General features: G+C 34.1%; 4 protein-coding genes and 1 long non-coding RNA gene across 10 annotated transcripts; 1 reads left to right on the forward strand and 4 right to left on the reverse strand.

The window, feature by feature from the left end:
- The first annotated feature begins 18330 nt into the window (after positions 1 to 18330).
- LOC120075787 (ADP,ATP carrier protein 1, mitochondrial-like) lies at positions 18331 to 21287 on the forward strand. 3 transcript variants are annotated; one of them, XM_039029460.1, is made up of 4 exons: positions 18331 to 18486; positions 19543 to 20059; positions 20146 to 20517; positions 20632 to 21287. In XM_039029460.1, exons 2-4 carry the CDS (start codon positions 19556 to 19558, stop codon positions 20926 to 20928), a joined length of 1173 nt encoding a protein of 390 aa, XP_038885388.1. In that variant the 5' UTR covers positions 18331 to 18486; positions 19543 to 19555; the 3' UTR covers positions 20929 to 21287. The 3 variants fall into 3 exon arrangements, with proteins under 3 accessions (XP_038885388.1, XP_038885389.1, XP_038885387.1); XM_039029461.1 differs by having other exon boundaries at positions 18368 to 18486; positions 19523 to 20059; XM_039029459.1 differs by lacking the exon at positions 18331 to 18486 and adding an exon at positions 19230 to 19252.
- A 1815-nt stretch (positions 21288 to 23102) lies between these two features.
- Positions 23103 to 26316, reverse strand: LOC120075543 (probable serine/threonine-protein kinase At1g01540). Its single transcript, XM_039029029.1, has 7 exons — positions 25191 to 26316; positions 24920 to 25024; positions 24668 to 24790; positions 24403 to 24573; positions 24169 to 24298; positions 23850 to 24059; positions 23103 to 23616 (listed from the first exon to the last, which is right to left on the reverse strand). The coding sequence occupies exons 1-7, from the start codon at positions 25832 to 25834 to the stop codon at positions 23434 to 23436; spliced, it is 1566 nt and encodes a 521-aa protein (XP_038884957.1). The 5' UTR covers positions 25835 to 26316; the 3' UTR covers positions 23103 to 23433.
- Positions 26317 to 30399: 4083 nt separating this feature from the next.
- On the reverse strand, positions 30400 to 33847 carry LOC120075544 (transcription factor SPATULA-like). Its single transcript, XM_039029030.1, has 6 exons — positions 32973 to 33847; positions 32770 to 32865; positions 32596 to 32661; positions 32452 to 32517; positions 30974 to 31297; positions 30400 to 30892 (listed from the first exon to the last, which is right to left on the reverse strand). The coding sequence occupies exons 1-6, from the start codon at positions 33492 to 33494 to the stop codon at positions 30827 to 30829; spliced, it is 1140 nt and encodes a 379-aa protein (XP_038884958.1). The 5' UTR covers positions 33495 to 33847; the 3' UTR covers positions 30400 to 30826.
- A 12069-nt stretch (positions 33848 to 45916) lies between these two features.
- Positions 45917 to 48390, reverse strand: LOC120076689. The gene is made up of 3 exons (XR_005481605.1): positions 48093 to 48390; positions 46204 to 47243; positions 45917 to 46115 (listed from the first exon to the last, which is right to left on the reverse strand). It is a non-coding gene; the product is annotated as an uncharacterized LOC120076689 (long non-coding RNA).
- Positions 48391 to 50704: 2314 nt separating this feature from the next.
- On the reverse strand, positions 50705 to 56926 carry LOC120075839 (probable E3 ubiquitin-protein ligase RHG1A). 4 transcript variants are annotated; one of them, XM_039029537.1, is made up of 7 exons: positions 56555 to 56926; positions 56137 to 56302; positions 53126 to 54924; positions 52206 to 52259; positions 51558 to 51656; positions 51333 to 51473; positions 51057 to 51194 (listed from the first exon to the last, which is right to left on the reverse strand). In XM_039029537.1, exons 3-7 carry the CDS (start codon positions 54833 to 54835, stop codon positions 51057 to 51059), a joined length of 2142 nt encoding a protein of 713 aa, XP_038885465.1. In that variant the 5' UTR covers positions 54836 to 54924; positions 56137 to 56302; positions 56555 to 56926. The 4 variants fall into 4 exon arrangements, with proteins under 4 accessions (XP_038885467.1, XP_038885465.1, XP_038885464.1 ...); XM_039029536.1 differs by lacking the exon at positions 56137 to 56302; XM_039029538.1 differs by lacking the exon at positions 56137 to 56302 and having other exon boundaries at positions 56469 to 56926.
- Positions 56927 to 72089: the final 15163 nt, after the last annotated feature.

Below are 72089 nucleotides of genomic sequence, written 5' to 3' on the forward strand. Positions count from 1 at the left end.
TAAATCATTACACATGAGATGTTGTGCTCACATAATTAACTTGATTGTGAATGATGGTTTGAAAGAAATGTATGATTCCATCACTAGTGTTCGTAATGCTAAAAGGTATATTAGATTCTCTCCTAAGAGATTGACAAAGTTTAAAGCTTGTGTGGAGCAAGAGAAAATAGAATGCAATGCTCTTGTTTGTTTGGACGTGGCAACAAGATGGAACTCTACTTATCTTATGCTTGAGCATGCACTCAAATTTGATAAAGCTTTTCAAATAATTTCTATTAGAACCTTTGAACTTAGGTCTATCTCAATCCAATTTTAAAACACTTTTAAAAAATGAGTTCACCCTAAGTCCGCATGTAACTCTTTCTTATCGATTTTAGTTTTAATTTCTATTATAACGCTTATAACAGAAACAACCAAAACCAACCACAATGCTAAGCTAACACATACAAGGCATTCATAATGCTTATAAACAGCCTAAGTGTCATGCTTCATGCATTGTTCATTCATTGCTACCTTTTTATATAACACTTATACAAACAGGCAACAAATCAAACACAGCATGCTTCCATTCACCCTTATACTATAACGCTTATAGTAAAAGGATGATGCATGAATATGCTCACTACATGCATAAATATAATTCTTATATTTACATGATACATGCGCATGCTTTCAGGTAATTTCTTCATGAAATATTATAACACTTATAATACATGATGCATGAATAATTGCACAACCTAAGGTGGGTTTCAAATTTATATGTCAAACACTTTGTCATATAAACCACTTACATCACATGTATAATAAACAAATGTTGATGAACCGGGAAATTGCCTCAAACTCCTCTAAAACAAACAAACTAACCATTACAAAACAAGGAGTCTCCGGTTCAAACAAGCGAACCAAGTCTTGAACCATCTGGGCAAAGCAATACGTCTCCACCGATCGTGCACCAAACACCCCGCAATCGTCTACACAAAAAATTGCCTCAATCGTTTACCAACGCTCCTAGAGTTAAACGATCATGTACCTTTTACTATGCGATGAATCACGAGGTACGCGATCGTGCAGCGCGCTCTGCAACGTAAGCCTTATACGATCGTCTAAACGACAACGATGCGATAAAGCACTATCGCCTAAACGATTGCTGAGTGAGCGCCTTCGTATCGTATATCGCGTGATCATGTAGTCAGTGACTATGTGATGAGGCATGCTAACTACACGATCGTTTAGCGTGCGCCTTTTTCTAAACGATAAGCATTATATGCTCCCACTATGATTGTCTACCGCCAGCATCTACGCGATTGGGAAACCAACGCTACGCAATAGAGTAAACGATCGTTTAGTAAATACTACACGATCATTGGAAAAATCTACACGATCGTTTAGTTAAATCCCAATGATCGATTACCTGAGGTTACACGACACAACCAACTCTTGGTCTTCTTTTTTGCTGAGAACTGCATCTCCATGCTTCAAAACTTCATCATGAATAACTCGACTAACTCAAACACTTTGAAATATAGACTCGATTGCATGTTAACTATGCCCAAAAACACAGGGACTCTTACAAATTAACATTTTGTAATTTAAAGAAAGCTTTAAACAGAAGCAATTAAACCTGTAAACATTCATCAACGCCATTCACAAACGCATTTAACAATTAAACACAATGCAGAAAACCCACCACGACTATAAAAGAAGTTCAAAACAGAAGTGAAATTTGGAATATCAGAACAGCCTGGCTCTGATACCAATTGAAGGAAATCGAATATGAGGATTTCCATGAGCAGTGGAATGATCATTCCAAATTTTAGTCGTATCTGACCAACAATAATTACAGTCACAAACGAAAACATACGGTCATGCACAAAATGAAATTACAGCATGCTTTATTAAACGATCAAAGGAAGAATTCGCATACCTTTGAAGACTCATCTTCAACGCCCTTGATCACGAATGCTCGAATAGACTCCAAGACTACAACTCAAGAATGCTCGTCCACCATGACCGCAACACAGCATGATCAACAAAGAACTCAAACACCACGATCTCCAAGATCACAAACACCCCAAACTCCACGAACAGCCTCCACAGAACCTCGATTGTGTCAAGTTGAGTATAACACCACCACAATGGCTACCTTGGTATTCTTGGTGTGAGAATCCAGAAGTGTGGGCTATGTGTGGACTTAGTTAGAGGATGAGACCGGAGGAGAACAATCGTGTAAACGATTGAGCAAGTGGGAGATGTCAAGGTCTATCGTATAGACGATGCCCAATCGTTAACAAAAGTGATCATTTAGCAAAAGCGTGCATCGTTTAGCTCATCGGTCAGCTAAATGTCTATTGTATAGAAACACTCCACGATCGTCTAGTCTCTCCAAGCTGTCGTTTAGTAATTCATATTTACTTGACAACCTTTCCGTGAGTAATTTTTCGAGAATGGAAATCTCATAAAAACAACTTCTAAAATTAGGAAATTTTTTTTCCTTTTATCTCACATTTACCATGAAACCACCAATAACCTCTCACTTAATTGGTTATTAGAGAAAAAGATATAATTATCCAATAATTAATATTAGTATAAATACATATGATAACCAACTTACCATAATATATTTATAACCTATAGTTTTAATATTTCATCTCATGAAACATATAAACCATATGGACTTGTAGTTCGAAGCTCCAACAGTACGTGAGTAACTGACTAAACTTTTTAGTCACGAGCTCCACCATCTGTTAACTGTCAGACACTTCACTAAAGACCGACAGTTGAACTCTCCTTACTACAGATATATTATTTGTCCATCTTAACCAATCAACAATGTGATAATCCTTCACAGATCGCTCATAAGTACAGTTAGGCCAATAACCTTTATTCCCCTATAGTCACATCTAACTCCTTAAGTACCATTGATCCCTCTAATGAACATAAGTCATACTCCTACTATGACTAAGTCCTCTCTTCCAAAGAGAAGCTATGGCCACTATGTTCAAGACCCAGAATAAGCCCTTAAGGGAGCAATCTATCTATTTACCCCTACTTCGGGGAAGAAGTGAATTCCATCTTATGTAACTGAGTTCCCAGCTCCCAAATCAGATAAGTCCCTAAAAAGATAGGCATATTGAGTCGGCAATCTGGCCGCTTTCACCCATACTAATCAAAGAACTGCCCTCAAAGGCAAGAGTTCCCAAAACACTCAGGATTGAGGTCATGTCACCGATGGTCGTTTAGGTGAGATGTAAGTCTTCAGTATCAACGGTGTTATATACAGAGACTAGTCATCTCATTGTCCGGTCTTATACAAACTTTTTTTATAGGACACCTCCGCTCGCAGGTCTCCACATGAATGGTCAGGATCTACCATCTACAGTAGTTCACAACACTTGCAAACCTCTACAAAGCGGGTCATATCCGTAGTGTCACCAAGATCAGGAATCCCTCCTTAATCCTTATACTACAATGTGTACAATTACAAACAACGAGAGTCCGAGAGAATTGGAACACCAATCCCAATAATAGATAGCTTTTATTTTTCGATTTTTTAGGCTAATTATCCCTGTCCATCATTTTTTTAATGAATGTACATTTGATGTATGTTTCATTATATGCCATAAAGTATGTCATACAATTTTAAAACCCATCATAGGTTATGCATTTTTTCATGCATCATCTTTGTATTATAAGTGTTATAATATAGTAGTTTGCATGATTAAATTACTTAGCATGCTCATGCATCATATAATATAAGAGTTATAATATATACATATGTTTAAGCATATACATGCATCATCTTTATATTATAAGTATTATAATATAAGGGTGTATGAGAGTATGTATGCTTAGTTCATTACTGTGAATATAAGAGTTATATATAGTAATGATTGAGCATTGCATGAAGCATGACACTTAGGTTAAATTATAAAAGTTATAAATACCTAGTCTAGCTTTGCAATGTGGTTGTTTTTTAGTTGTTTCATTTTTTATAAGTGTTATAATTAATGAAATTAGAACTAAAATCAATAAGAAAGACATGCATGCATACTTAGGCTTTAATAATTTTTTAAAAGAGTTTTAAAATTTGATTGAGATAAACCTAAGATCACAGTTCTAATGAGATTAGATACCTAAGTTTAATCTTTTAATTCGGTTTAATAGGATTAAATTGACTAATAAAAGATTAAATATATACCAAATCTATCTATAAGGGACCTTTTGTCTAAGGTGGGATCTAGCTAGGTTGGGGTATTTAAGCTGACAAAAACAGAATACCCCTACCTGGGAACCTACCTGGAAAGGTGAATTAGATAGATTTATTGGATGCATGCACATTTGATGAAAATCAGTTAAAGAGTTTAATGAGACTTGAATTAAACTTATTTAATTATCAAAAGCAAGTGTTGTTTTTTAGCAAATTAAATACCCACTTAGTTAAAATCAGTAGCCGAATTTACTAAGTTAATGAATCCCTAGGTAGAACATTTAGTGGGAGATACTTGAGGTATATGATACTTCACATAAACCTACACATTTCTCCCTAAAAGTTCATATCGTGAGATCTATCATCAGCCCCGAGGCACCTTGGGAGTGTTCCCCCTGAAGGATGGAATCTAGGTAGGTCAATACCAATGTGAATGGAGAGAATGTACATAGTAAATGGGAGCGGGACATGTGACAACATATCCCACGGTCTCTCTCATTAGGTTGGATAACATTTTCGTGCATTGCCTCGAGGTGCCTTGGGAGTGTCTCGCTAAAGGATGGTTGTATTTGCATAACTATTTATCTGATCTCCAGAAATGGATAGGGTTGTTTTAGTCTCTTGTCCTAATCTACTTTTTCCCTATGGTGGGTGCATTAGAGTGAGGCTCTAGGGCCTAAAATAAGGGATTACACTTACATGCAATTGTTAAGGTTGTTAACAAATTCTGGACCGAACAATGGTGACTGTTAGAGTCAGTTACAAGGAGTTGTTTCTGTCTAATGGTTGAGAATGTCTCATCCCAGTGAAGGGACACTAGATCTCCCCATCGGTGACTTTTGTCCTGCCTCACTAGGGCATCATTACAAAATAGATATCACTTAGGATACAATAGAACTATTTTTCTAAAACTTAAATTGGTGTTAAAAGTGGTAATGCAAGTAGACTCATTAAGTATGTTCTTGTTTTCAGCAACTTTTAAATGACAACCGCTACTTTAGTTTTATTAGTCGCTGACAAACTGATTGGTGAAAATTATGCTAGTTGGAAGAAAACGATAAACACGATACTAATCATCGATGACCTCAGGTTCGTGCTTATGGAGGAGTGTCATCCTAATCCACCTTAAAACGTCGCTCGAAATGTTCGAGAGGCATACGATAAATGGACACGGGCGAACGAGAAGGCCTGAACGTAATCTTGACCAGCCTTAACAAAGTTTTGGCTAAGAAGCATGATCCCATGGTCACTACACATGAGATCATGGAGTCCCTAAGGGGAATGTTCGGACAACCGTCCACGCAACTCAGGCATGACGCTCTTAAGTTCATCTCTAACTCCAAAATGAAGGAGGGTACATCTATTCGTGAACATGTTCTGAACATGATGTTCCACTTTAACGTGATAGAGATAGACAGGTCTCGCATCGATGAGGCCAGCCAGATTAGCATAATTCTGGAAACGTTACCAGAAAGCTTCCTACCTTTTGTTAGTAATGTTGTTCTGAACAGGGTTGACTACACCCTTACAACTCTCCTCTATGAGTTACAGACATTTCAATCCTTGCTGAAAAGCAAGGAGAAGAAAGTTGGTGAGGCAAATGTTGCTTCATCATTTAAGAAGGTCCACCGAGGTTCGACCTCTGGAATTAAGTATGTGCCTTCTTCTTTCGGCACCAACAAGTGGAAGAAGGAAAAGGGTAGTAAGGAGAACGGAAAAGTGCCTGCTAACCCAAAACTTGTCGCTCCACGGGGTAGGCGACCAGGACCGGTTGATAAGGGAAATGAAAGAGTTAAACAACATGCAGTGGAAGTATCAAAGATCCATAAGCATTCTAATTCACTAATTTTGGCAAAAACTAAAGCATGCTCTTCTTAAAAAGTGGGTTTTTAGAACATACCTTTGATGAACTCTCCAAGAAAACGTTTGTTCAGCTACTGTCTTCATTTGATATCAACGTGAACCACCTCAAAGCCTTCCCTACTATGATCTTGGAGATTTAGGCAAAGTTGTGGGACTCAAATACAGTTTGAAGATGTGAAGAAACAAGAAAAGCTCACAAAAATTAATTTAAATTACCCTAAAACTGAAGAAGACAGTTTCTTCTTCAGACAATTTACTCTCAAAATTCTATATTCCTCTTCTCCAACAATTCCATTCTTCTTTATATATATTTGATGAACATGCAAAGAGATGGAGTGCATGGCTTGCAGCTCATGCTTGGAGAATCAAAATAGAGAATATAATGGCTTTTGTGTGAGCATAAAGATGATGGTAATGGAGAAAACTCATTTTCCATTTTGTGCAACCATACAAAACATTTTTCCATTTTTCTTTTTAAAACATAAAATATTTTTAAACCATTTTAATTTTAAAAAATTATTTTCTTAAATTAATTTCATAAATTAATTCTTTAAAAAAATAATTAATTTAATATCAAATATTAAATTAATTTTGCACAATAATCATCTTTATATATTTAAATCATATTTAAATATTTATTTTATTGTTCCATTTATTTTTAACGTTTCAAATTAATTTCTCAAGCTACCCTAAAGCTTATCCATTTACTAGCTAGTAGGGGGACTTCGCGGACCTACAGTTTATGGGCTTCAACGATTCGAGATTAATCGGCTAAACTCATTAGTCCGATCTAACCCCCATTCGTAACTAATGGGACACTCCACTATAGCCCATAGTTGAACTCCCCTCACTATAGATATATTATGTCCACTTAATATCCATAATTAATAATTCAATCATTCACAGGTTGTTCGTAATCAAAACTAGGTCAAAAATACCGTTTTATCCCTGTGACTACATCTTGTTCCTTAAGTTCCTACTAATCTTCTAATGAACAATTCTGATTCATAATCTCTATGAATCAAATCCTTTCTCTATCATGAGAAGACGGGGCCCCAATTGTTCAAGACCTGAAGTCAGTACTTAAGAAAACAACCTATCTACTAACCCTAAATAGGGTAAGAGTGAATTCCATCTTGCAAGACTATGTCCCCACTTATTCATCTAGTCTTATCCCCAAAATGGTAAGCTTATTCAGCAGTGTTGTTGGACTACTTTCACCGTTTACAGATCAAAGGATAATCCCAAACAGACAGGAGTTCATAGCTAGCTCAGGATTAAGATCGAGTTAACCTAGGTTATATAATAAATGAAATAGTCAGTTTTAATAGTAAATGGTCGTTATAAAGAAAAGTGACTAGTTTCAACATGAACGATTTGTGGATCACATCGTTTGTAGCACCTTACAACTTCTTGTAACAACTACAGAGTGGGTCGCATCCAATAGTGTTACCAGGATGAAATACCCAATTTCATCCATATACTCATTGGACCATTTAGGCTATATACTGTCAACTTGATCCTATTTATGTCACTACATAAAGTTACAACATTCAGACTATAGCCAAGGATGCGTTTATTAGATTTTCATAATAAGATGCAAAATCAACAAATCATTGTTATTGATAAAATAGAATGTTTAACATGAACTGCGAGTTCTAGGACATTCCCAACAGGAAAGTGTTTCCATTACAACCAGAACGGGCACTGGAAGCGGAATTGCCTACGATATCTAAACGAAAAGAAGAATGCCAAACAAGGTAAATGCAATTGACTAGTTTTGGAGACTTGTTTAGTGGAGAATAATGATTCTAACTGGATTATAGACTCTGTGGCCACTAACCATGTTTGTTCTTTATTTTAGGGGATTAGGTCCTGGCAGCTGCTTGAGGCTGGTGAGATGACAATACGAGTTGGCACTGAGCACGTCGTCTCAGCTGTGGCAATGGGAGACCTCTAGTTGAATTTACAGAATAGGTCATTTTGAATGATGTATATGTAGTTGCCGATTTAAAGAGGAACTTGATTTCTGTAAAGTCGTTGCTTGAATGTAAATACACCCTGAACTTTTCGGTTAATAAAGTGTTTATTCTAAAATATGGTGTTGAAATATGTTCAGCTAAACTGGAAAATAATTTGTATGTGCTAAGGCTGTTAGCAACAAATTCCCTCTATAACATAAAGATGTTTAAAACTTCCGTAACTCAAAACAAACGACTTAAAGTTTCTCCAAAAGAAAATGCCCAACTATGACACCTACGTTTTGGGCACATTAATCTCAATAGGATTGAGAGGTTGGTGAAGAATGGACTTCTAAGCGAGTTAGAAGAAAATATTTTATCTATGTGCAAGTCATGCCTTGAAGGCAAAATGACTAAAATACCTTTTACTGGAAAAGGTTATAGAGACAAAGAGCCCCTAGAGTTAGTGCATTCAGACCTTTTGCGGTCCAATGAATGTGCGAGCCAAGGGAGGCTACGAGTATTTCATCACTTTTACTGATAATTATTCGAAATATGGCTATGTTTATTAATGCAACATAAGTCAGGATCCTTTGAAAATTTCAAAGAGTTCAAGGCTGAAGTTGAAAACGCATTAAGTAAAAATATTAAAACACTTCGATTTGATTGAGGTGGAGAGTTTTTGGATTCTGAGTTCTAAAACTATATGATAGAACATGGAATTGTTTTCTAACTCTCAGCACCTGGTACACCTCAGTAGAATGGTGTATCAGAGAGGAGAAACAAAACCCTGTTAGACATGGTTCGGTCAAAGATGAGTTACGCTTCCTTACCGAACTTGTTTTGGGGTTTTACAGTGGAGACTGTAGCATACATCCTGAACTGTGTTCCCTCCAAAAGTGTTGCCAGAACACTTTTGGAGTTGTGGAACGGGCGTACAGCTAGTTTACGTCACTTCCATATATGGGGTTACCCAGCACATGTGCTTAAGGCTCCTAAGAAATTGGAACCACATTCAAGGTTGTGCCTATTTGTAGGCTACCCCAAATGGACACGAGAAGGTTACTTTTATGATCCTAAGGAAAACAAGGTGTTTTTGTCGACAAACACTACTTTCCTTGAGGAGAATCATATAAGGGAGCACAATCCTAGAAGTAAAATCGTGTCGAGTGAACTTTCCAAAGAAACTATTGAAAGTTTAACAAGAGTTGTTGAAAAACCTGCTACATCAACAAGAGTTGTTGATTGGAGTTTATCTAGTAGGTTAAATCCACCTCAAGAGTTAAGGGAACCTCGACGTAGTGTGAGGGTTGCGAACCCACCTATTCGTTATATGGGTTTAACTAAAATCCTAGCTATGGTAGTTGATGGCGAGGTTGAGGATCTGTTGTCTTACAAAAAAGGCAATGGAGGATGTTGACAGAGATAAATGGATCAAAGCCATGGATATCGAGATGAAGTCTATGTACTTCAACTCAGTTTAGGATCTTGTAGATCAACCTGATGGGGTTAAACCTATAGGTTACAAATGGATCTACAAGAGAAAACGGGATGCTAATGGGAAGATGCAAACCTTCAAGGCTAGACTAGTGACAAAGGGTTATCCCCAAGTAGAGGGAGTTGACTATGAGGAGACTTTCTCGCCTGCTGCTATGCTTAAGTCTATCCGCATCCTCCTATATATTACCTCATATTATGACTATGAGATATGGCAAGTGGATGTCAAGACTGCTTTTCTGAATGGAAATCTTGAGGAGGCCATTTATATGGTACAACCCGAGGGATTCATAGCCTAAGGTCAAGAGCAAAAGGTTTTGCAAGTTGAATCGGTCCATTTATGGACTGAAATAGGCATCTCGATCTTGGAACATAAGGTTTGATACTGTGATCAAACCTTATGGTTTTGACCAAAACGTTGATAAGTCTTGTGTCTACAAAAAAATCATCAACAGTGCAGTAGTTTTCTTAGTGTTGTATGTAGACGATATCCTACTCATTGGTAATGATGTAGGCTTACTGACTTCAGTTAAGAACTGGCTAGCGACCCAATTTCAAATGAAATATTTGGAAGAGGCTCAGTTTATTCTTAGCATTCAAATCTTTTGGGATCGAAAGAACAGGGTACTAGCACTGTCTCAGGTATCGTACATTGATAAGATGTTGTTCAAGTACTCGATGCAGAACTCCGAAGGGAGCCTTTTGCCTTTCGCCACGGAATTACATTGTCTAAGGAAAAGTGTCCTAAGACACCTCAAGAGGTTGAGGAAATAAGATGGGTCCCTTATACATCTGTCGTGGGCAGTTTGATGTACGCGATGTTATGTACTAGACCTGACATATATTATGCAATGGGGATAGTCAGTAGATATCAGTCGAATCTAGGACAGGGTCACTAGACAATTGTCACAAACATTCTCAAGTATCTTCGGAGAATGAGGGACTACATGCTTGTGTATCGTTCTAAGGGTTTGATCTTTACAGGATACACGGACTCGGATTTTAAGACTGATAAAGATTCTTGGAAATCCACTTCAGGATCAGTATTCACTCTTAACAGAGGGGCTGTAGTATGGCGAATCACCAAGCAGAGGTGCATCACTGACTCCACCATAGAAGCCGAGTATGTAATGGCTTATGAAGCTGATAAAGAGGGCGTTTGGCTCAGGAAGTTCCTGACTAATCTGGAAGTTGTTCCAAATATGTCTAGGCCCATCACCTTTTATTGTGATAATAGTGGTGCTGTGGCGAATCTCTATGATCCTCAGTGTCATAAGCGCAGCAAGCATATTGAGCGAAAATACCATCTCATCCAAGAGATTGTGCATCGAGAGGATGTGATTGTCACGAAGATCACTTCGGAGAATAATGTTGCTAATCCGTTTACGAAGGCTCTCATGGCTATAGTGTTTCAGGGTCACCTACAGAGTATGGGTCTATAGGACCGACCGTGACTGAACTAGGGCAAGTGGAAGATGTTGTACTGGACCTTTGTGCCCTAATTTATTGTTTTGTGTACTTGTAATGAGATTATCTTGTACACTCCACTAGCTTTAAGACAAGTGGGAGATTGTTGGGATTAATGCCCTAAATCTCGAAGGGTCCTGTAGTTTGTAAACATCTGTATGAACAAACAGTTTTGTGATATATAATATGAGATATTTTATTCACTTCAGTCTATGAAATATGAGATATTTTAGTTGCATTAATCACAAACCAATAAACTAAGATTTCTGGTTATCATTGTAACTTAAGCATATATGTGGAGACATACAAGTGGATCGTGCTTTAAGTGATAATCTAAATGGTCTGTAGTATATGGATAAAAGAGGGAAACCTTATCCTGTGACACTACGAGTATGGCCCGCTTTGTAGGTATTATAAATGTTGTAAAATGCTACAAATGGTATGATCTTGATCATTCGTGTATTAGACATGTGAGTGGGGATGCTCTATACAAAGGAGTTTGTATAAGACCGAACAACGAAATGTTTAGTCTCGTTTTATAACGTCGTTCATGACAAAGACTTTCTTTTCACTAGGATGGCCATAGGTAACATGACCTTAATCCTGAGTGAGTTGTGAACTCCTGCCTATGAAGATAGTCCTTTGATTTGCATGGGTGAGAGTGGCCAGATCACTGACTCAAACCTACCACTTTAGGGATTCGTCTGATTGAAGAGCTAGGAACTCAGTTATACAAGACGGAATTCACTCCTTCCCCAAAGTAGGGGTAAGTAGATAAATTGCTCCCTTAAGGGCTGATTCTGAGGCTTGAACAATGTGGCACCACACCTTCTCTTGGCCCGAGAAGGGTTTAGTCATAGTGGGACTATGATGTATTGTTCATTAAAGGAATCATTGGTATTTAAGGAGTTAAATGTAACTATAGGGGCAAAACGGTAAATTGGCCCAACTGTACTTACGAGCGATTTGTGAAGGGTCGTCGTACTATTGATTGGTTATATCTGATGGACACAAAAATATATATGTAGTGCGAAGAGTGCAATTGTCGATCTTAAGTGGAGTGTCTGGCAGTTAACGGATGGTGGATATCATGATTAAAGAGTTTAGTCAGTTATTCACGTACTGTTGAAGCTTCAAGCTATAGGTCCATAAAGTCCTCTTGGTAGCTCAATGGATTCATGTTGAGAATTAATTTTAAGTTAGTTTGAAATGTTCAAATTAACAAGAGAGAATTTGATTATATGTGATATAATTAAATTAGTTCAATTATATATGATATAATTGATTTGATGTATTTGATACATTGTATGATTTGAGGAATTAATATAAATATGATTTATATTAAATGCCATAAAGGAGAAAAAGAACTAGGGTTTATATGTTGCATATGATGTGATATTAAAACTATAGGTTACAAAAATAATATGATAAATTAGTTATTATATTTATTTATAATAAATTAATTATGAGATAATTGATTTTCGTCTTTCTCCAAATAACCACCTTAGTGGAAGGTTTTAATCAGTTTATGGCAACTGTTGGATAAAAGATGAAAATTGTTTTCATTTTGTATTCAACGCGCAAAGAGATCAAGTTATCAGATAACTTGTTGAGAGAGTAAACGATCGATCGAATTTTTCCATACGATAGTTACTCATTACTAAACGATCGAGTACTCAAGTCTATAGATAGGCTTAATCATTCTTCCACCTACTCGATCGTCTAGTTCCTCCATCCCTCTACCCAAATCCATACAGAGCCCATACCTCCTGGATTTTCACACCGATAATACCAAGGTAGCCAAGTGGTGGTGTCAAGTTTCGTTCGAGGGTCGAGAATCAAGTTTTACTCTATTGTGATCAAGGATTTGCCAGTTTGTGATGTTTGCTGAGTTTGCTCGTTGCATTCGTGCTGACCAACGCGTTCGAGTTTGATCGAGGAAAGACTAGAAGAAAGGATTCTTCAAAGGTATGTTTTACTCGATCCTTTGTTTTTAACTTTGAAACATGTTGCAATTTTATCCTTGATGCATAACTGGTTTGTTTGATTGTAAATGTGTATATTCATTCACAATGGAGTTTGGAATGATTTTCTTCCGCTCACTGGTTCTCTAGATTTAAAGCACATTGAGTGTTGTTTGTTGGAATGGGGGGTTGATAAAGTCATTTCCACAACTGTTGATAATACAAGTTCAAACGATGGGGTTATTTCGTATGTTAAGAAAAGACTTAGAAGTTGGAAAACCCTAGTCTTGGAAGGTGAATCGTTACACATGAGATGTTTTGCTCATATAATTAACTTGATTGTGAATGATGTTTTGAAAGAAATGTATGATTCCATCACTAGTGTTCGTAATGCTATAAGGTATGAGATTCTCTCCTAAGAGATTGACAAAGTGTAAAGCTTGTGTGGAGCAAGAGAAAATAGAATGCAAAGCTCTTGTTTGTTGGGACATGGCAACAAGATGGAACTCTACTTATCTTATGCTTGAGCATGCACTCAAATTTGATAAAGCTTTTCAAATATTAAAGGAAGAGGAGTTGGATTATCAGGACTATTTTGCTAAAAATGATCATGGAAAGATGAGGGTAGGGCCACTAAGTAATTCTAATTGGAAAAATATTGAAGTGTTTGTCATGTTTTTTAAGGTATTTTACGATGTCACTACAAAGATAAGTGGTTCTTTATAAGTAATTGCAAATTCTTACTTTCATGAGATGTGGGGTATTAATGAGCTTTTAATTCGTCAGAGCAAAGAACATAACTTTATTTTGCGTACTATGACTGTAAATATGAAGGTAAAATATGACAAATATTTGGGGTTCATTTGACAAAATTAATAAGTTTGTATTTCTAATTGTGGTGCTTGATCCACATTATAAATTGGATTATGTATGCTTTTGCTTTGAAAGTATTTATGATGACGCTATGGCTAAAGCTCTTGCTAATGGGATTGAAGCTTATTTGATATGTTTGTATAATTTTTACAAATCACAAGTTGATGGCTTTGATGATGATTTGAGTGTCCAAAGTTGTGTTTATGAATAAGTTGAATTAAGTGATAGTTCAAGACTATTGAGTTTGGGAATTATTGTTGAGACTGACCCGAGTGGTTTTATATTATCACGATACAAGAGAATACAAGAAGAAAAACATGCTTTAGAATTGAGGAATAATGTGGATCGATAATGGTCTAACTCTTGTGAAGAGCTAAGTGATCATTTTGATGTTCTAGATTGGTGAAAACTAAATGGCCATAAATACCGAGTTTTATCAAAAATTGCTCAAGATGTTTTTGTCGTTCTAGTATCTACTATGGCTTCTGAATCAACATTTAGTACAGGAGAGAGGATTCTTGATTCTTTAGAAGTTCATTATCACCTAAAACAGTGGAAGCTTTGATTTGTACACAAAATTGGATCCGTGGCAAAACATCCTTTTTATATCTTCCTCCACAGCTTGAAGAAATTGAGATTTGTGAAAAATTTGAGAGTGGTAAGTGGTGCCTCCAACCTAATTTTTATTCATTTGTTGCAATTTACTATGCATTTTTATATGGCATTATATACCTTTATATTGTTTTTCTAGATAATGTCCAGCCCTCCATCACAATACAAAAATGAAACTCCATGGGTTGACCATTTTCATGGTAAGTTGAATACTTATATGACATATCTTTTTTTTTATTGAATGTTAGGGATGCAATAAATTGTGGATTTAGAAGTTTGGTTCATAGTTTAGTCGTTGGTTGTCGTTATGTAATTCTATAGGATTAAGAACTTATGTGGTTATGTATTGTATTCTATTAATGTTGTACTTTATGTTTGTGGCTAACTAGTAACTATGGATTCATTGATATGTGATTTCATAGATATTGATATATTGTACTTAATTTACGGATATGTTTGTGACTATGGATTATGGATATGTCAATTACTATTTAAAGACTATTTTACGTTTATATTTATCTTGGATCAATGTTTTTATAATGATTGGGTTGTTATAAGGTTTCTTAATCTATCAAAAATAGGGAGAAAAAAGAAACACAACCCGACAAACCAACTCAAACTCAACTCGAATTTTAAGGGTTGGGTTGGGTTAGGTTGGGTACCCTATTTGGGTTATTCGGGTAGCCAATCCCACTAACCAGAATTTTTGGGTTGGTCCAGAAAATACCCCCAACCCAACCCATGTACACCCCTAGTTGAAATTGTTCCTTGGAGGGGTCGGTTGAAATTGTTCCTGAGTGATCAAAGTTCGTAGTTTTTGTGTGTTTTGGAGTGTTGGGTTGAAATTATTCCTCAATTATCCAAGTTTGTTATTGTTTTGTTAAGTTTTTTTTGTAATTGTTATGTATATGAAGTTTGTTTTTTTTTTTTTTTTTTTTTTGGTAATTGTTAGTTTTTGTGTGACTTGAAAGTTGTGTTTGAGATTAGTTTTCAATGTTGGGTTGAGATTTCTTAGGTTTAATCTTAATAATAATGTGGTCTAATATCTCAAGTTTAATTATATTGGAGGTAAATTTGATGCTTTTTGGAGGTGCCTTTTAAAGCCACACACACTTCTCTCTCTCTTTTATGTAACAAAGAATATTTATCAACGACTTCATTTGATTTGAACGTATGAAAACGATTTGTTTAATTGTTATTGATTTGGTTCTAAGTTTTAGGTACAAAAATCAAAATAAAAAATAATTACAAGTAATGGAAGTATTTTAAAAAAAAAGTGTATCGAACTTTCGACGGGTCAGCCATCTTCGAGAGTAAGTTTAGTAGAATGAGGAGTTCATACATACTCTCGATGTCGTCAAAACACTGTTGAGAGATAGTACAATGCCTAGCGTGGTGTTGACATCGACGGGCGTGAGTATCTCTTGATGGTGTATATATGGCATCAGGAGTACGTATGAACAACCGACGACATAGCTTTCTGCATCAGGAGATTATCTCCCAATAGGTATTTTTCGACTAATCTCTTAACACCCTTAAGTGCGTCGGGAGATGAGTTCCCAACATGTTGCCTTTCTTGACGAATTTAGGCGTCAGATACTTATTTCTTATAGTGTAATAAGCATTGTGTTATTTTTGTAGGAGGAAAATAAATCCTTTTGAATCACACAATTATGCTTGCAAAATCAGTAATCATCAAAATTTATGTTCCAAGTGTTCCAAATATTTTTAAAAAGACGTGAAATTCATTTTACATTGTCGTGAATAAACCTAAAATAAGATATATATAGTTTTAGCCATTAATTATTTTATTATTTTTAATTCATAGGTTAGATATTTATTATTTAAACTTAAGAAAATCTATATTCATCTGTTATTAAAAATTCATCAACAGAAGTGATGTTGTAAATATTTTTAGTCACGTGCACTCACATATATTTTATAGCTAGTCCTAGTAATAGTCGGAAAAAAAATCTCATTAAGTTATTTATGAAAATATTGGAGGTAAAAAAAGGGCTAGTTGCATAAATAGAATTTAAGCCCAAAATAATAGAATATGTAGTACAAGGATAAAATAATTGCATATATAGATCAAAAAATGATAAAAGACTAAAAAACCTATGCCTAGCCATCATTTTTTTTCGCTTCTTCCCATTTTTCTCAAATTAAAAACTATCACTGATAGCAGCTATCGGTGATGACCACTGATAGGTTCTATCAGCTGCTATCGTTGATAGCTTCTATCAATTGCTATCGATGATAGTTGCTATTAGCGATAGCTTTCAATTTTAGAAAAATTAATACAATCTTGAAATATTAACTTTTAATTTACTATCAATTATTATTAGCTATCATTGATTCACTTTCATCAATTGGGATCAACGTTGAAATATTACTATTAAGACTATCAGTGGCTATCAATGATAGATTTATAAATAGTGATCAACTTTGAAAAAAGACCAATAACTTTGATTACCATAGTAGTTATCACTAATAATCTTTTATCATGGCTATCACTGATAGTAGCTATCAGTCATTATCACTAATAGACTTTCATCAATTAGAATCAACCTTGAAATATTAATACTTAAGGCTATTAATGATAGATTTCTATAACTGGTTATCACCTTTGAAAGAAACTCGATATATGGATATCACTTAAGTTTTATCACCGATATTACTAACATCACTCATATTGTGGTTATCAGTGATAGCTTCTTTCACTGACAACATCACTAATAAGATACTATAAGATACTATCAACGATCTCACTGATATCATGCTATCAGTGATAGTTCTATCACTGATAACGTGCTATCAATGGTAGCTTCTATCATCGATAAAGTGTTATCGGATAACTTCTATCATCGATAACATGTTATTAGTATTAGCTCCTATCATTGGTAACATGCTATTAGTAGTAGCTTCTATCAATCATAACCACTAAACACCTTTTTGCCCCTTTCTTGTTCTTCCCAAACATTTATAAGTCTCTTTTCTTTTGGATGATAGTTTCTATCACTGATAAATATTCTATTAGTGATAATTTCAAGGCATTCTACTTACATTTTAGTTTGAGATTCAACTTTATTAATTAAATTCACTAAGTTGGCTATCAATGATAAATTTCTACAAGTGGCTATTAACTACGAAAATATAATCAAAGATTAAGCTATCAATGATAGAAAATATTAGTGGCTATCACTGATAGACTTTCATTTGTTATTTATATTTATTATTTGTTATAATAATCAAACTTAATGATTGGCTTGTTGGTGTTAAGTCACTTATGAATTGAATACTTTCAAGTTATGCGTATGGAACTCGGACTCATAACTCTTGTGAAAAAAAGGGAAGAAGAAAAAATTCAAATAAAGGAAATAAAAATTTTTTAAAAAAAAAGAGAAAGAGAAGAAGCAAAAACGGAAGAAAAAGAAAGAAAATTAAATAGAAAAAAGGAAGCAAAAACTGGAAAAATGAAAGAAAAACTAAAAAAGAAAAAGAAAGAGAAAGACAAGAAGCAAAAAATGGGAGAAAAACAAGAAAATAAAATAATAAAAAAAGAGAAGAAGCAAAAATCGAAGAAATGGAAGAAAATAAAAAAAAAATTTATAAAAAAAGTAAGAGCTGAAGAAAGAAAAATAAAATAAAAAGACTAAAAAAAGTTGTACAACAAAATAAGACAAATGAAGGCGAAATTAGAAATTAAAAAAAAAAAAATCAAAGATTGACTAGTCAATTCATCTATATTTGTAAATATTTTAAAAATATAATATATTTTTAAATTTTTTCTCTTATTCTCCTCTACGTTACGAATATCCAAAAAAAACATTTATGTAATGTAGAAAAGTCGTATGGGTAAGGCTTCGATAGGTAGAGGCCCAACCTGGCCCATTATCGGCCCATTTTAAACCCTTTAATTCGACCCTATGTTGCAGCGCCAAACCCTCTCTCCGCCTGAATTTTCGCATTCTTCCCACGCGACATTGTAGCCGCGGCAGACTCCTCCCAAATTCTCTCGCGGCCATCAGTTTCTCACAAGGTATACTCCTCTTTCTCTCTTTTAGATCCCATCATTTCTCTCTCGATCACTCTCAGTTTCATCCGCAGATCCGCTAGTTCTTCATACGTTCACTTTCTTATCGGTTCGTCTTTGGTAAAACCGATCCTTATTCGTCTCTCTTCCCAACTTTGGGATCTGATCCGTCGCTGTTTGATAAATCCCGATTTCATGTGCTTCAGTTAGTCCGATTCGTCTGTTGGTCTTCTCATATTCATTTCTAGATCGGGATCTGTAGGCTGATTTTTTTTTTTTTTTTCTTTTTGGTTGTTATACTCTCCTTCCTAATTATACCCCATATGGTTGATTACTATTCACTTTTACTATTGCTGAATTTCTGCTGTTGAAGTTTGTGAACGGTATCTCTGATGATGTGAATTTTCTGTTATCGTCTGTTAGTCTTCTCATATTCATTTCCAGATCAAGACTATAGTTTGTTAACGAAATCTGTTTTCATGAGTTGTATTTTTCTAAGCCTTTCATATTGTCATGATATTATTGACTATGGCCTCTTATGGGTGAGTAGGTCTCGTGTGGTAGCAAGTGATTGCCCCCGTTGTTTTACTCTAGATCAGCGAATTTTAGTCATCATTCTATTCTGTGTTCTTAGGGATGCTCCGTTGTTTATATGCTTTGAGCCAGATCTTAATGGTGTGCTTGTGTACGTTTTTTTGTTATCTTATTGATTATGTTTTGTTATGACGATTTGATATTTTATATATAACACAGTCGAGGAGCGGATGCCTTGGTAATGATCTCTCAAACTCGTCTGGTGTTGCTATTTATCAATCCTTGGCGTTTGTCATTACAGCTCTGTTTTCAATGAAGATTTAGATAGTCCACGTTTTGTCATATTTAAAGATGCTTAAATTTTTAACTTTGTTCCTCGATTCTGTATAAATCTCATTTTTCTTTTTTAGCCGTCGCCCGACTAAAACTATGGTCTTGGCCCATCACTGTAGTGTCTCTGTGGGAGCCCTTGTTTTAAATTTGAAATTAGAGTTTCTCATCTGATCAGGACATCGGGAATTATTGCAGGGAAGAAGTAGCCATGGCTGATCAGGTTCAACATCCCACCATCTATCAAAAGGTTGCTGGTCAGCTCTCCCTTCAGTCGAGGGTTGCTTCGGGTTTCCGTTCTTGTGACGATGGCTTTAGGAACCCTGCACTTTATCAGAGGCGTGCATCAATTAGCAATTATACAAATGCCGCTTTCCAATATCCTGCTGTGCAATCCTGTGTTGCTACAACTGATCTTTCTAGGGTTGCCTCAACTGCCTCCCCCATTTTTGTTGCTGCCCCTGTGGAGAAAGGACACTTTTTGGTTGACTTTCTTATGGGTGGTGTCTCTGCTGCTGTGTCCAAGACAGCCGCTGCTCCAATTGAGCGTGTCAAACTCTTAATTCAAAATCAAGATGAGATGATTAAATCTGGACGTTTGGCTGAGCCATACAAGGGTATTGGTGATTGTTTTAAGCGCACAATCCAAGATGAGGGTTTCGGTTCCTTGTGGAGAGGAAACACTGCCAATGTCATCCGTTATTTCCCCACTCAAGTGAGTAATTTTCTTCCCTTGTTTAATTTTATCTCCTTTTCTCAACTGTTTTGAGCTAATTGTTTTGTGGTTGTTACTTGCTCCAGGCATTGAACTTTGCTTTCAAGGATTACTTCAAGAGAGTTTTCAACTTCAAGAAAGACAGGGATGGTTACTGGAAATGGTTTGCTGGCAATCTGGCATCCGGTGGTGCAGCTGGTGCTTCATCCCTTCTTTTTGTTTACTCTCTTGACTATGCTCGTACCCGATTGGCAAACGATGCCAAAGCTGCCAAGAAAGGTGGAGAAAGGCAATTCAATGGACTGGTTGATGTCTACAGGAAGACATTGCAGTCTGATGGTATTGCTGGTCTTTACCGTGGATTTAACATCTCTTGTGTCGGCATCATCGTGTACCGTGGCTTATACTTTGGAATGTATGATTCTCTGAAGCCCGTTTTGTTGACCGGGAAGATGCAGGTCAGTTTGCTGGTGGTTTCAGTAGTTTTCTGCTGGTAATTGGGTTCACCAATATATAACCAATGTTTGAATTGCTATGTTCTTATTAATTTTACTGTTTTTGTCACTCTGCAGGATAGCTTCTTTGCTAGCTTTGCCCTAGGTTGGCTCATCACCAATGGTGCCGGTCTTGCATCCTACCCAATTGACACAGTTCGTAGAAGAATGATGATGACGTCTGGTGAAGCAGTGAAGTACAAGAGCTCATTGGATGCCTTCTCTCAGATATTGAAGAACGAAGGTGCCAAGTCTCTCTTCAAGGGTGCTGGTGCTAACATTCTCCGTGCCGTTGCTGGTGCTGGTGTGCTTGCCGGTTATGATAAGTTGCAGGTGATCGTCTTCGGGAAGAAATACGGATCTGGTGGCGCTTAAGCTGGGTTAACCTCAAAGGTTTTCTTCATTTTTCAGATGTTGATGAAAATGTCTCCAGAGTTTTGGACTTTGTTCCGGCGATTTTTGTTTCCTTCAATAATTTAGTTTTGAAGGGAGTAATTCCCAAACTTTAATATCATTTAAAAGGGCTATAATTTAGTTTTGGACTGAGATGCAGAATTTTTAGACGTTTCACATTGGGGTCACCCTTTAGAATCTCAAAATAATTTCTCAGATAATTTGGTTCAAATTATATTCTGTTTATTTAAGCAACTGTAACATTCAATTACTTACAATTGAGGATGTTCTTCTGGGCTTGTACTGGTCTGAATGTTTTGTGATCTAAATTGTTCTAGAAACCAATCTTGATCTGATCTCTATCTTAATGATGTTTTTTTTTGTTCTAAGAATCTATATTCAATAAAGTTTTCTCGTTAAGAGTCCATATGTAGATCGAGAACTAGCATTTTCAAGCAACAATCGTTAGCATTCCGATGCACAAATGATTGATTTACTCATTCAAACTACTGTGGGTACTATTTTTTATTGCTGGTTATTTTGTAGCTGTAGTCCACCACCTTCAGTAAATAGAGTATCATTTCTGAATTGATCAAATGACTTATTTTTTAAATTAAATAGTTGTTAATAATACATTTTAAGCACTCTTATACGACGAAAAAAATATATGAACCTAGTCACATGATCATGTATGTTAATAAATATATGAATTCAATATCAAATGTTTGAATCTACTTGAAAACATCAAGCTCAACTAGAATAATTACTATCTCTAAATATAATTAGGAAAGCAAATCCAGTTTCACAACTAAATTTGACAAGTTGAATCTATCCAAATTTTGCTACTTCACCCACCATTAAAACTTTAAAATTATGTATAGAAACTCCAATAATTCACCATTTTAATACAAGTTCTGCACGAAATTAATTTCTATAATGACCAAAATAGACCATCTAAACTCTACAAACGACTACAACATTTTTTTTTTCCAACAATAAAAAAGAAGCTCAAATATAGATGCAAACTCTACAGACGACTACAACATTCAAGCTCTCTCGTTTCTCACACAACGGGACACCCTTGTTGAATGCTCGTGCCCACACACCTCCCAACAAACTAAAATATAGATGCAAACTTTCCAATGGCCAATTTAAATGTTGTCCAAAATCTAAATGGCCTAATAATGCATATTTGAATTATCTACCTAACAGACCCAAGATTGCATGAATCTTTTTTTCGAGAAATAATTTGAAAACAAAAGTCTAAATTATGAGATTACTGATATGTTTATGAGTTCATTTCAAAATCACTTTCAAAAAAGTTCTGGATATAACAAAAAGTGAGTTATCTGCTTAACTCATGACAATTCTCTAGTCAAACCAAAAACACTTGAAAGAAAAAATGTCAGATCAAAGGTGCATTTGTGAGTGCTTCTACCGAGTGTTTTACTATCACAATTATAGAGGAAAGTGCATTTATAACAAAATTTTCATCTTTTCCATGCTTAAATGTCTAAAATCCAATTAAGGGTTCTTAAAAAAAACAAAGAACAATCATTGTGTAAATTTGCCTTACTAGCATTTACTCTCAACACGTGCAAAATTCATAAGAGCAAAGGAAAATGAAGATTCAAGATAGCAAAGTGCCTATATACACACACACACACATACATATGAGGGGGGGGGACTAAAACAGTGACCCGTAACTCAGGCTTTTTAGGAACTAGAAAACAGAAATGCCAAAAAGTAAGAAGCAAAAAAGAAATCTTATAACTTTATACAAGTAACAGTACCAGAAGAACTTAAAAGAGGGTGGTCCAAGATTCTAAATACAAACACACAACAGTCCTTTCCTGTAAACCAAAAAAATAAAGGTCCTACTACACAAAACCAAGTCCCCACCTCAACAGTAATGCTCGTGAAAGTGTAGGACCCCAATTAATTCTAAACACACCCACCAAACTTCAGTAGGACCCTAATTGATTCTAATCACACCCACCGTACTTCAAGGTAAAACGTACTCATCTCGACTCTTTACCATCCTTAATTTAGGGCATTTCAGTAAATCCACCTTATAGGGTTTAAGATTTAACACGACCTTACTTGAACAGGATTTGTTCTATAGGTTGTACAACTGTGTCCTTGAATGCTAAGGATTTAAGATTTAACCAAAAACTTGTCAACTATGCTTCCAAATGTTATAGTTACAGTTACAGGTACCTAATTTTGGTGAAGACCATTAAAATGAAACCCAAAACTGAGAGAGATTAATACAAAACATTATACAGATTGTTTGATACAGTGCAACAATAGGGAGAGACTGCAGAGGAAGGAATTTTTAGGAATTCTTTCCAGCAATTTGAGGAACGAAATGCTGGGGATCCTTACATTATAGATTGTGACCTGATTGATCATATTGTGAGTTGGGTATACCAGTTCATGCAGAAGCCTCCCTGTCATTCATGATATGAAAGAAAGGGGGCAACATCACCTTAAAGTGTGAGGTTCGCGAGGCTGTTGTTCTTCAAGTTCTTGCTTTCTCCATAGATGTCGGCTTGCTTGGGTCGCTCCACTTTCATATCCACTGCTCTCTCCAGATTCACTCACAAGCCTTTCCATGAGCTTTTCCTTCAGTAGTGATCGTCCTGGTTCCCGTCCCACTCTACGATCCTAAAACATTGAGGAGAGACAATGTTGGATCATAAGATGTGGAAAGAAGAAACACCAGGGACAGAATTTAAAGCAAATGAACGACAATCTTCTAGGTTAAACAACTCATTCAATGATTCTTTTTTAAATACTTTTTAAATAAAGACTAAAAGAAGCAAACAATTTTATGGAACGAAGATAGTATTCCACAGATCAAAGTTGGTTGAAGTATAGTAGAAATGTAATTAACTCACATCTCGGAAAGGAAACTCGTCAGCTTCAAGCATATGAATTACGTGCCCCATTTTAGGCCTTTTCTGAACATTAGGATCCACACAGCGTAAGGCTACTAAAAGAGCACGCTTAAGTGCCCTTGTTGAAGGCTTCTCAGGCAACTTAGGATCCAGAACCCCCTCTGCATTTCGATTACTAACCATTGTTTTAAGCCATTCAACTAGGTTGACCTGAAAGTTAGATCCACCGATTGACCATGAAAAGTTAAGGGTGAAAATAGGAGCCTGTATAGGGCCCTAGTAATGCAATAACAAATAGTCTGGATGAGTGAAAACAAACCTCTCCTGAAGGGCGGCTATAATCTACTGGATTTCTCCCTGAAATTATCTCCATAATGAGGATACCAAAACTATATACATCACTTTTTTCATTTAACATGCCAGTACTTGCATATTCTGGAGCTACATATCTACAACACAACCCCAGATGGCAACACATAAGTTCACTCCGTCAGGATCGTGGATTCAAAATTAAAAATCAAGTGACACATTTCACACTAGAACTTAAACTAACCCGAAAGTTCCCATCACACGAGTTGTCACATAACTCCTCTCTGAGCCTAGAAGCTTTGCCAGGCCGAAGTCAGAGACCTTTGGATTCCACTGCTTGTCAAGCAAAATGTTACTTGACTTGATATCACGGTGAACAACCTTAGGCTCAAGCCCCTCGTGGAGGTATGTTAACCTGTGATTTCATGAAGTCATAACCATGGGAAAACCTGCAGAACATAACTTATCTACAACCAAAATAGGGAAAGCAAACACAATGTAAAGCATACCCTTTCGCTGTTCCAACAATTATATTCATTCGAATGTCCCATGTGAGAGGGCTACATGGTCCAACTTCTCCATGAAGCCACTGTTCCAAGTTTCCGTTATCAATGTACTCGTAGACAAGTATCCTACAACAAGACAAGCAGAATGCACACATGTTCTCAAATCCTCTAGAGAGTGTTTTACATATGGAAAAATTCCTCATTTATGCAATTTCTTAGCTTCTACAGGATTAATTTGGAGGAAAATCAGAATACCTGTGAGCTCCTTCAGCACAATAGCCGAGCAAACGCACCAGATTCTTGTGGCGCACACGTCCAATTGCTTCCACTTCAACCTTAAACTCCTTCTCAGCCTGTCCTCTGATGACAAGAAATAGTGCATAAAATTTCTTCCAATGCAACAACATAATGTATCAAATTCAGTAGTGGATCCTTGTAAAATAAGATCAGTGCTCGTATTATAATGACATAACTACGAGAAATCATAAGGATCCGTATGAAAAAGAAACAAAATGAGAAGAAAAACCTGTTGTTGAGCAAATTTTTTATAGCAACCACAGTGTTGTCCTCAAGAACACCACGGTACACGATACCATATCCACCCTCACCAATTACATTTTCATCCGCAAAACTATTAGTAGAATACTCAAGCTCTCTGAGAGTGTACCAATGTCCCCAACCCAAATGCGAAACCTCCGGCACAGCCATTGATGCCTGATCACCAGACCGAGCCTCTCCGCTACCATGGGACGAACCGCCACCTCTCTCCGGGTACGAAATCCGGTGGTCCTTACCAATTTCAATGTGAATTCTATGGCGACCACTAGGTGGGCTTCCTTCTTCCGTCTGAAGCAGCGTCGCTAAAGGCTCTGCCTCCGGCAAAGGCTCGGGGTTAGAAGCTAATTGAACTTTAGGGTCAGAATGAGTTGGGTTCCGAGAATGGTCGATTCGTATTTCCTGGATTTCTTTAGACACATTTGGGATAATGGGGTTCTGCGAGGGTTTAGATTTATTAGAACTGTTACGCCTGGAAGTGAACCAAAGCGAGATGAGGAACAGAACGATAACAATGGCGGCACCAACGCAAATACCCAGAACAACCCACAAGCGCAAACCGAAAATGGAGGTCCGCTTCGAGAGCTGGTCATTCAAGAAGGCATAATTAGACATTTTTCCCCTTCCCTTTTCTTCCTTTCTCCACCTTCTCCACCCTTGTTCTACAAACCCCTCAAGACTGTTTTTCTCGCGGAGACAGCCACAGAAGGAGGAGGACAATCACTCAATCAGTTGAGTGGCAAAAGCAAGGATACAATAAATCGAAAAAATGAAGACAAGAAACTAAACTGCACATTCCACTCATTCATTCAGTGGGGTTCACAGCGAGAGAGAAAAGAGAGAGAGAGAGAGAGAGAGCTGGCATGATGGGACTTCAAACTTCAACAATGGAGAAGAAGAAGAACCAACAAACCCTATAAAAGCCAATCCATTTTTTGACCCCTCTTCCCCGCTGTGGCTTAGCTGAAATTCCACGGTAAGTTACAAATCATTTCTGAATTTGAGGTGGGCTTCCATTTTTTTTTTTTCATTTTCGTTTCAGATTCTTTCTCTTCCATTATTTTATACGCTGTTTTTTCAGTAAGTAAACTGCTTGAATTGTGTTTGTTTGATCATTAGCCTTATAAAATATGCAAATGAATTGATGAACTAACCCATTTGTTCAGAAACACATAGTAGTGACAAACACCTTTTGTAGTATCTGATTCGTATTGCTACAATACAATAATGATAGTGTAATTGGTAAAGTTTTTAATTCAAAGTAATTTGTTGGTATATATAAAGATAGTGATCACGGACTTCGTATTAAAAGAACAGAAAAGGAGAAATTCAAAAAAAATATGTAGTGTTTAATTAATTTTAGCATAGATCAAGACTACTTAATTACTTACAAAGTACCATTGTAATTTTGTTTTATTTTTTTCTTAGGTGTTGAATAAACATTGAAAATTAAGTCATTAGATACTACTTTCACCTCCAAATTTCTTCCTTTATTATCTTGGTTTAAACAATCAAGTCAAATTTTGAAAACTAAAAAAATAGTTTTCAAAAAGTTATTTTTATTTTTAGAATTTGATTAAGAATTCAATCAAAGATGCAAATCATTCTAACAATTGTGAGTGATATAGGTTTAATTTAAAAAAATTAAAACAAAAAATCAAATAATTATAAAACGAGGTCGAAGTTATTCTATTTTTTTATTTTAATTTTGGTAAATAAGTTTAGCTTCTCCTCCTTTCTTTTTACGGAAAATATGAATTTAATATGCAATTCTAAAACCATTGTGTATCATATTTTTACTAATATAGCATTAGTTTGACTTTTCTCATGCTAAATGTAATTTGTAATTTATTTTGTTTTTACCTTAAGTTTGGTTTTTATTATTATTTTTATTTAACATCGACCTATATTTGAAAATACTATATGACGCTGTTTATTTATATGCCTCTTTTCATTTGGCTTTTTAGAAATATTCTAAAATTCTGGGTGTAGACTTTAGGGAACTTTGGTAATACTTCTATTGGTTTTTACGCGTTCAATTTTTTAAATTATTAATAAATTGTCTTTTATGCTTTTGTGATCATAAAAGTAAGTCAAATATTAAAAAATAATAATAATAAAGATAAATATTACTCAAATAATAATAAAAAAGATAAACAAAATTTTGGAATTTTACGGGTTTTTTCCCTTTTCTTTTAACTCAACCAAATGAAAGTTAGGTATTTAAACTTCTGACATATTGGTCCCTTGGCATTAAAAAAAATTTCCCACTTATTTTTTAGTAAAATAGGGAATTATCATCTAGGTTTTGCTTCTTTTTTTTCCCAAGAAATAGTAGACATTATTTTATTTCTCAAACAAAAACCGATTAAGAAATGAAAAAGTTGGGGGAATCATCTAGGTGTCCCTACCACTTTCCTTATTCCTAATTATTAAAAAAATACATTTTTTTCAAAAGATTTTTTTTTTTTCTTTTTAGATCATTGTATTCTATACATATATAATTTTTTTAAACCAATTGAATATCTTAACTTCAAAATTATAACACGAACATTATGTCAATTTAATTATACTCGTTTTAACATACATACTTAAAATATTATATTTAAAGATGACTTTTTCATTTAAAGTAAAGAATTTAAATTTTGTTGGCATGCGATGGTATCATTCATAAATTAAAGTGGCCTTGTTAAAAAAAAAAAAAAGTCATAACAAGTTCATTGGTGATTTTTTTTAAAAAAAATGTAAGCTTATATTAATAAAAGAACAACTTTCTAAACCCAAAATTAGTAATTATTTGACTCATAGATAAATATACGAGCTTTATAGCTGTTGTGATTGCTTTTTCTTTAGACTTGTTGTTTCTTTATATGATATGATAGATAGAAAATATATCCACACAAATAATTTTGAGTTTTGTACGAAAATATTCAAACATTTTATGATTGTAGAAAAATAAAGTCATTTCTATAAGAAAGTTCTGTATTACAATTCGACGTGAAAAATAAAAATTTATCTTTATTTTATAACATATTACTAGAAAATTAGACGTGAAATTCTCAAATAGAGAAAATGTATCAGTTGATTAATCATTTTGGACTCATTTGATAATGTTCATGTTTCTTGTTTTTCATTTTTTAAAAAATAAATTTGTTTGATAACCATTTTTGTTTCTTGTAACTATAATTTGAAAAACGTTTTTAAAAATAGAGCCAACATTAAGAAACTAAAAAGTAGGTTCTCTTATTTCTATTGTTATATATATTTAACTGTCCAAACATTTGAACCATCTCACATTTTTTTTCCAATAGGTACAAGGTGCCTAGACAATCATTCTTTTTACTCCTCTAGTCTTGAGTTTGAATCCCACCTAATGCAATTTTTGTTTGCCCTTTTGTTCTTTTATATTCTTTTGTTTTTATTTATTTTATTTCTTAACTTTTTTTTTTTTAATTCTTTGTTTTTATATTGTATTGTTTTGTTGTTATTTATCATATCTTAGTTTAATTTTTCTTTATATTTTTTTAGTATTTAGATTTATATATTATTTTAATTTTCAATATGTAATTTTTTTTAATTTTTAAATTTTAAATTTTGTAGAATAGTATAATTGAGATAGATGTAAGTTGAAATCATTTAAGACAATCGCTCGAGTGAGAGTTTGACATTGTCGATCAAATTTGTACAACATTTGAAGGATAGATACAAGTTATTTTCATATTTAGTTGTGCGTTGAAACGTATTTCAATTAGATTATATAATTTTTTTTATAATTTCTTTTTGATATTGAATGTATGACATATCTTTTTTATATACATATTATATTACTGAAAAAAAAAAAAAAAGAAGAAGAGAAAACAAGAAACGAAAAATAAACAAATAACTTGAGTGAAAAATAATATTGCAAATTAAACTTTAGCAATATATAAATGATAAAAATATTTGTATTATAGTTATTCATCTTACTTCAGGACTTATGGGTATTTGATAATGTAAATGTTTTATAATTATTTTTAAATATTTTTCAAGCATGTTTTATATATTTATTTTACATAAGTAAATTATATTTAAATTATAAAATAAGAGAAAAGGTAAAGTAAAAAAAATATAAGAAACGAGAAACAAGAAATAAGAAATTGTTATCAAATAAATATATATTTTTTATTCTTGATTTATGTTTATGTTTCTTTTTTTTAAGAAACAAGAAACAGTTGTCAAACATATTTTTATTTCTAGTTCTAAAAAAAAAACAAAAAACGAAAACTTTATCAAACAGTCTATTAATTATCAACAAGTATCACCCCAAAAAATCATTAAAAAATTGTCAAATGACAGCTTATCCCTTAAACCTACACCATTTTTTGTCTAACAGATCCTAAGCTTTTCATTTATATTTAATAAAACCTTAAACTTATAAAAATGTGTAACTAGTCCTCAAACAATATAAATTTATGAGTAAGACCCTAATATTTTAAATTCTAATTCACAAAAATTGAAAGTTTAAAACCCTATGCGACATGTTATAAAAACTTATTGTACTTAAAATTAAGAATTTACAGACCTATACGATAGTCAAGGGTTAAGTTCAATACAAATTTTGTTCTTCAACTTATAAAAAATAAAAAGAAATTAGTCCTGTTGATTAAAGAAAAGAACTCACTCTACCTATCTGCCTGCCTGCTTAGTGCTTTAATCAATAATAATGAAAATAATAATGGGTAGCTCAGTAGTTAAGTAATAACTAATAATAAAGAGTGTCAGTCAATGAAACATAATTAATTACCTCTCCCGATAAAATAGAGTTTGACTACTGTAGAGGCTGCAGACCCTCCTTTTTCTAAGGGCACCCCCAACCTTTTCTTTTCCCTTTTTCCAGAAGGCCACCAAAATTCATCTTTAATCATTCATATGTATTTGCCCTTTACTCTTTACCCTTTACCTTTTACCTTTTACCCTTTCTTATATATCGTATAAGAATTCACATCAACTTGGCCCAATTTGTCCCTATTTTGGGTCAGTCTCACTAAGGGAAGAATCTGGTCCTCGAGGGTGTTTTTATATAAATGATGGAATTCAAAAGAACAAAGTTACCAAACAGCATATGAACAAAGTTAAATTGATATTATCATATATTATAAAAGGATATTTATCTCAAAATATCCTGCAAAGAGACAGACATATTTTTTGTTTTCATTTCTTGACATCATTACATGGCAAAATAATTGATCTACTTCACATCAATGAGTACAGATAGTGCTTCAAATTGGTAAATGGTAAGGTAAGGAAGGACCACCATTTTTTGCTTCTTCCCAAAAACATTTGGCAGCTTCTATCACCTTTCTTTTCAGATAAAGCAGAAGAGGTAGATTTCTGCATTTCTATGTTTGCCTATTCTATTACTTGAAGAAGATGTTTCTTAAAAATAGAGTCGAAGGATAAATATCAAGATTATGTTGTTAAACCTATTCTACAATAGATTTATGGTAAGTGTAAAAATAGAACTTTTTGTAGTTTCTGTAATGTTTGTAGTTGAAAATCCACAAGGAAAGGAATTGCTTCATTAAAAAGGCCATACTCTAGTGAGCAGCATCCTGCACAGGACTACAACTAAGATGCTTCTGCTGACTCCTCCCCTGTTTGAGCGCAATCTAACCGTGCAGCTGGTTGGGCATCCTACATGTTTGCAAAGAAAAATAGTTGGTACCAATTTCACTAACCCAGAAAGAAGTTGGTTAATGTTATTATTTTTGTCACCTTGAAATCAGAGGAAAGGTCAAACTCCGCATTGTAAGCCTGAATCACAGGTTCAAAACCGAAAGCCGTCTCTGAAGTTGAGTTGTTTGGTACAGAAGGGATGGCAACTGACTGATCTGAAAGGTTACATTTGCTGGAAAGATTGAATGTAGATTGCATAGGACACCCTTCATTCCTAGTAGACGATGTGTCTATTCCTCTTCTGGATGTTAGAAATGCATTTCCTACATCAAAGTCCAACCCCATCTGAGGTAGTTGAATTGGCTGCAGCATTCCTGGCAAGCACATTGGTTGCAAACTCAAGCCATTTCTCATTGATAACATCTGCAAAGCCAAACGTCGTCGATAGCAAGTTTAAATATGTCCATCAAACAATGACCACTTTCGTGGACCAAAAGGAAAAAAATGGAACAAGCTCTCACTAGCTCCAGACCTCACATAACATGCATATGATAGGAATGCTATTAGTAAATAATTAGAGTAGTGGGGGCATATTAACATAAGTCAAGGAGTTTGTTAGAGAAGTTTGGTTATAAATACAACAAGTGGAGGAGGTGGGAGATAGATAATATGTGGTGAAATGCATTAGGGCTAGGGAGTATTCTCAAGATTGGGAGGGTCCAAATACATCGAACACTTAGTTTCTCGTAATTCCATTATTGTTTATAGTTTAATATATTCAAGTTCTATCAATTTCAATATAAACCGGAACTGAGCAACGGAAACAGGGAAATTTTTTAACTAAACAATGATCGAGAGAGGTAGTATTTCTGCACCTCATTTCCGAGATTGCACCTGTCAAAATCCATGAATTATATCATTCTCAAACGTAAGTTATGCTAGGAGAAAACCTTTACTTCACAAACCATCTTCTCTTGATAAGTAGAATTTTGGTTATGCTAGGAAAAGGTCAAACTAGACATCATCTTACAGTAACAAAGAGAGTGAAAAGTAATCGACAAAAAGTGGTAGTGGCCGTAGAAGGAGGAGATCTTCAGCCTTTTTCAGCTGAAAATATCCCAGTAATTCTCGGAATGAGTAACAGAACTCCTAGACCTTTGCTGGAATAACAATGGCAAGCAGAACTATGGATTTAGAAAATTATCAACACTCGAGAGTCAATAAATTTCATAATCAAGTGGCTTTTCTCTAGTAAAGTTTGGCCACAAATAAAACTAGGATGCAACTGTTTGGATATTCGAAGTTCTCTGATTGGTTTGCAACCCTAAATCAAGATGTTCAGGCACATTTGATTCATATCATGTGGACAAAAAGAACATTACTTTTTGATATATCAGCACATAAGATTCTGTGGCCCAAATTCATGGACTATTTGTAATTAGTACCCAATAAAAACGAACGAGTGCATATAAAGAGAGATGAGTCCATATCAAAGAAAAGTGAAAACGTGATCAAATTCTCAGGTCCATATGCATACAAAACAAAATCAGTAAAGAAAAAAAAAAAAGGACACCCACCTGGACTTGAAGTTGAAGCTGCTTCAAATACTCAATTGCTTCGTCCAACATTGAAGCTTTGTCCGTCTGTCAAAGCACAATCTCATTGTAACTCCATAAACTTAAAAGTGAAACTGTCATAATCTTGAATTTTGACGAACATACCTTGTTTGAATTGGGAATTAGGTTCTGAAGGGCTTTCATTTTCTCATTGATCCTCCTTCTTCGTCTCTGGCCCACTCACCAACAACATTAGCAAAAGTTAAGCAACCAAACGCCTCTTAGTCTAAACTTAAAGACGAGAATGCTAAGAAATCGGGGACCCAAAATGAAACTGACCTTCTCCGACATATTATGGACCTCAGCGCTTCTACTTCTCTTGGACGAATTTCGAGGCAGATCAGTACTGGATGGAACTTCCGGCACATCCCCACCCTTTAAAAGATGGTCGAATTAACTCGAGGATAAGCAGAATCTTCATTTGGGTACTGGAAAAAAAATGGTGAAAACTGAGAAAACAAGAAGCAATTGTAACAAATTACCTCGCTATCGCAACTGAAATCCCCAAGATCATTTTCAGACGATAGACCCCTTCTCTTCAACGGCGTATTCGAATCGGAATCGACAGCGCCGGAGGAAGAAAACGCGTTGTCCGAATTTTCTTTAATGAAATCGCCAGGATCCGACAATTTCACGCCGCCACAAGTGGAGTTGACAGCCAAATACGAAGTATCAGCAAATCTCACATCCCTAACACTACAATCCGACAAAGCGTGGTTCAAAACACGACTGGACTGAAGCCGATCCTCGGGGACATCGAGCATGCAGGACACACCAGGAACAGAGGTGGAATCCGGTCGGCGAGGAAACATCGGCGGAGAGTGCCAAGGAGGTTGAGAATGCAACAAGGGCATGAACTTGTTCTTGAAGGAGACGCAAGAAGGGGAAGAAGCAGAGGAAGTAGTGGTTTGAAGATGGTGATTGATGAAAGAAGAGAAATCTTCAGGGTCATGGGGCAAACCCACAACATCAGAAGAAGGGGAAGTTCCGTAGAGATCCGCCATGATTGAGGATCAAAAGGGGTTGGAAGGAAGGATAAAAAATGAAGGATTACGTTGGGTATGTTGGCTTTGTGCGCAGAAACGGTTTGGAGTGGAAGGAATTATGTATTTGTATCGTATTTCTCTGCGTTTGTGTGTACTTTTTCTTGGATTCCGTCTTATCTTTTAGCGTTGGATGATTAGTTTTGTTGGGTAGAAAGCAAAAACAAGGATTAAGGATTTTCATTAATGGTGGATTTTCTGAAGTTGCTGACTTCTGGTCTGCCTCCCGAGGTTCAACTTATCGCCTTCCTTCTTAATCCTAACCTCCCGCCTTAATCTTCTGTCTTTCACTTTTCTTTTTTTTCTTTTCTTTTTTAAAATTTTCCTTTTTATACTTGAGAGAACCCATCAATGGCTTCTTTTTCAAAATTTGGCCCATTATTTCTTTTATTTACAAACTTTTCCAAAAATAGAGGATTTGTCTTTTACCTAATTTCCCTTTTTGTCTTGTTTCTATAATGATGTAATTAACGTGAGTAGTTGCTTTTATGCAATCCAAATTTTCTTTGATTCATGACCAATTTGCCCTTCGTATATGATCTTTTTGTTTTTTTTTTAAAATTATAAATGGGTTTTTTTTTTTTTTTTTAAGAAAAAATCCCCACCTTAAAAATATTAGATCCATTAGCTTCCAATTGTGTGTCTACGTAACATTTTCTAAATTTAAAAAAATAACTAATTTATTATATTAAATTTTTAATTTTTTTGTCTAATAAATCTCTAAATTTTTAAATATTGTTGAATAGGTCAGTGACCTACAACATTGACAAAATTGTAAGTTTGAAAATAATTATATACAAATAGATGGTGAAATGGCATATCAGTCCTTTAATTAAGTTTATGAACTCCACATACCTAAAAACTTGAAGGTTTAAAAATTAATTTTGTAATTTAACTATGTAAATTATATTTGAGTTTTTTACTTTGCATGGTAGCTATTTTAAAAAGTTTTATTAATGTTTGTTTTTCACTAAACTATGTTCATGCTGCCGTTTACATCCTAAAATTTTGAGAAGTTTTTTTTTTAATATAAAATTTTAAAAAGCTTTTGACTATGTGGTCGAACTTTTGATTGTTATTTATTATAATGTTGTAAAGATTATTAACAAGATATTAATATAATTGACCATAATCTATCTTATTTAACATACGTATTACTTCAAATATGTTATGTTTATTATTTCAAGTGTTACTCCAAATAAACTCAATTTTTTTAAAAAAAATAATAATAAAAGAAAAAGAAAAAGAAAAGCATTAAACTAAATTAAAGCTTTTAGTGCAATGAAATGTCTAAATTTACCATTTAACCAAAAAGGTTAACTCTTTTTTTTTTTTTTTTAATTTTATAGTACTTACTATACTATTGTTTACCATTTTCATTAAACTTTACATTAAAAAATAATAATACTAATTACTTTTCATAATTTATTTATTTTGTAGACTAAAAAAATAATAAGAAAAAAAAAACTGAAAATACTAGCTCAGTTCTAAATAGGCATTGTTGGATAAGAATTTTTCATTTTATTTTCCAGAAAATCCTAGCATACACTCACAATTCTTGTCTTATTATCACCTAAAAAAAACACCTTCGAATTTACTTTTAATCATCTTCGCATGTCTTCCATATACCACAAGAAGTAAACAACCTGTTGTCACTAATAAATTTCTATATTGATCCACTTTACTAATCACTAATGTATTGAGCGTTTTACTAATTGATTTTAGAATGGGTTGAAATATATTTTTAAATATTTAATTTAAAAAATAAGTTATTTTAAAAGAAATTAGAGTGTTGGGTAATCACTCAAAATAATTTTTTAAGTGTATTTTAATCAATTTTTATAAAAAGTGTTTAAATAAAATTGATTTTTTTTTAAAAAAAAAATACTTTTTTCCTCAAATCAATCAATATGAGCTCTTAGTCATCGATAGATTTGAAATACGATTGAGTGTTTTACTAATTGGTCTTAGGATGTGTTGGAATACATTTTCAAGTATTTAATTTTAAAAAAAAATAAGTCTTGGAAAAAATTAAAATGTTTGGTAACTATGTATTTTAATCAATATTTATGAAAAATGTTTAAACAAAAATGAGTTTTTTTAAAAAACATTTTTTTTCTCAAATCAATCCAAACGAGTTCTTTGTCATTGATAGATTTGAAATACGTTAATAGACAATTTTTTTTTTATCATCACACATTTTTAACTTGGGTTGGATGTAAAATGTATCATATCTATAAATAGTTGTTGTTTGTACTGGATTTGTTATTATTTTGAGTTGAATTGTCATATTAAAATTTAGAATAAACAAATAAAAAATTGTTTTCAAATAAAGAAAAATAAACCAAAATATTTATAAATAAAACAAAATTTCACTGTTTATCTACGATAGATCGCGAAAGACTACTATCTGTGTCTATTCATGTCATGGTAGACATAAATAGTAGTCTACCAAGGTTTATCACAAATAGACTATGATATTTTACTATTATTTGTAAATATTTTTCACAATTTGATTATTTAAAATAATTTTTCATAAATAAACTCTACATTGATATTCCTCCATATAACTATTTCTTTTTCTGAAAAAAGTAGGATTGAAAAACTTTTCAAATCTTAGCTTAATTTCAAAAGCAAAAGGCAAAAAACTTGATATTTTCAATTTTTTTATTAGAAAAAAACTGGTTAATACGAAAAAAGTTTGAAAAATGTTCATATATTTTTTTCCTTCTAAACTTGGAAGGTATTGACTTTTTATCCTAAGCTTTTAATTTCATTAAATTGTATCTAAAACTTTGATTCTTGTTGTAATGTTTGTTTTCAACTTAAATACAATAAGTGTGTATTGTAGTCTTTCTTTTAACTCTTTGGTAAAATTTCACTTCATCAATTGAACAATTTTCATGTGTTGTTAAGGTTTAATATGAAATTATTGAAGACTCAAAAAGGGAAAAAAAATCGGTTAATAATTTTTTTTTCTTTGTTGAAATTTAAAAGCTTTAATTTTTTTTTTTATTGAATTGTCAATTTTGTGAATTAGTAGGACTTAATTTTGTGTAAGGCTTGGTTTGTTGAAATAGATGACTTTCGATAGACTTTTACTTTATTTTTATTTTTTATTTAGTTGGTAAATTTAGCGAAAATTGAAGATTGGGTAAAATTACAATAATTTTCATAAGTTTAGGTTTAAATTTGATGAAATTCGAAGTATGGGATAAAAATTAAGACAACTTTTTTCAGCTCAAGTGTAATAGATAGATAGATAGGTATGTATATATTTTCAAAAATGAACTATAACACAACTAAAACATCAGTACTCAAAGTATCAAAATACGTGTGTATATATATCAGTATACAAATTAATCTTCTAGTCCAAAGAAAAAAGATTGAGTTTTTAAGGGGGTGTTTGGCTCATCAACATGAGTTGAGTTGAGTTGGTAAAATATACCAACTCACCCAAACTCTCCCTTCTTTCAAGACCCATTGGCCACTCTCATATTCTGGAAACTAACTCTAGGCTCTGACAACCACCTCTGATGAAAATTTCGACGACCAACTCCGGGCTCTCACAACCACCTCCGATGACAACTCCGACGATGAAATTCGGGCTCCAACAACCACCTCCAATGACAGTTCTGACAACCAACTCTGGGCTTCGACAACCTTTGCACGACTAACTTTGACAACCAATTTTGAGCTCCTACAACCACCTCCGTTGACTCAACTCCGTTGACCACCTTCGCGCTACCAACTCTGATGACCAATTTCAGACTCCAACAATAAACTCCGATGACCAACTCTAACAATCACCTCTGACTACAAACTCTAATGAAAAACACCTTCAATGACCACCTTTGAACGAGCAACTTCAATCACCCACTCGGGGCTTCAACAACTACCTCCAACGACAAACTCCAACAACCAACTCTAATACCAACTTCATGCGATTAAAATTCAGGCTCTGACAACTACCTCCGACTACAATCTCTGGCAAAATCATCTTCGATGATCAACTTCAATAATCACCTTTGCCCGACCAACACCGAGATTTCAAAATCACCTCCAATGACGAAATTCGACAACCAACTCCAATACCACTTTCATGTGACCAACTTTAGGCTCCGACAACCACGTCTAACTATAAAACTCCAATGAAAGCATCTTCAAAATCAACTTCAACAACTACCTCCGACTATTATAAGACTGATGACTGTTAAAGTATATTGTAGGGTTGTTTATATAAAAAAAAAATATTATTTTTCTACATTAAGTGCAATATTTATACGTCAGCAATTAAAAAAATATTTTTATTTAATTGAATTCACATATCAAATGAGTATTAAGAATATTTATATGAAAAGTAAGTATGTAGTTGAAAAGTATGTAACTTATTAAAAAAAAGATATAATGAATTTTTTTTCCTAAAATATTTTCCAGCAAGAATTAGTGAAAAATAGAGATTTGTTCTCTGATGATCCACCAAATTTAGAGGAATTGAAAATGAAACTGCTAAGCTAATGAAAGAGATTTAATTAAAAAAGTTGTTATATAGTAAAAGTATAGAGCAATGACAGGAAGAAGAGAAAAAAGAAGATGATAATGAAATTCATGGAGAAAAATTAGGAATCAAAAGTTTTGATTTCTTTTTGGTTTCTCATTTTATCTAACCATATTTCTACAAGAAATGTAATGGGTTAATTGATGTTCATTGACCAAGAAAGAAAGAAAGAAAAGTTCTAACAATTAAAAAAACAAAAAATGTAATCTATATTTTATTCAAATAAAGATGGGTAAAATTATTGAATAAAAAAGTTACAAAACAAAAATAGTAAAATCATATTATTTAGAGTAAAAAAAAATGCATCAAATATCACAAACATATGAATTCATGCTAAATAACTCTGCACCCCAAACACAGACATATGAACTCCAGACATTCTATCTCAACTCAACACCCAAATAACCCTTAAGGGGCATTTGGTGCGTGATAAAAGCAGAGAGTTGAGTTGGTAATTATTATCTGGAGAGTTAAATTTAGCTAAGGAGTTATTGTCCATGTTTGTTGTGCAAAGTTGAGTTGAGTTGGTAATTATTGTCTGTGTTTGTTGTGCAAAATTGAGTTGAGTTTGGAAGTCTGTGTCTGAGTGCAGAGTTGAGTTAAGTTGAGTTGGAGTATCTGATGCAATTTTTTGTGAATAAGATTAGTTATTTTTTTTATTTTATGCTTTGCTATTGTTGATTAATTTTCTTATACACGTATTTTCTCAAATCATTTATGATATAAATTGGACAATCTCAATTTTTTCTCAATTTATAGAACATGATAGATTATTTTTCATATTCTTTTCAAAAACTGTATAATTCTAATTCTCTTCAATCTGTAAAACATACCAACAAAATACATTTCATATTGTTGCTCAATTAATTGGTATATTGTATATTGTATGTATATATATTGAAGGTAATTATCTCAATTACTAATGAATTGGTATATTGTATGCATATATATTGAATCTTGCTAACTTAACATTATTATTTCACGTATCACACCGTTTATTTTTATATAATATGAATAATATATTTAGAATTGAAATTGTACATAGGATAATTACCGTTCATTTGATTATGATGGTGAGAATGTGATGTAATACAGTAACATTTTTCAGAAGATCACAAAAATAATATGAATTGACCGAACATGTGGCCGTTTCCAAAAAAAACCACAAAATATATGTTTTTTGGGTTGAAATATTAGGTGGTCAGTCTAGTGCGTCTGAGCAAGTAGGTGTGTATAGTACCGTAGTCATTTGTCTTCTGGTATAGCTAGAAAGAGTGTTTTTTGTATGTCCATGCCAATGATATCAATCAGGTCACATCTATCATCCTCAATGAGCCATTCAATACCAAATATGGTCTGAACTACCTCCTTCCGACGCCCAAATTCCATCTCATATTTCTCGGCTTACCACGCAACGAGTCTACCCATGTGCGCTGACTACATATTAGCAGTTAATCGCATGATGTCGATTATTTCATTCTGGAAGGTGCGTCGTTTCCTCTTACTTCCTCTAGATGGTTCTGCTGATACGCTCGCTCTGCTGGTGGAAATATCTAGTACACTTGCTCTCCCCGTGGTCGTGACATATCTCCCTGGTCTTCTTCCATTGCATCCTCAGGCAGTTGGATTTGTTCATTATCAGGGGTAGGGTATTCTTGTGACCCTAGCCGATTGAATCATAGAATAATCATTCGATTCTTTTTGCTCTTTGTATCATAATTCAATCAAAAAACTTCTAGAATTACCCCAATTTGTAAGATAAATAAAATTATTTTTTTCTTCAACTTCGCTGAAATCAGAATAGTTCTCTTCATTCTGATCCTACTACATTTGGATGAAATTTAATCGGATTGAAATATTTCTTCTGTTTTATTGATTCCTCTGAACTCAAAAAGAAAAAAATTGAATATCAAGTGGGATTTTTTATTTTAATGAATCCGTTTTTATTTTATGTTATTTCGTACTATGCAATTCCTTTGTTTGTGGGATCTTCTATTTCCCAGAACAAATTTGACATCATCACCACTGGTGGCTCGTAATAGTGCCCGGTTGCCCTATCCTTCCCAAACACATTTGATAGTTCATCATAATTGGAGAATGGCTTGTTCCACAATCCCTTCACGTTAGGATGACTCTGCATTCGTATATGGGAATGATATTAGAAATTATATAGAAACAAGTTCGGTGTATATTGTTTTATATTTTAAAAAACTTATTCGAACCCAGACGTCGAATATCTCCCTTTCCACCTGAATGCACTTAAACTTCTTGTTCCATCTGAACCCTGATTGATTTAACATCTCCGTTATTGCTGAATATTGTTTCTTCAGACTTCTAATCTTACATTCGATAGTGTTCTGGTTTAGGCCACACCCCGAATACTTCTCCTCCATTATGCGTTCCAAGTGTTGTAGATATCCTGGTCGAAAGATCTCATTGTCAAACTTCCAATCAGACTCTACCAAAGAGGTTAGGGCATTGTCCAACCCAGTGCCCTCGGCTTTTGTCCACGTATCGATCGTTTTCTATCGTCTGTCATTCTAATTCATCCATGCATACATTGTAAAGATATTACTGAAAATTAAACAACTTCGTGTGACATGTTATAAAATAAAAATCTAAAACCATGGATTGAAATAGTCGAATTAAAAATGTTCACGAGATAAATGAAGCATAGGAATATTGTTCAACAAATAGATATTATGTCTTTCTTAAAAAAAATAATCATGATCTTTGCCATTGAGAAAACATTCCGGTAGCCAAATCATCTCTAAATTTGGTCAATTCGTCTGAAGTCTCAATAATTTCAATATTCTCTCCCTCCGTAACAGCAGACACATGATTCTCTTACAGCGAATCATCAAGTGAAGCATCGATCCCCACTTCCCTTGTGATTATGTTGTGAATCAGGTAACACGTAGTTATCATTCGACATTAAACTTGTACCAGGTAGAAGGATTTGTCCCTAAGAATTGCCCATCGGCCCTTCAGAATTCTGAATGCACGCTCAATAATATTTCTTGTTGATGAATGCTTCATGTTGAAAAATTCTCTCGGTGTTGTCGGTGCATTGCTCGCTCTACGCTAGTATGAGAGATGGTAGCACTCCCCTCTATACGGAACCAAAAATCCTTCAGCATTAGGGTAGCCAACATCACACAGATAGTAGTACCCTATACCATTTTTGGGATTATAATACATGTCTATTTAATGGAGTAACTAAATGTTGCTTGTATACATGAGTGATTTTTATACCCTTTAGAACCCTCAATCCGTACGATCACGCAACTGCATCCTTCAGGACCTAAGATTCGGCGGCCGAGCCTTCCCAACCTGGCATAACGAAGATGAATTCTCCATTTTGGTCACACATCACAAGAACGTTTGTAGCGATTTACCCCTTCTTCGTCCTATATCATGGTCGATCTACGAAACTGACATTCACTTTCACGTACGTGCCGTCTAATGCCCCTAGGAAATTCTGTTCAAATTGTTTAATCATGACAATTCGAGAAGATGTCAACACAATTTATTTCGGATGCATTTATAGAACGGTATTGGAACTTTTTTCTATCTTAAACCATTTCCATTGTCCATCGGTACATGCATTTGTAACTGGTTCGGGGGTTTTCAACAACACCGTGTGTAGTTATATTACTGCTCTAAGAATTGCATTGAAATATCTCGAAACCGTCTCGCTAGATCTCGAAAAATGTGTTCGTACTACTTTATTATTCACATCATGCGCAATAATATATAGGAACATTGCCATCATCTTTTCAATACCAACACATCTACCTAGCTCCAAACATATCGTCGTTCTAATCATGTTGCATAAAATCATGAATGTCCTTCTATCCATCTGAATACTCTTCACGACACACCAAGTCACTCTCGTAAATGAGACGGAAGAACGTCAATTGCCAAATGCAGTGGCAAATGTTTGCTGGTTGTTGTTCTATCCTTCTATTATTGTTAAGCAGCGTTGTCAAAGTGAAGAATAATTGTCTTTGAGACTCAGTAATACTTGTTATGATTTTAAACAACTCCCGAACAGTCTCCATCTTACTAAGGCAATGAGGGAAGTACGTAGATCCTAAAAGGATGATTACGCTTATAATAAGTGAACTTCAGTTTAGTTACAAAATGACAAGTCGTGAAAACCTAGTACATCACTCATATCCAACTATCCCGAGCTAAGAATACATTACGATCATCTAAAAAACAAAGCCTATTACAGTTGCAATAATTGTACTACATTGTCCTACACCTTGATCACCGACTTGTCTAATGTGTATTATACTATAAGACCTATACGCATGCTCCGTTGCATCGAATGTTTCATAGGACTTGTATAATGCCTCCTTGTACCCGTTGACTTGTCCATGATATTCGTGCCAGGATAGGTAGATCTCTGGGATACGAACAATGAAAACGACATAGAATTCATGTTTTCCCATTTATCTATAATTTCAAGACATGGGTAGTCAATATCAGTAATCAACATTGAAGTGAATGGTTTTTTGGGGAATTAGGATGTAGAGGTTATGGTATAAGGGCCCCTCATACAACCCATTACTACCTATAAAAACCTAAAGTGTACAACTAAGTATGGTAGTTGACACATTATAAATGTCTCTAACGTAATAGTGATAGAAGTCGACATAAGTATTATACTACTTGACATATTTGGATTTTCATGTGCCTAGTTAAAAATTTTATTGTAAGAACTTTTTCATTTTATTTAACTTAAAAAGTAAATAAGTAAAAACATCACTATAAAGAAAAGTATAGTTATTTCACCATCAATAAATAATACGTTTGCACTATACTTTTATTAATAGTGAAGTAAGTTAAAAATGTACAAACTGAAATAAATTTATAAGTTTGAAACTATACTTTTATTTATAGTGCACTAAACGTTTTAAATTTACAAACGTATCATTTATTGATAGTGAAATAACTATACTTTTCTTTATAGTGAAAACTTTTATTTCACTAATAATAAAAGTATAGTTATTTCACTATTAATAAATAATACGTTTGTACATTTGAAACGTTTAGTGCACTATAAATAAAAGTATAGTTTCAAACTTACGAACTTACTTTAGTTTGTACATTTTTAACTTCACTATTAATAAAAATTTTATTTCACTATTAATAAAAGTATACTTATTTGACTATTAATAAATAAAATTTGAAACTTATAAACTTATTAGACTTATTTTGAAACTTACTTTGAAAATTATTAAACTTATAAACTTATAAACTTGTAAAAAAAAAAAAAAAAAAAAAGACTTCTCATAAGATATTATTTAATACTTCTTAGACTTATTTTAAAAATCACTCAAAACATATAATTATGTTTAGATTAATAAAGTGAACAATTAGAATTAATGATGGATTAATATTTGAAAACGTCATAATTAATCAACAAAGTTATAAGTTCTAGTGGAAGTAATTAACCAAGTTCTAAGTTCAAATTCATTTGTTTGTGAAAATGTAGGGATTTAATTAATAAAATTATAAGTTTGATACTGTGTTCATAATTTAATATACTTTTGATAATGGAAGATGTAAATGAATATAATTTTGATAAAACTTGTGACTGAAATGAATTCATTTGATAAATGAAGATGTAAATTGTGAAGGAAATCAAACATGAGGATTTCCATGAGTAGCGGAAGGATCGTTCCAAATTCCATTTGAAATTGAACATATACAATTACAGTCTTAAAACAGAAACTAAACAAGTCATGCACAATAAGAAATTACAGCATGCTTACATAGAGAGTCAAGGGATAGAGTATGCGTACCTTTGAAGAATCATTTTTCAAACTCCCTCGATCAGTCTTCAAATGTCCAAGAACAATAACACTCGAACACAACGACCGGTGCAATAGCACGATCCACAACAAACACCAATGAACAACACGAACCCAACGAACGACCTTCAGAACCTCAAAACCAATCGCGTTGAGTGAGGACACCACCACAATGGTTACCTTAGTATTCTCAGTGTGAGAATCCAGGAGTTGTGGGCTCTGTATGATCTTGGTTAGAGGAAGAGACGGAAGGACAAAAATCGTGTAGATGATTGAATAAGTGGGAGATAGGAAGTGTTTATCGTATAAACGAAATGCTCAATCATGTAGAAGATGGTAACCTATCGTATAGACAGTGCCACACAATCGTTTAGCTACGACCAGCTGAAAGAACTATCGTATAGATACTGTCCACGATCATTTAGTCTCTCTATTAGCTATTGCTTAGTGAAACACTTTCACTTGATAGCCTTGTCCACGAGAATATTTCCGAATCAGGTAACTCTCTAAATTTAGGAAAATATTTTTCCTTTTATCTCACGGTTACCATAAAACCACCAATAACCTCTTACTCAATTGGTTATTACAAAAAAAGAGATAATTATCAAATAATTAATATTATTATAAATAAATATGATAACCAACTTACCATATTATATTTATAACCTATAGTTTTAATATTTCAGCTCATGAAACATATAAATCATAGTTCTTTTTCTATTTTATGGTACTTAATGTAAATCATATTTACATCAATCCTCTACTTGATGTATCTCATACATCACAACAATCATATCATATATAACTGAATTTTCTCTTGTCAATTTGAATACTTCAAACTAACACCAAGAATTGATTCTCAACTTGAATCCATTGAGCTACCAAGGGGACCTTACGGACCTGTAGCTTGAAGCTCCAACGGTACGTGAATGACTGACTAAACTCTTTAGTCATAGGATCCACCATCCGTTAACTGCCGAGCACTCCACTAAAGGCTGACAGCTGCATTATTCTCACTACAGATATATTTTGTGTTCATATCAACCAATCAGCAGTGCGATAACCTTTCACAGATCGCTTGTAAGTACAACTGGGCCAATTTACCGTTTTACCCCTGTAGTTACATCTAACTCCTTAAGTACCACTAATCCCTCTAATGAACATAAGTCATAGTCCTACTATGACCGAGTCATCTCCAAAGAGAAGTTGTGGCCACTATGTTCAAGACTCGGAATCAGCCCTTAAAGGAGCAATCTATCTACTTACCCCTGCTTCGGGGAAGGAGTGAATTTCATCTTGTGTANCAATCTATCTACTTACCCCTGCTTCGGGGAAGGAGTGAATTTCATCTTGTGTAACTGAGTTCCCAGCTCCCCAATCAGACAAATCTCCGAAAAGGTAGGCTTGTTGAATTCTGACCACTCTCACCCATACTAATCAAAGGACCGCCTGAAAGGCAGAAGTTCCCAAAACAATTAGGATCGAGGTCATGTCACCTATGGTCGTTTAAGGTGAGATGTAAGTCTCAAGTATCAACGGCGTTATATAAAGAGACGAAGCATCTCGTGGTCCGTTCTTATACAAACTCTTTGTATATGACACCCCCGCTCGCATGTCTCCACATGAATGGTTAGGCTCAAACCATCTATAGTAGTTCACAACACTTGTAAACATCTACAAAGCGAGTCGTATCCATAGTGTCACAAGGATAAGGTATCCCTCCTTAAATCCTTATACTACAAACCTTTTTAGATTATTACTTAAGGCATGAACCACTTGTATATCTCATATACATACTTAAGTTTTCATACAATAACCATGAAGCTTTGTTATTTTATTCATAACAATGTGTATAATGTATAAAAACTACGAGACTCTAGGAGAATTAGAACACCAATCCCAACAATTTGATACAAACTAAAATTTAACAATATAAGATAATATTTTTCCTAATAACTTTGAGTTCGACATAGTCTTCTTCAAGAAACAGAGGGGAAAAAATCTCATATTCTCACAAGGGAGAAAATGTGGGAAAATGTCTAACATACAATTCCAAAATACATAATCATGATACATTTGAAGTAAACAGTCCTCAACAAGTAGAAGAAAGAAAGAATAGATAGTAACTAAGATCATTCCGAACTTAAAACTTACGAACCTCAAACTAGTTACGAGAGGTATGTTCGATTAGTTTGGGCCCTACACAGAAGAAAAAGAAGTGTAGTTAGACAATGTGATAATGTATGTTAATACAATTCAAGTAGTAATAAAAGATACAAGATCATACCTTTGTTTATGTTCGAAGTGAGCGATGGTGAAGACAGTCCAAAACTAGGGGGTAAAATAATCAATTGACGGCCTAACAAAAACAAGAAAATGTTAGCGACATATCTTAATTCGATTATAAGGAAAGAAGGAAACATACCTTATATGGATAGAATAAGTTGAGGTTAGAGGTGGAAGAAGGAAACAAAGTATATTGCAATAGTCAAACAACACATACTAGGATGGAAAATAGATTTAAGAGAAAGTTGCAATTAAAAGGAAGGTTGAGGGACTTACCAACACAGTTTACAAAGGAAATGGGGACAAATTGGGATATAAGTAGAGAATACAATAAGTAGAGTTTGTGAGGAAGGTTAGGTAAACTTAAGTGTACCTAACTCAATAAATTCAAACAGTAAACCCATATTAAAGACAGTCAAGTCAAAAATAAATAAATTAAGTAATGGTCAGGTCACTATTAATTTGGTGGTTGGGCTAAAAAATGACATGAATACAACATAATATATCATACAAATTAGAAAGCCTCAAGATTTCGAAAAGCCATTTGATTGGAACAAATCCAACTCCAAGAAAACAAAATAAACATTTTCAACAATTCCAAAATTGAAGTCAATTTTAAATGTACAAAAGTTAAATTCGTTTGAATGTTGGAAATAAATTTAATGGAATGAAGCAAAAAAATACATTCACTCACAAAACAAATTGAAAGGAAATAAAACTAAAACATAAATCATACTCAAAAGATTAGGGAAAACAAATTTAAAGGAAATAAAAAAAAAAAAAATCATTCAAAAGATTAGGAAAAACAGAGATGTATACCCTTTTTTTTAATCTAAAAAACAGTTTGAAATCATCATCGACCTTCAGGAAAAAAAAAAATAGAAAACAAACCTGTTCTTGGGTGTATTGACCCCCACCAAGCTCCAATAACACAGTTTACATTCTCTACTAGGAGTTAACTTGCCTTTAATTTACATGGAAGCATAAGAAAAAGGGCAAGGGAAGGACACATGATTTAATATTGAAGTGGCAAGAGAAAATCTGGATAAAAAAATATGAAAAACAGTCAGGAAGCAGATCAGATATGAGAAGGGAAAGAAGAACAGAGATGGATTTAATATACCCCATTCGAGCCAGTGAAAAGAACAGTAGACACTAGTTGTAAGAGGAAGAAAATGATTATAAAAATTCTAAAGGTTTGCAAGGAAGAAAATCAAACAGGGAAGGAAGAACATCAAATATGCAAGGAATAATATCAAATACGCATGAGAAAGAACAGAGACAGATTTAATAACATATAAATTGATAAAAAAAAAAAAAAAAAAAAAAAAAACTCATTCAAGCAAGTGGAATAGTAGACAGTAGGAAGATAAAAATTATCAAGGTTTGCTTTGGACAGTTCGGAATCGGAAACGCAAATAGAACATTCAACAGTCCCGACTTAGAAAATCAAACAATGAAGAAAGAACATCAAACATGCTTGAGGAAGAACAAAGACAGAGTTAATAATATATAAAAAAAAAAATTATCAAGGTTTTGCTTTGGACAACAGGAATCGGAGTAAGAAAATAATATCAAACATGCATGGGGAAATCAAAACGGATTTAATACAAATCTTCAACATAGAACAAAGTAATTGCAAAAAAAAAAAAAAAAAAAAAAAAAAAATAAAAAAAAAAAAAAAAAAAAAAGAAAGAAAGAAAGAAAATATGAACAAAAAAAAAACCTAGATCTACTATAAAATTTAAAAAAAAGAAGGAATATCGTTAGATCTACAACAAAATTGTTCGTATTTACTAGATCTAACAAGAAACGTAAGAAGAATATCAGAAATAGACATACAGAGAAGCCAAAAAACCCATTCGAAATTAAAGAAATGAACAGACTTACAGAGAAACAAAAAAAAATGCATGGAGGAACCAGAGTAGAGAATGAAGAGATGAAGAGAAATACAACTCATTCCAGCCAGAGAAACGAAGAGACATACAGCCCATTCCAGTTGGAGGGAGAACGAATAGACCAGAGAACGAAAAGACTAGACGAAAAAGAGAAACCAAACGACAGAAGAAAGGAGAAGATGAGAAGAGAGAGAGTGGTGACTAATTATGTGTGATAGAAGAGAGACGAGGCAAAATAATGCACCTGGGGCGTGAAATGAGGGGGTAAAACGAAGGGTTTAAAACCCACCGATTTTAAGTTAAACGCCCATCAAACTATGGCGAGCTTTTTAAGCCTAACCAACCCAAGACCCCATCAAACGTCCCTTAAGAAAAATAAAAAGAGAATATATTAAAAGATAAAGTATTTAAAAACAAACAACCACTATATATATATCACTAGATTTTATTGAATAGATGTGAATAATGTATGTTTGAAATCGTGAAATAATTTAAAATTTTATGATTTAAATTTTGCTATATGAATGGATTTATTTTCTTGTTTGAAATAAGAACACTTTCGAAAGTATCTAACTAAAATAATTTTGTTTGAATGGTTGTTGAAGAGGGACAAAAGAAGTACACAAATACAAACTGCTAAAATGGATGTAATAATAGCAAATTGAAATATGACAAAGTTAAATACTTCCTCTGAAATCTTACAATTTTTAACAAATAAAAAGAGAATATCGAAACAAAGAATCCCTGCGTTAAAAAGAAGTACAAATAATAAATTTGATTTATGGCTCAGTTATTTTTTTAAATTGGAAAAAATAAAAATAGTTTAAAACATTGACATTAAATATACGCGTAAAGTTAAAGGAGAAACATATTTTTCTTTATATGAAAAAGAAAAAAAAATTAAAATTAAAAGCGGGAGAAGAGAAGGGGACGTATATTTTATAATTAGAAAAATAATAAAAGCATTAAAAGTGATTGGATGAGGAAAGAGTAGTAAATGACAGAATGGCAGATTGAGAAAGTCAAAGACGTAATAATGATGTATCATTCACCGTCTTATCCCCACGAAACGTCACCGTTTGGCAATTTCCAATTTATTACATAAAACCATCAAGTAACCAACACCAATATTCTCTATTCTATATCTATGGTATATTTAAATGAGACAAAATGGGAGAATCTTTATGTTCCCATTTTACCCCCTTATATTTAGATATATATTACTATACCCTTGTTAGTTATTTACATGTGAACCTTTACACCTTTTCTATGAAGCATCCTTTCATTTTGCCCCCTAAAGCATCAAAACCCACGCACACACTTTTCTAACAAAACATCATTTCATTTAATATGTATTTAATCTATGTGGGCGGATTAGAGATTTTAGGGACAATTCATCTCTTTACAATATAAGTGCCCATTTTGGCTATATATTTTCAATGTGTGGTTTTTTTTTTTTTTTTTTGGCCAACTAGAGAAACTCTTATGTTTTAACTCTATTGAAGAGAGAATAAAAAGAGTGGAGAGAGTAGAGAATAGAGAAGAGTGGAGAGAGTAGAGAATAGAGAAGAGAGGAATGAAACAATGTAAGTGCCTATTTTGGTCATATACATGATTATTTATTTATTTTTATGTCAAATCAAGGAATCCTTACCGTTTTTTCAATATTGAATTCAATTAATGTAGAAGAATGGGGAGAGTAGAGACGATAGGGAAGAGAGGAGAGTAAAAAATAGAGGAAATTTTGAGAAAATGTGGGAAGAAAGAGATACAGATGGAGGAATTAAAAAACATGGCAAATACTTTCTGTTTAAATTTTCCTAATTTTAACCGCATAATCATTCATCTCTTTCATTTTTCAAAATGTTATTGTTAATTAATTTGATTATTATATCTACTATTCTCTCATATGTGTGAATTTTTTTAATACAATTTTTTTTTTGTTCTCCTCTTATTCCAATAAAAGCAACATATTTAGGAAAACAAAATATTCTGACAAAAAGTTGAAAGTGATAGGAAGAACATGGGAGAGATATAGAGAAGTTTGAGAAAATTAAGAAATAGAGAGATAGGGAGAAAGTTAGAATATAATCTTCCTCATTTAAAATTTTAAGATCTTTAGTAGGATTAATCATATTATATTGATTATTTTGTCAAATTTTTTTTATTATATTGATTCTCCCCATATCTTTATTTATTTTCATTATCTAATATAAATTTTCTTGTATTATTTCTCAATAACATATATTTATCGCTATATTTACAAGATGAAATTAAAATAATTTGATTTTGAAAATATTAGAAAGTCGATATTGATTCGTGTGGTTTTGAAAAAAATGTAATGTTCACCAAATCCATTAGTTTCTATATAGGTAAAAACTAAAAAATTCTCTACATTTAAATTTTTTTAACTAAGACTAAAAGATTTCATGTAAATAGTTTCTATAAAATAAAATAAAATAAAATATTTGTTTGGATTTTTAGACTTGGCGTGTGAACAATATAAGTGTATTAAATCCAAAACACATGATTTACAAAATAATCATTTTTCCAATTTTGAATTGAATATTACTCACTATCGCTACGTGTTTTGAGCTAAAAATATATGGAAAAATCCGATGATATATTAAGACCAACAATCTCTAATGTCAATGAGAGTAAACATTAATTAGTTTGACCGACCGTCATCATAACCTTAAAGCTAACAAATTCCTTGCCAATTACAACCCTTGAATTTTTCTTCTTTTTTTTTTTTCCTTCCAAAACAAATTAAAAAAAATGATTGCTTGCATTATATAAAAATTTTACTACTTGTAGTAATGTATATAGAGAAACTTAAATGTGGGTCTTCAGAGGTAGAGAATTGGCAAGCAACATCATAGCATTTCGTCCCCCGTCTCACAGTTGCTTGCTTTTTTTAACTCCTTTTTAAGCAACAGCAACCACCACCAAAGGCTCATTCTCGGCTTGCTAAACCAGTTGTTTTGCATATGGGACACAGATTCTTTTGCATCAGCCACTGCTTAATACAAGCTGTGTGGAAGTCGTGCCCGCATTCCAATGTTCCGATGTCTTCTCCTTCGACGTATTCCTCCTGGAAATCAGGTGGGTTGTTAGCAATAATCGATACTAATAAACGAAGGAAACAGCATTACAATGTTGTGCAGTTTCAAGAATGATACAACTCAAGAAACACATATGATAGATGAATCTTGTTCTTGTATGTTACAACCTGACAAACACAGCATGGTTCTTCCTCCACCTGTGAGTCAACAGCATTCACATGCTTCTTTTGTTTCAGTCGTGCAACAATCGTCTCTTCATTTAGTCCTGTGTTGACATTCCCAATACGCTCTTCCAAAGCCAACAATTCCTGCACTTGACATAGTTAAAACACGAACAAACCAACAAGAAAATGGTGCAAAATACAGTGGTCGTTGGTTTGTATCAGCCAGACCTCATATGACATGTTATCAACATCGAGACGCATATCCCTGTGCCTATCATAAATATCAGCCATCCCAAAAAATAGTGACTGGTCCAGGATCATCACATCCTAACAAAAGAGAAATTATAAAGCAACATTAGTATTATTGATGACAGATGATTATAAAACATGAGTTAAAAATGTCGAGCCAGTGATTTCAACTACCATCAGACGCTTCTGAGTCTCATTGACAAAACTAAGTTTTCACCAGGCATTAAACAAATTCCCCAAATTTGATACACAAATCCCATTCATCCACAGAATCCCATTAAAGAAAAAAGAGTCAAATAAATTGCTACAGTAAGATTGCTACATTGTAAAATCAGAAGCCCCAAACAAAGTCTAAAGCCATGGAGGCGTATTTCATAAATACAAGACCCTGTCCTACACTGCCATCAACTCTATTCATATCATATCAATTAAGTGAATCATTTTGATCTTTCCCAAGAGCAACTGAACATGAATAAGACTAAGTAGTTGTTCGCCACCATTTACACATTGTAACAAATCTAAACAAAAATAAAACATGTAACTTAACGACTGCTTGTATCTCAATACAATCATACAAATTCGCCAATGCACCGACTGACCATGATACAGCACCAATAAGGATCCTACCTCAACCCGTAAGCTTTCACCCCTGCGAACAAGCCCCAAGACATTGCGAATGTGCTGCAGACAAAACAATGGCATGTGAGCTTCAGGTTCAATTCAAAAGGTAAGATTACTAAGAATCAATATAATATAATCCATCAAATCTTTTTTATAGGACAATTAACATATTTGTGATGTAAGTTTTTTATGAGAATGTAACTTTATTTAGAATTGGAGCAAAAAAAAATGGTCTCCTAGAAACAATTAGAGCAAAATTGATAAAAAAGAAGATTGTTGATAATATAAGGTAGCTCATGCTGAGTAGGATTTTTCAAAGAACTTGACTGCAATTTGTAGTCCAGCAAACAACATCATCCTAGTAGACGCAATATCCAGGGCAACCAGGTAACGCACACCCATCCCCAGAAAAGGCTTACATTAAAAGAGGAAGCTACCTAGATACTTGCACAATAGTAGAAGTTATTTAAAAAATTTGCATAATGCTTTTCAATGTCTCAAAACGAAGTTGAGAACACTAGCATCTTGACCACAAATGTAATTATAGATGTGCAGGCCTAAGCATAGAATTGTTTTAAGGGGAAGTAATCTAAAAAGAAAGAAAAAAGAAAAGAAAAAAAGAAAGAAAGAAAAAGGAAAATAGGAAAACCAACCAATTGGATAAATTAAATACTCATTTAGGATGAATCAAAGAAATCAGCCACCCAAGACATCTGATGGTTTTCCAATAGATATAGAAGTACAGAAACTTTAAAAGACAAAATAATAAGAAAGTGATCTTCATTAAAAGGAATTTAGGAACCAAAGATGTTCGGAAGATTCAACAATCAAAACGAACAGCTCTGCAGATGTAGACAGGCATGCATATACCACACATATGAATCTAGAGCCATCATTCAGTTACTCCATGAAAAAATTCAACATACCTCAGATACAAGTCTATTATTGTCGCTTCCTTCACCAGAAGTTGCCAAAGTTCGTAATGAATAGGGAAGACCAAGTCCACCGTCACCTCTTCTTTCCATCCATAACGCAGACCTTGGTTGCAATAAATGGTGCCCCCGGCGGCCAGATCCAGATGAAAGAACCATATCCTGGGCAGAAGTAGAACCTGATCGCTGTGAATAATTACTTGTCCTTCCTCCAGATTCATTTGTAGCAGAAGCAAATAGCTGCCTACGAACATATTCTGTTAACCTCCTGGGAAACTGTGTTGGAGAACTCTCAGGAGGAATCCAAGGTCCAGAAGAGGGATGGACCCCTGAACTTGAACCAATCCTGGATGTAGAAGCAACATTTCCAGGAATGGCCAGGTTTGAAGATGCTAAACCTCTATTTGATGGATTTCGAACCAAATTCCTCAGCTCATTTGCTGGGACAAACATAGGATGTTCGGATACATTTCTTCCCATGTTGCTTGGTCTCACCTCTTCACGTTGCACCACCTGCCTCTCTCCTGTAGAAGTTGATGAACTGCCACTTCTTGAAGTAGAGCTCCCATTCCACCTATATGGTTGCAGACTTCGAGGTAAAGCAGGCACGTGTATCATAATTGGCTGACCTTGAGCTGATACATTGTCTACAGCTGGGGCTGGCCTCAAGTCTAATACATGCTCAGTAGGTAGAAGTCTTGCTGGCAGCTGGGAAGATGGCGGCCCAGGATGCCTAACAGCAGTGCCTGCTGATGCAAAAGAATCTTGTGCATTTGATGAACTAATCCTTATACGATAGTTTCTCTGAGAACTGTCTGAGCTTTCCGCAACAATCGACTCAGAGAAGTTGTTGGAAGTCAGTTCACCTGCACCTCGTACAGGTGCCTGATTCATTCGTGCTGGTGCAGGAGGTATGCTTAACCTACTGCCTGTGTTGTATCGACCAGGGAACACTGGAAGATGGGGCTCAGAACCACTTTCAATATGCTGCGAGTAGTTACTGCTTCCACTTAAAGAGGACTGCGCAACACTTCCTTCAATAGATTTTCTTTTGCAGGGTGCACGACGACCATCCAAGGAAGAGCCTGCTCTACTGTCATTTGCAACCACCGGAAGTCCACTATTTCCGGAAGGAAGTAAAAGAGGATCAGATGTACTAGAACATAAAATCCTCCCTTCTTCTGATCCACTAGATTTATACACGTTAGTACCTTCATTAACTCTGCTATTGTCACCTCCATGACTAGCAAAACTTGCATTTAGGTTGAGATTATGAGGAATCGCATTAGAATTAGAATTAGAATTTTGTATAATCAGCGGGCTCAAATTCACATGACCCAGTGAAGGATTATTTGATGACTCACAGAGTCGATTTTCGGTAACAGGACCATCTGCATCACGAGTCAGTGAAGACCATCCAATTTCAGCTTTCTGCTCGTCAGGCAGCACCTCAGTTTGCATATCACAAGAGCTAGGTTCACCCAAGCTCCATCTGCTCAAACTTCGTTGTTCATGGCTCACAGAGCTTACATATCCAGAATTTATATCAGAAGTAGGTAATAAATAATCTTGTATTCGGTTTTCTGCTGGATTCCACATGTTATTCCAGTAAACTGGTTGGTTACCCGGATTATTTGATGAAGATCCATGTTCAAAGTTTATTGTTTCTGACAAAGAACCAACACTACTCCTTTGCCCTTGCATTAGAGAAAATGTAAATTTCCCTATCAAATATGAGCCAGGTCAACAAAGTTTTCCAGACAACAAACCAAGCCACATACACTTGATTGAATCTGAAACCGATGAAACAGAAAAGCCAATTAGAATAAGAAGTGCTAGAGCTTCATATGACATTGCAAATTAGCATGTAAGATCTGTCAAACAAATAAACTCAATGATCAAACACGATACTTTTATTGGCACCAACATTCTTGATATTTAAACCAAAATATCAAGTACTATTTGCTAGCATTCAAAGCAATTTCTACATGATTATAGGAATGTAGAACAAGAATGGATAAAGGACAAAGAAAAGATTCCAAAAACACGAGATAAATCAAGAAATTAGAGCCTCGTTCCCCCAAAAAGATTGACCTTAGCAGCGAAACGAACTCCCAACATTACTCATTTTCTCTAATCTAGTTTAATGGTTAGCCATAGCAATCCAAGCCAAGAGCCTAATGCTACTAAGCAACACTTGCTTCCTATATATCAACCTTCAATTCATTTCCCTTACAAACAACTAAATGTAATATGATTACTACAAAATTTACCATATTTTGAAACCTCTAATTCCTTCAATACATGAGTGATATCAGCTAGAAATGAAACCTAATCAGCAGAGGGAAACTTCTAAGCTATAAGGAGATATCAACAGCTAGAACTTCATGTCGATGCCAAAGAAACACTTATTTTGGCACGTGGTAACAATGTAACACTGGAAGAAATATCCAATACCTGCGAGAAATTTCAGTCCCATAATGCATACAACATTACATCACCAAAAGAAAGACAAAGAGATGATATGGAAGAACGATTCAAATCAAGAATGTAAGCACCCAGATACGACTGATGAGAATGAGTAACACAGAAGTGTAATATCCTGTGCAAAATGGTTACTTCAAATGAAACATTTCTAACATGCAATCAATTGCAGATTACATTAAAGATTTACATATTCCTATCCCTAGAAGTGGGCTCACAACAATGGCAACATTCTCACGTTGATATCATGGAACAGTACAAAGTTTCATCTAGTCCTGTAACAGTACCAAATGTCAGAAATGAACCAAAAATTATGGTTTTAGAACTCAGCGAAGCGTCTAAAACACATCCAACCCACAAGAGAAGAAACTAAAAGGCATAGAAAGCTACAAAACTAAATCCCAGAATCAATAAAAAATCGAACTCACAGATTAGGCAAACAGCTTAACCCCAGCTACAATAAACAAAAAAAAAAAAAAAAAAAAACAACTGAAAAATGAGAACTTTCTACTCCAAACAACCTAGAAAATAGCACTGATGAAGGCGGAGAAATCAAGGCCGCTCAACTTATATCCATAAATTTTGGCGTGATTAGAAGAACCATCATCGCCGAAGTCGCCGATAAGGTTAGTTCAAAATTCAGATTGAAGAAGTCAAAAGGCAAATCCTTTTACCCTTTGATATACCCTTTAAACAAAATCCAAACAAAAAATATATATATCATTATTTAAAAAAAAAAAAAATAATAAAAAAAAAAAAACGTAAGAACATATAATGTTTGAACAGTAATCATATGAATATCTGCTAATTCTATTAACGCATTAAAAACCTCCGGCAAAGAAGAAATGATAACCTCGGAGATCAAACATTGGATTATTGAATGATCCATCATCAAGGACCGATCAACCTAAGAACAGGAAAGAAAAAAGAAAAACTTACCAAAAGAGATGGGAAATTTGAAATTTGAAAAGGGGAAAAAAGGGTCCGATCTATGAAGAAGGATCTGAGAAGAAAACCCAAGAAGTAATCCCTAAATGGAAGTGAGGGGAAGAAGAAAGCTTTAAATTTGACAATCTCCCACAAGATGAAAGTGGGAGGTAACAAAACCCACCGAGTAATGGGTGAGGGAAAGGTGGGGGATGTGAGGTAGACAAAAGACCATGTCCAAGATTAAAAGGTAGTAATCTTTAATTATAAGGATTAACCCAGCAGAACAAATATATTAAAAGGAGAGAGAGAAGAGAGTAAACAGTCCATCCATAGCCAGAAGGGCAAGCCAAGGCGTTCCCATCTTCAGACAGAGAATTTAATAAATTTGGAGATAAAAACCAAAAAAAAAAAAAAAAAAAAAAAGGAAAAAGAAAAGAAAAGGAGAGAATAAAAGTGTGTGTCCTGTTGGGCCGCTTACCAAATGGCTCAGACCTCAGGTTCAAAAGTCTCCATCTTGTTAAAAACCCTCAAAAGAGAAAACACTAAACACGCAACAACAACAAAATTACTGAATATTATATAACAAATGAACCAGAAAAAACCCGCCCCCCAATGTCCGCCATAGATACCTTCAACCCCACTTCCTTCTTCCTCCTCCTCCCTCCTCCTCCTCCTCCAAGTTCACCACTGTAGATCAAGGTTGTAAATTATGAAAATTTCCCAAAAAACAAAAAAAACAAAAAAAAATACATAAACGTGGCAATGATACTTTTCCTTTCATGGGTCCCATTCCTAAACTTGAGATTTGGTTTCCTTTCTTTGCTGCCAGGGCTGTTTGTGTGTAATTTTTGACCATCTATTAATGGGGTGTTTTAATTTTTATTTTTTTCTTTACCCATCACGTGGTCAAACAAATGATAATAATCACAATAATCATTCAAATACACCTAATTTTAATTTTTGCTTAATGTAACGTAAAACTTTTATTTGGAAATACAGAATCATATCATATCCCTCTTATAATATACGTTTTGGATTTTATTTTGGCAGTGGGTAAAGGTTATGTATCGAAGCCCCTCCTTTGCTTAAAAGAAGTGTGAAAGGATGAAGCTACTTGAGTATTAGGCCAGATTCTAACCCAACTTCTCCTTTTTAAATGAATGGCCACCCCCCACCGTTCATATCTCAAATTGTGGGCCTATTCATTCTTTATGGTTTTGGTCTTATTGACACTTTTTTTTAGGAAAAAAAAAAAAAGTTATTACTGTCTTTCAATTGTGGGTTTGCTTTGCCATATACCCTGTATTTTTTTATGCTATAAAATGAGGCCACACAATATGATAGCAATTTGTCCATACCATATGGGTTTGCTTGTAAAAAACAAATGCTTCACAGCTCCTTTCAATGGAAAATTTTTAATTTTTTTTTCTAGAATAATAATCACACATACTAATTATGATAATGAGATGACGATTCTCCCACCATAGAGAATATTTAGAAAATTTCAATGCTTTTGACTAATTGGAGAAATATAAGGCCAAAGCCTAAGCCTTTGGTTAATCAACAAACCCAAACGGCTCAGCTTATCAAAATCTACATCTATCTTGATGCTTTTGCTTAAGTTGAAATATATCAATTTAATATATGAAGGTTCAATCATGCACCCACATAAATTTATACATCGAGAGAGAGAGAGAGAGAGAGAGAGAGAGAGAGATTGACCCTTTGAATAAAGAGACAACCTGTGAAGTGGGGTAAAAGTAAAAACACAGTGGTTGGCTGCCAAAATGAAACCATGAGAGTCTGAGACCTAATAATAATCTCCATATAATTACAATCTTAAATCTAATTTCCTCCTCTTTTGCAAATTCAATATATTTTTGAAAAATAAATAACAGAGTGACCCAAAAATCATGGATCTACCAAACCCAGAAATCAGGTATTTGAGGCCATCCACCTAATCAAATCTACTGTGCTTAGGCATAAAGGGTTGAGGAGATTGAAATTAACCAGGCAAATGAGATGGGTCACTTCTCTTTTCCTTTTTTTTTTCACCAATGGCGGTAGATATAATTATCAAGCTAAACCATGAGGGAACCAAGATTGCCTCTCTCCTAACCCACCATTATAAGTGGGCATCTTTGTCAGTTGGCATTTTTCTTCTCAAAATGAGTAGAAAGAAGATTGAAATTCAATCAAAATGAATGTGCCAAAGAAAGAAGAAAACTGGATGCAACTTTTGTCAATAATCAAACAGCAGAAAAATGTGCTAATCAATCCCACCTATTAGCTAAGACTTTTAAATAATATATTATTACAAAAAAAAAAAAAAAAAAATGATAAAGGAGCCTGCTGCAATAATCACTGAAAATTGATATTGCCAATCCCTTTCACCGCAAGTACTGCAGTAAATATACATACCAAACCATCTAGTATAAAAATGTAGGGAGTTTAATTACATAGATTAAGCAAGAAGGGTGGAACTGATGCAAAGGTCAGTACTTGGTGGAACGGTCATTCACCCATAACTGCAAAACAATAATATCACATTGGGTTGTTTCAACTACCAGTTTAAAAATCAGACTCGCAGCAATAAACAGGAAAAGAAAAATGAAAAAAGGCCTTTTTCATCATTAAGTTTCATTGAACTTTGCATATAAAGTTAGAAAAATTGAAAGTAAACTATCTAAGAAGTTCCCGTGATCTGCAAAATAGATAATGAAGAGAAGCCAAAATTATTCACTAACTTCACCATCAAGGGAAGGATGACACAGCAAGCAAGCATGCCAGGCATCCGATGCAATTTAAAATGTCACTCTTCCACTAGCCCATTAATAAAATAAATAGGCTCATCCTGGTGTTTAAACCTGCAGATTGAAAATATGAAACAGGTAGGTTTGATATTAATTTACTGCCAACTAACAATATCTAATTTATTCAGTCTACATTTAGAGTTCCTCTACTATCCACACTTCTACCCTCATAAAGAAAAAAAAACTGCAAATATTATATTTAGGGGAAATTTTCAGTCAGTAAATCTTCATAGCAAAGCCAAAGAATGGTAAAAAAATATTGGGTGAATCTTAGAACCGAGCTCAGGATTTTCACAGGCCATCAATTAACTTGTTTGAGTTGTCTTAAAAAACTTACCAGGAAACTTGATCCATAAAGTTGGGTTTGATACCTATTCAAGTCCTCGTCCATAAGAAAAGTATTTGCTCGCAGCTTAAGCCTTACACGTGGGAAGCTACCAGCACTCAAATCATTGAAGAGAAGAAGGTAATCAAGTAGTTAGGATGGAAATTGTGAAAAAGCCAAGGAAAACAGATGCAATTTCAAAGAGGTTTCACAAACAGAGTCGTGGGTCTGATAAGATAAACATCAAACAGTTTTTCCTTATTTTAATTGTGTCCACTTTCATCACAATCCACGTGTTAGAAGGTAAATGATGTTTCCTAGGTGTCGGCTGAACATTGGAAATCACAGGACAAAGAAATATGTACTAGACTTTGAGGTTTAATGTTAAAGGCTAACTAATGAAATGCATTGGGTCAATATGAAAAATGCACCATAGGATTTATATTCTATAGTGTCAAACTCTTCTACGCAAAGATGACAAATCTAGCTGTCTCCAAAATCCAAGACCAAAGAACGTTGAATTTTCCAAGCAGCCACATAACCTTCATGCGACCAGTCCATTCAACGGAAGCCAATTGGACAGCTGAGTATCTGAAAGACACTCCTTAAATACCCTCCGAAACTTGTCTTCAAAATCTAAGGTGACACAGTATGTGTGAAACTTCAATTTGGCCCATCCGGGAAGCAACCATTTAGCAAAGAAGCAACTGCATAGAGAAAAGTTCTAACCAAGAGCGCAGAAGTCCAAGGTAGAACTTCTCTTTAATACAAAGAAGAATGGAGGCAAAGAACTTCAAGCTTTTTTTCTGACTGATTGTCTCTGCATCTTCTACTACTATTACTCTCAATTTTTCGACCATTGAGAACTGGTTATTCTTTGGCATAGACTCCATGTTAATGTTCAGAAATTTTTCGACCATTGAGAACTGGTTATTCTTTGGCATATACTCCATGTTAATGTTCAGAAATTCAGCAGAAACCATTATCAACCCAAAATGTAAAAAAAAAAAAAAAAAAAAAAAAAGGACCAATCCTTAACCCAGGGAGCACCAGAATATCATCAAATCCATGCCGGAGAAATCATGCCACAATCTATCCATAAAGGAAAAGAGGTGGAATGAAGGGAAACGCGTAAGAATATGGGGGAGATGATTTAGACTCCAACAGGAAAATTTACAAACAAATTATGACATTCGTGGGTCGTGGATCTCAATTAAACTAATAGGATAACTAACAATCTCTATGATATTTGATTATCTCGGGCACCATGGTTTGAGTCCCCCTAATCCTTAAAGCATCTGAGGTTAACCCTTTCAGATTTTTACCACCAGAGTGATTGCCACAATGTATAAATGTAAGTCATCATAACCACACAGCAACGAGAGAAATTTACAAGCTATACTCGATAAACAATGAAGAAAAAGTTGAGAGATTTTTTTTTTCCTTACAGGAAAGTACAAAAAGAGATCATCCAAATCCACCATCCAAATATAAGCCAAGGGTTACAAAAAGGATTACCAATGGGCATAAATGGCAGGAAGAGTCATTACTGAAATTGTTATCAAGAGAGTTGCATTTTTAAGCCACAACAGTAATTGAATCAATAATCACTCCCTGTTCACAAGCATCTACAAAAGGTCTAGATTTCTCTCATTCTATATAAGCCAGCAGGTTGTATGGCAAATATTTAACCGAAAGACTTCAGTCGTCAGTTTTACACAATGAACACACAGAAGGACAGTACAAATATTTATTTTCAGATTTGTGAGAAGACAATGTAAAAAGCTCAGTCATCGTACACGTAGTTCTACTGAAAAATGCATACATATTCAAGAGTTTATTCATAACACTAGCATGATGAATGGAAGAGAGCTTTTTTACCAGAATTTTTCGAATAGTACTATACAGAGAACATCAAGAACGTAAACAGGAAAGTGACACAAGCAATTGTCAGGCCAGCAGACTGGGAGTTGTATGATTGCTCCAAATAAAAAACGTAATATAAGTGCTACATAGAGATGAATACAGTACTGCATTTCTCTGCAAACTACCATAAATAATAGGGCGCAAAATATAGGAAAGGATGAAGTTAGAACTGCAGTGTCTTATCATAAAGAGAAAATAACAATCATCGAATGAGAAAATTGTAGCAAATCCAAGAACACTACCTTAAAATTTTCATCATGGATCCTATGAACCAAGTTTATATCTAGATATTTGGCAAGTAAATCATCTGCATTATACTCAATCAGCTCCTGAACTCTCAGAAGTCAGAGCTTTTCAACTTATCACTTGTTTCCATCAAACTTGTTATCATTCAAGTCCATTAGTTGCTTTCACAGAATCATATGCATCTTCTAAGTTAACAAAACCGAAACACTTTAACCTTCCAATAACCTTCTACAGCACTGTGATTTTCGCACTTCCTGGATAATGTGCAACAGAGCACCATCTACTGATCTCTCCTGCTTCCACAAGGAAAGTATCCACGTCCAGATTTATTACTTATTGATTAGCACTCCATTAGCTTATCTACTGCATTTTGTGCTGACTTTTCATTCTCAACTTATGTCTAACAAAATCATAGCCGTTAACACGCCAGAAGCATCTATAACAATCTTTCAAGATAGAATAGAACAATGCCAAAAGACTCAAAAGTGTATGGTACAACGTTTTCTGATCAGTTGCTTTGCCCAAACAAAAGTTTATCTGGGAAAATTCTTGAAGTACATGATACCACATCTAGAAAACCATCCAACAGCACGATTATCAAACAATCTAGTAAGGAAGCTAGATACCCATTATAAAAATAAATAAATAAATAAATAAACCAACGTATCATATTTCAAAATATTTTGTCAATGTACGTGGGACCCGGATGAATATTATATATAATGACCATTGAACAGCTCGTGTAGGAGAGCTTTTCGAGTCAAATCAGATGTCTAGGTTATAATTTTGATTCAAATAAGATATCACAAGCAGCCAAAAAATACCCCATAATTGGGCAACGACACAGTCCTGCGGAAGAGACACCAACATAAATGACTCTTCGGGTTTCATATTTTATAACATTCAAGAACATGAGATAAACAAGAAAGAAAAAAGAATTATATTAGTCAATACAAGGGGGAGAAGATCTAGAAGATAAGAACACACCCAAACAAATATAATATGAATCTGTCCTTGCAGGTTGTGGGACAGCGACGAAATAGCAAAAATGTAATGGGCTTGTCACTTAGTGAAGTAAAGAGAAGGATTCAGTCAAATCCTCTTGTGGGTGCGTCTATTACATGGAAACAGAACAAAACAGCATAAGATGAGATTATAAGAACTAACCATTTTGAGAATTGATATAGTTGTTGAACAGATTGTGAAGTTGGGAAGTAGGATCGAAGATCGACGAACAGCTATGTGATTTCAAATTGCATTAACCCTAGAATGATTTCGCATAGGCAATAACAATGGTTAGATAAAATTTATGAATTTGGAATTTGCTGGAGAATCAAGAATTGGTGTTTAGTGTATGAACACCAATTGACCTAGCAGAGATGGTCAACGCCTTTCTTGATGAATTCGGTTTTGGTTGAAACTGTTAGGTGGAGCCGATGAGGCATTTCAGAAATTTATACTCAAAATATTTTTAAAAAAAATACGAAGAAAAAATTATAGACACGAAATTAATCTCTCTTCTGTATTTTTTAGCCAATTAAACTGTGATTGATAGTAATATAACTACATTTTAAACTTAATAGTGTTGAAACGATCATCTGAAATTATATTTTAAGTTGTCGCTATGCTTAAAAAAGATGAACTTGTAGTTGGGCATGGTATATATCCGATGGACATGAGATGACATGTCCCTCGATATACTCTCCATCTTAATTCATCGAGAATTTTATTAGTCACTACTATTTTGGTATAGATATTAAATATCTGAAATTTGAATGTATGAATTTTAAATGTCATGGATAATTAATATCTATATCCGCATATACAAGATAATTAATATCTTGAAGTTAAATATGTATGTTTAATTTATCAATTTTTTTTTATGGAAATCAAAATTAAATAATTACTCAATTAAATATAATATATTATAAATATTATAGAAAATAGATATCTATTAAATACTCATGCTTAGTGTCTATTGACCATGTGTCATGCCACCATTTTCTAAAGTATTATCTATGTGTCTAGATCCTGTCTCTTATACACATCTAGATGTGTATAAGAGACAGCTATTGACCCGTTGTGCTCCCTTGTGCTCCTCAATTTCACAACACGTTATCAACACGAGCTCCTGTTGTTTTTCCTGCTAAAGGTAGGTCCTAAAAGTATGTTGGTTTTTTTCTCTTCATTATAATTAATAAATTTAATGTTATTTTGCATATTCAATATCTATTAAATTTCTAACATAAGTACAATATTTTATGATAATGCTGTCATGACAAATCTCACAAAATTAGAATTTGTCATCCTTGGTATTAACAGTAATAATTAGAATTAGAATCAATTATCCAGATTTTATCGTTTTCCACTAAACATGCTTCGATAACAAGTAAACTATATTTAACTTGTTGTTCAAATTCTGCACTCGCATCTACATAATTCATAATTTCAAATGGGTTGGGAGATAGAGAACAATCCTCTATTGAAACTCTTTTGATGTAGTCAGCCGCTAGTAATTTGTTTGTTGATTTGATTTTTACTGTTAATTAAATCAGAAGTGAGTATTCTAGAAAAATTCGACATGCTGATAAAATTCAAACAAATTGTAACTAAATCTAAAATCCTGTTTTAGCAAAAAGTAATAATGTACCCATAACCATTATTTATTTGCAATGATACTTTAGTGAGTCAAAATATGTGCTACCGAGGGGCAGTCAGATACTCCTTCACTAAAGCAAACAATTTGACCAAACATTATCTCTAGAACAAGTCTTATTCCTATTGTCTCCGGAATAACTCTTATTCCTATAGTCATTTAGTTATCGTTTTCGGTCAAGATCTTTACTAACAATTTAGTAATTCTTGTAAGTGTGACCCGCCATTTTCAAATCCTATAGGATGGTATGAATTTGCCTCCGAAATAGAAGACAATATCCAAGACGAAATTATAAGACCCTATTCTTTTTACTGAAGCCTTGGTTGTTCCGAATCCTATGTTACAACCCTCCGAGGGGATAGCCATCGCTAAACGACTAGCAAAGGGTCGCTTAAAGTAAACTAGCGAGTGCAACATAGGAATCTCATGGTTCAGACTAGTAGAGGAGATCATAGGATATATTGACATATATCTTTCACCCACTTACTATGAACAACTTCCTCCATTTACCTTGATATTGACTCATACAGAACACTTTCCGAAGGGAGGTCACTTCCAGGGTGACACGAAGCGTCATATGAATCTCACGGTGTAAACTATGTGGAGACGTGGCAGTTGAAATCTATATATCAAATAATAAACTTTATGTTTTGAATAACTTCCCCTTATTCACCGAAATCTAGATTTAAGCTAAAAAATACTTTCCGAATGGAGGTCACTTCCAGGGTGACACGAAGTACCGCTTAAATCTGGATTGTGAACTCTTAGAGACGTGAGAGCTAAAAATAACGTATCATATATGTTATTAATCTCCCATTGAAGCTTTCTAATAACTCTATCATATAGAAGTTATTAAACTGCCACTGAAGTGTTCTATTGGGTAGATTTATACTTAGGTTCTTTTAAGCTAATAAAACAATCCTAAGTATATGTGGTTTATCCAAGTATAACTCTATAATTGGATTTTAACCTACGATGTCTAGGTGATAAACCATTTTATTACCTCACATCACTCACGTATGCTCGTAAAATCGGTTACCAACGCTCAATAATTCGGCCATAATCCCTAGGTAGGAGGTGTTCCGTAAACTATCAACTTAAGTACCCCTATCCTTAGACAGGAATATATACCAATTGAGTTTTTAACCTAGGTTTTATAAGTTTTAACTATTAAAACAAATGGTCATCCTACATGAGCATGCAACCGTTGTTTATGGATTTTTAGATGTCTAACCCAATTTTATAACAACTTATAAACCTTTAAACATGCTAAACATCCATAACATACATAAAGGCATTCAATATTTAAAGTAACACTTATAATAAATACAAGAAACCCTAACATGCATACTTTATATTATAACTAATTATAACATACTTTCAATGCATGTAACATACTTCCTATGGTGGGATTTTAAATCTAAATGGCATACTATATGCACATACAAGATTTATTTAATTATAACATACATCAAATGCATAAATAATTAAACACAAACTGATATGGTTTTAGTTTTGGCATAAACAAGCAAACAAAAGCTTAACTATTACAAAAAGCTTCAAAATCATCTTTGAACCGATCGAACTGCTCCAAACTGAACCCAAGCATTTTGAATCGAACTGGATGAGTCTGAACCAGACCAACAAAGTCTGAATCGGACCAGCCAAAAACACTTTGAGGCTGAACCAGATTGGACCTTGAGAAAATCGGTCGAACCGGCTACTCTCGGTCCAACCTCAAAGTCTTGCTAAGGTCGATCGTGTAGCACTGAAGGCAATCGTCTAACACCATCACCTTGTGTTGTGAAGAGGTACACGATTTCTTAGTATCTGCCGAAGCTAAACGATCGCTTAGCTCTATCGTATAGAACTACACGATCGCTTAACACTATCGCCTAGCTATCGCTTAGCTCTATCATATAGAACTACTATTGGGTTTTATGTCTTAAAACCTCACAGTTTGTAAAATAATAAACATTTTCTATTATCAATATACTTGTTATTGATCTTATAAATTGTATGAAAGTCTAAATCCAATAAACTAAGATCCATGACTATTGTATGAGCACTTGAACTTTATGTGGAGACATAAGAGTGGATCAGGTCCGAGTAAATAGTCAAAATGATCTATGGTGCATTAATGGGGTTGGGTACCTTATTCTGGTAACACCATTGGATGCGGCCTACTCTGTAGTTATTATAAAGAGTTGTAAAGTGCTACATACGATGTGATCCTAATTCGTACATGTTGTGACATGAGGAGTGGAGGTGTTCTATGCAATGAGTTTGCATAAGATCAGGACCAAGAAATAAGTCACTCTTACTTTATAACGTTTTTACTGTTTAAGACTGACTATTTCACCTAAATGACTTAGGTAACTCGATCTTAATCCTGACCTAACTATGAACTCCTGTTTATTCGGGATTACCCTTAGATTTGCATAGTTGAGGATTGGCTCAACAACGCCGGGTCAATAAGATCCCCATTTTAGGGGTAAGACCAGATAGATAGTTGGGGACATGGGGTGCAAGACGGAGTTCACACCTACCCGATTTAGGGATAGGAGAAAGGTTGTTTTCTCAAGTACTGAATCCAGGTCATGAACATGGGGCCTCACCCTCTCACTGGGTTAAGAGAGTTTGGTTTAGTGATTGGATCACAAACTAGTTGTTCATTAGAGGATCAGTAGGAACTTGAGGAATAAGACATAATCTCGGGGGTAAAACAGATATTTGACCCAGCCATTATTACGAACAACCATTGAAGGGTCGACTTGCTAATTATGGTTAAATCATGTGGACATAATATATCTATAGTGAGGAGAGTGCAACTATAGGCTTCAATAGAGTGATCCATTAGTTAACGAATGAGGATTAATTTGGTCTAATAAGTTTAACCTATTAATCTCAGATCGTTGGAGCTCATGATCTGTAAGTCCACGAGGTTCCCCTACTAGCTCATAATGGACTAGCTCTAAAATAGCGTGATAAGTTAATTTGAAACATTCAAATTAGAATTAAGGGAATTAGTAATTATATGTTTAATTTTAGAATTAAACGGAATAAGAGAATTTATATATTTAAATAATGACTTTAAAATATAAAAAAGATATATGTTTAATGTTAATTGATATTTGATATTAAATTAATTAAGTTTATTTTAATAATTAATTTATGAATTAATTAAAATTTTAATTTTAAAATCAAAATAGATTTAATAAAATCAAAATTTTGATTTTTTGAGATAAAATTGAAAAGAAAAAGAAAACAAAACACTTAATGAAAAATAAGGATTTTCCATTATCCATCTTTTGAAGTAGCTCACACAAGAAGCAATATCTTTGCCTTGTCTTTCTCAATAATGACAGTGCCAGCCTGCACACTCAGCAACTGATTTCTTCTCTTGCTGTTGATTATGCAATATAATAAAGATCAGAGTGAAAATCGGGCATGCAATCTATAGAGATTTTGAGAGAAAAACTGGTTTGAAGAAAGAGTTCTTCAGCTGATTTTCTACAGTAGGCATTTCTTCTTCTACCCTTGATTCAAGCTTGTTTTGAGTCCCACAACTCAATCTAGAGTATCAAGAGAATAGTGGGAAAGATCTTGAGGTGATCTACAACAAGATTTGGAGAAGATAGCAGCTAGTGAAGGAGCTTTGAAGAAGTTCTACAAGAGGTATGTCTTGAAACTCATTTTTTCTGCAAAAGCATGCTTTATATTTTGCCAAAAGTAGTGAATTTGAGTGCTTAGATGATCCTTGTGCTTCCACTACAATTGATACATTCCTACAACTACATGATCACTTAACACCATCGCTAGCGCCTCAGTCATCGTTTAGTATCCGCTGCAGCTAAACGATCGCTAACTTTATGGTATAAAACATCATCGCGTCGCTTAGCATTGTAGCTAAACGATCGTTTAGTTCCATCGCATAGAAACTTCAACGCATCGCTTAGCAATGCATCTAGACGATCGCTCAGCGCTGCATCTAGACGATCGCTCAGTACTATCGCGTAGCACTTCATCGCATCGCTTAGCGTGTGCAGTAGCTACACGATCGTGTAGTGCCATCATATAGAAAATTCAACATATCGTTTAATTCTCACGCAAAAGGTAAACGATTGCATAGTGCTATCGTATAGCAATTTGAACGCATCGTCTAGCTTCTATAGGTACATGATCATTTAGCGTTCAACATCACAACGACCAGAGTCCATTGCTATACGATCCTCTAGCTTTTCTTCACATTGTGTAACGCCTGGAACTAGACAATCACTTAGCAACTGAACCTCAACAACGATTTTGAGCAGAAGCTGAAAAACTGGAACAACAACTCAGCCTTCTTCACTTGTTTCTTCAATTACATCTAATTTTAACTCTAATGACTCCAAATAAATTACAGACTCTTGCTAACACATAAAAGCTCATCAAACAAGAACCAATTACAAATTTAAATGAGAAATTAAAGAGAATTAAAATGCCAAAAATCATAAAACCATATTAGTACAACAGTTTCATATTTCTCATATAAAACGCCCACCAAACCAAAATTAAACCGAATTGAATGCTTATATGATGCTTTGATACCAATTGTAGGAATGTATCAGCAACAGCGGAAGCACAAGAATCATTTAAGCACTCTAATTCACTAATTTTGGCAAAATGTAAAGCATGCTCTTGCAGAAAACAAGTGAGTTTCATGACATACCTCTTGTAGAACTTCTTCAAAGCTTGTTCTCCAGCCGCAATCTTCCCTAAATCTTGTTGCAGACCATCTCAAGATCTTTCCCACTATTCTCTTGGTGCTCTAAATTGAGTTGTGGGCTCAAAACAAGCTTGAATCAAGGGATGAAGGAGAATAGCTCACAACAACAATCTTGGTGAAGAACAACTTTTTCAGCACGAATTTTCTCTAAAATTCTCTCTTGATTGCATGCTCGAATTTTACTCCAAACTCTTCATTATATTGCAGATCAACATACAAGGGAGAGAGTTGCATGAGTTGCAATTCATGCTTGGAGTAAGACAAGGCAAGGTTGAATTCTTTTTGTGTGAGCAAATTAGGAGATGGATAATGGAAAACAAGTTTTCCATTTTGTGTTTTATTTTCTATCTTCTAATTTTATCTCAAAAATCAAAATTTTATTTTTAAAAATCCATTTTGATTTTTTAAAAAATAAAATTAATTCATAAATATAATTTTAAATAAAACTTTAATTAATTTAATATCAAATATTAAATTAATTTTTATACACATCCATCTTTATATATTTAAATCATATTAAATATATAAATTCTCTTGTTTCGTTTAATTCTCAAATAAATACATAATTATATCTCATATAATTACTAGTTCTCTTAATTCTAATTTAAACGTTTCAAATTAACTTATCGCGCTATTTTAAAGCTAGTCCGTTACGAGCTAGTAGGGGGACCTCACAGACCTACAGATCATGAGCTCCAACGATCCTAGAATTAATTGGCTAAACTCATTAGAAGATTATTTAACGACACCGATCCCCTAGGACTAAAGTTAGGCCGTTACTAAACACATGCATGCATGGAACTTAAAACAACACTCTGTATGGGTGAAATAAATACTAATTAAAATAAGGTAATTTAAAAGACTTTGCATGTAATTTCAAATATTAAAAACAACGGTAGGGTACCCATAAATCATAAAATGATAATAAATAAATCTGGAAGCAATTCTAAATAATAAGTTTTAAACATCAACACTGAAGCTAAGAAAAAACATGAAAAGAGTTTAAATCTCTCATGAGCGAAAGCATAAAACTAGTCCCAGTGGCTCATCACGAATTCCGCTTGTCATTCGTCGGTTGCGTCCCTACTCTTACCTGAAACATAACATGAGAAAAGGGTGAGTATAAAAATACTCAGTAAGATAACCCCACTACTAGGATCAGGCTAGGCATTTATGTCCTCTAGATGCCTATCTCTAGTTGGAACATATAAACTGCTCTAGTCCTCATGGAACACATACATATATGAAAAACTTGTTTTATCCTACTGTAGTTAAATATGTCCACTACCTCTAGTAAGTCCCGTAGGACCCATAACCTTGGATAATTCTGAAGGAAACACAATCTCTTACATACGCATGGTTATGCATACACCTCTTTCGTATACACATAACCCACTTAATGTGTACCTCTTTCGTATACATGGTTACGTATACACCTCTTTCGTATACACATAACCCACTGAATGTGTACCTCTTTCGTACACATGGTTACGTATACACCTCTTTCGTATACACATAACCCACTGAATGTGTACCTCTTTCGTATACATGGTTACGTATACACCTCTTTCGTATACACATAACCCACTGAATGTGTACTTCTTTCATACACCTGGTTAAGTATACACCTCTTTCGTACACCCTAGATCCTCTCTATAAATGTAGGGATGCATACCTTTTTCGTGTACACATAACCCACTGAGTGTGCACCTCTTACGTACACCCTAGTACCCTCTAGGTATGTATCACTTTCATACACACCGGTCCTAGTACATCTCTTTCATGTGCTAGCACCCTTGGACGTGCATCACTTTCATGCAGTTACATAGTCTGGAAAGGAAAAGATATTGCATCTAACTTCATATTACATATAACGTTCACATAATCATGAATTCTCTAAAATCTCCTGATCAAGGTCTTGATAATGTTAATTAACCTCAACATACATAATTAATCTAATATTAATGAATCCACTCTAGTACATCACTTTCATGCACTAACTTATGTAAACAATCAAACATTTGAAATTTCATAATATATCATATAGCTTACACACTTTCATAATAAATCACATAAATAAGCACATCAAAAAAATGCTCCAACTTTTACCAAACTTTAAGACATTCCCGTAGTAGTGTCGCTTAACTCATAATTTAGGGTTATGCTCAATCGTCCTTTTAATATATCTCATAAAATTCTAAATCATGCTCATATATTAACATGCTTCAGACATATTATCACATGCTCATATGTCTTTTCTAAACAGTCCATTAAATCTCAGAACAGTCAAAATTATCCTGGTAACTAGTCTTACAATCCCCAACATAAATCATAAATTTATCGGTACAAAGGCGGTTCCAGTAGTAAGATTACTTACCTCAACTTGGTAAAAAAACGTAAAACAAAATCTCCTTAGAACTTCTTTAGCACACTTGAATCAACCTAAAGTTGTGGCTTAGTCCAAGACAAATTCCAATACTCGATTTAATTAGCTAATCTGATCATGAATTAAATCCAAAATCAATAACTTAATTTTCCCACTATTACTCTCAATCCAAAAGGATAACCATCCAATAACTTACAAAACTTATCGATCTTCATCAATTTTCTACAAAACTAAATGATATCTAGCTTGTTGATCAATGCCTCAAAACTTCCAAACCTTGAATCTAAGTTTCAAACCAAAGAGAGGTTAATAATTTAACTCAAAATCAAAGGGATGAACTTCATCTCCCAAATTATAAGGAAAAATAAGTCTTACCCAAGGTTTTCCTCAAAATTCCGGCAAAGATCGGGGCAGTGGCAGCTAA

This window comes from Benincasa hispida, chromosome 4 (assembly GCF_009727055.1).
Source record: "Benincasa hispida cultivar B227 chromosome 4, ASM972705v1, whole genome shotgun sequence".
Taxonomy (NCBI): domain Eukaryota; kingdom Viridiplantae; phylum Streptophyta; class Magnoliopsida; order Cucurbitales; family Cucurbitaceae; genus Benincasa; species Benincasa hispida.

Excerpts from the sequence above, each read along its gene's own strand:
- LOC120075839 (XM_039029539.1), bottom strand. The coding sequence starts at position 54,835 with ATGCAAGGGCAAAGGAGTAGTGTTGGTTCTTTGTCAGAAACAATAAAC. Across the intron at positions 52,260-53,125 it reads ATAATAGACTTGTATCTGAG|CACATTCGCAATGTCTTGGG; the intron begins GTATGTTGAATT and ends TTTTGTCTGCAG. Across the intron at positions 51,474-51,557 it reads TTGATAACATGTCATATGAG|GAATTGTTGGCTTTGGAAGA; the intron begins GTCTGGCTGATA and ends TGTCAAGTGCAG.
- LOC120075787 (XM_039029459.1), top strand. Across the intron at positions 20,060-20,145 it reads TCCGTTATTTCCCCACTCAA|GCATTGAACTTTGCTTTCAA; the intron begins GTGAGTAATTTT and ends TACTTGCTCCAG. Across the intron at positions 20,518-20,631 it reads TGTTGACCGGGAAGATGCAG|GATAGCTTCTTTGCTAGCTT; the intron begins GTCAGTTTGCTG and ends GTCACTCTGCAG.
- LOC120075544 (XM_039029030.1), bottom strand. The coding sequence starts at position 33,494 with ATGGCGGATCTCTACGGAACTTCCCCTTCTTCTGATGTTGTGGGTTTG. Across the intron at positions 32,662-32,769 it reads TCCATAATATGTCGGAGAAG|AGACGAAGAAGGAGGATCAA; the intron begins GTCAGTTTCATT and ends TGAGTGGGCCAG. Across the intron at positions 31,298-32,451 it reads AGCTTCAACTTCAAGTCCAG|ATGTTATCAATGAGAAATGG; the intron begins GTGGGTGTCCTT and ends TTGGCTTTGCAG.
- LOC120075543 (XM_039029029.1), bottom strand. The coding sequence starts at position 25,834 with ATGTCTAATTATGCCTTCTTGAATGACCAGCTCTCGAAGCGGACCTCC. Across the intron at positions 25,025-25,190 it reads AAAAATTTGCTCAACAACAG|AGGACAGGCTGAGAAGGAGT; the intron begins GTTTTTCTTCTC and ends TCTTGTCATCAG. Across the intron at positions 24,299-24,402 it reads CGTGTGATGGGAACTTTCGG|ATATGTAGCTCCAGAATATG; the intron begins GTTAGTTTAAGT and ends GTTGTGTTGTAG.